This window comes from Arachis ipaensis, chromosome B6 (assembly GCF_059453495.1).
Source record: "Arachis ipaensis isolate K30076 ecotype BB chromosome B6, ASM5945349v1, whole genome shotgun sequence".
In the NCBI taxonomy this organism is placed as follows: Eukaryota; Viridiplantae; Streptophyta; class Magnoliopsida; order Fabales; family Fabaceae; genus Arachis; species Arachis ipaensis.
Window position 1 is genome coordinate 134,391,837 of NC_142441.1, and position 72,089 is coordinate 134,463,925.

The 72,089-nt window shown below is 31.4% G+C and overlaps 4 protein-coding genes and 1 long non-coding RNA gene across 11 annotated transcripts in view; 2 read left to right on the forward strand and 3 right to left on the reverse strand.

Annotated features, from left to right (window-relative positions):
* The window catches only part of ABCI11 (non-intrinsic ABC protein 14), a 9,280-nt gene extending 1,874 nt beyond the window's left edge, over positions 1 to 7,406 (reverse strand). For 2 of the 6 annotated variants that reach the window (XR_015885870.1, XR_015885871.1), the window contains exons 1-10: positions 7,078 to 7,406; positions 6,774 to 6,853; positions 6,559 to 6,610; positions 6,302 to 6,435; positions 5,395 to 5,509; positions 5,219 to 5,305; positions 4,992 to 5,040; positions 4,612 to 4,696; positions 1,979 to 2,239; positions 1,337 to 1,462 (exon numbers count right to left, since the gene is read on the reverse strand). Coding sequence is in view for 3 of the 6 variants with exons in the window: in XM_016306735.3 (XP_016162221.1) it covers positions 1,384 to 1,462; positions 4,612 to 4,696; positions 4,992 to 5,040; positions 5,219 to 5,305; positions 5,395 to 5,509; positions 6,302 to 6,435; positions 6,559 to 6,610; positions 6,774 to 6,853; positions 7,078 to 7,266 (870 nt within the window). In the remaining 3 variants the exon portion in view is untranslated. Of the gene's footprint in view, positions 1 to 1,336; positions 1,463 to 1,978; positions 2,240 to 2,578; positions 2,718 to 2,912; positions 4,697 to 4,991; positions 5,041 to 5,218; positions 5,306 to 5,394; positions 5,510 to 6,301; positions 6,436 to 6,558; positions 6,611 to 6,773; positions 6,854 to 7,077 lie in introns of those variants that run through there. The other 4 variants (XM_016306735.3, XM_016306734.3, XR_015885869.1 and 1 more) reach the window with 3 other exon arrangements.
* Positions 7,407 to 26,992: 19,586 nt separating this feature from the next.
* Positions 26,993 to 46,253, reverse strand: LOC107605004 (uncharacterized). 2 transcript variants are annotated; one of them, XR_015885966.1, is made up of 4 exons: positions 44,503 to 46,253; positions 42,196 to 42,271; positions 32,572 to 32,916; positions 26,993 to 27,551 (listed from the first exon to the last, which is right to left on the reverse strand). It is a non-coding gene; the product is annotated as an uncharacterized LOC107605004 (long non-coding RNA). The 2 variants fall into 2 exon arrangements; XR_015885967.1 differs by having other exon boundaries at positions 42,196 to 43,888; positions 43,960 to 46,253.
* Positions 46,254 to 49,464: 3,211 nt separating this feature from the next.
* LOC148562820 (protein FAR1-RELATED SEQUENCE 5-like) lies at positions 49,465 to 51,425 on the forward strand. Its single transcript, XM_088491012.1, has 3 exons — positions 49,465 to 49,554; positions 50,568 to 51,303; positions 51,391 to 51,425. Exons 1-3 carry the CDS (start codon positions 49,465 to 49,467, stop codon positions 51,423 to 51,425), a joined length of 861 nt encoding a protein of 286 aa, XP_088347138.1.
* Positions 51,426 to 51,520: 95 nt separating this feature from the next.
* On the forward strand, positions 51,521 to 53,082 carry LOC107647398 (protein FAR1-RELATED SEQUENCE 5-like). The gene is made up of 4 exons (XM_016351474.3): positions 51,521 to 51,791; positions 51,916 to 52,266; positions 52,426 to 52,766; positions 52,969 to 53,082. The coding sequence occupies exons 1-4, from the start codon at positions 51,521 to 51,523 to the stop codon at positions 53,080 to 53,082; spliced, it is 1,077 nt and encodes a 358-aa protein (XP_016206960.3).
* A 9,616-nt stretch (positions 53,083 to 62,698) lies between these two features.
* LOC107648396 (uncharacterized) lies at positions 62,699 to 66,340 on the reverse strand. Its single transcript, XM_088489281.1, has 2 exons — positions 65,772 to 66,340; positions 62,699 to 63,222 (listed from the first exon to the last, which is right to left on the reverse strand). Exons 1-2 carry the CDS (start codon positions 66,212 to 66,214, stop codon positions 63,045 to 63,047), a joined length of 621 nt encoding a protein of 206 aa, XP_088345407.1. The 5' UTR covers positions 66,215 to 66,340; the 3' UTR covers positions 62,699 to 63,044.
* Positions 66,341 to 72,089: the final 5,749 nt, after the last annotated feature.

The following is a 72,089-nucleotide window of genomic DNA, read 5'->3' on the forward strand; positions in this document are numbered from 1 at the left end:
GACCCCTCAATTTTACAATAGATCAATGGTTGGAACTTATTATAAGGGACATGCAAGCAAGGATAAGACAGGAAGGACCGAAGGAATATCATGGGGATAAAAAGAGAGAGATGAGAAAGAAAAATATGAAAAAGAAGATGGGATATGTCATGTTCCCTGACATGACTACTATGATTAATATCCTGTATTAATTGTGTCATTAAAACAAATGCCTGTTAAGCACTTATTCATCTCTTTCTCCCTTGAGCTGATACTTAGTCATAATGTTTTGCTTCTATCCTCTATAGGCCTCTATTCTACCTTAATTTCAATATTTTGTAGTCAAGAAAAATCCATGTCTACTTTGTAAAAAGCAGCCTTGCCTAACCTCAGAATAGCTTTTGTATCACGAATTAGAACTCAATATGTCACAGGCCTTTTCAGACTTTCAAACTCCCAATCACCAATTTTTGTCAATTCATGGCTGCTTTTTGCATATGACCTTAGTTTCCAATGCAATTCTTTGCCAACGACTTCTTTTGGTAACAACTGCATCATCATCATCAACCTCAACAAACCAAATGCACAACTACTCTCTTCTTTTTCCAAGTCAAAAGGATACTATTTTCATCACACTGGTGTCTTTTTCCAGCATCCTTCTGGTTGGAAACCACAACACTCCGCTCATCTCCCTCCATGCAGCCTACCCCAATGTCCTTTTAATTCCAACCAGTGTTAATACCACCTGTCATTGCCAGTGTTTACAACAATATTCATCTGCCACTGCTTCCCCCATTCTCGATAGAGTATCCAGCATCATGATGAATAGGAGCTACGATGATTTTGTATGATGATTGAGCCTCCTAGTTGTTTCCAGCTAACCATGTTGTGACTCCAGTTGGTCCATAGTGGTGTTGTGACATCACTTCAACAATCTCTCATTAATATCAATCGTATAGTCATCTCCGACAGTCCCATCTAGAGAACATGTATTGTTGCTGAATAGAGAAATAAAAAGGTCAGGGATATTTGAGATATCCCTTGTTCTCCTAGACTCGTGACTAATTTCCTATATCACCTTTACTCCTCTCTAACTCTCTCTTTATAGCCGTCAATCAACTAACGGATTGTTATTCTTAAATACTAAGGCCCATAACTTAGGCCTGGTCCCTAACAGAACCCTAGACCACTACTCCATCAATGACCTTAACACATGGTCAACAAGCAAATATCCCACAAAATTAAGCTATTTTGAGATATCCGAATAGTTAAATTTCCTTTTCCTTTATTCTTTTAACATATGTCATCATGTTGCAAGTAGAAAATACATCAAGCACTTGAAGCTTATGGTTCAAACCTCAGAATCTGGTGCTAATAAAAAGGCAGCGAGTATGAACTACAAATCTACAATGGAATTAACTCCTCTCTGAGGTTGCCACCCATCTCCATCTTCCATGATCGATCAACAAGACTTGCAAACTCTCTGAAATACATACAGGAAGCTCGATAAGTAAAATAAGTGGTTCTCACAGTAATATGCAATAGAACATTGGCAATAAAAACTTCAGCCAATATGCAATGGTAAACAATGTGAAATGATTAACGGAGAAACCACCGATCTACTACACATATGCAGCACTGTAAAGTGTGTATATATTATATTTTGGCAATGCCAATAACTTCGTTTGTTATTTAGATATTCCAAAAGGGACTGTCCATTTGGGTCTCTTTATTTAGGGATTCTTCCACCATGGATGCATAGATAGGACAAAAGTCCCCTTCACATGGATTTAGGAACAGCAGTTGTGAGTGGGCACAAGGTCCTGTATAGTTGAATTGCCTAAGATATCCTTAATATAACATTATATACAAAAAGATGTACATTTAAGTAATTTTATAATTATTGTAATAATCTAAAGAAACTAAAACTAGTTTGCAAAAAAAAAAAATCTTTTTGGACAAAGATTTAAATACTATTGCAACACTATTGGATGCATACCGACTCATCGAAAAAGAAAACTGAACTTGTTCCCACATCAATCAGCCTATAGCCATTCCTACCACACCCTAGGATTGACTATTCATTGCCTTGCTTCCTCACTTCATATGCCGGTTCCCTCTGATATCCACTCCAATCTTTGCTGCCAACCACTCTTTACAACTGCTGCTCAATGACGGCCTTCCTTCACTAGTTGCCACCATAACCCTGCCTCAACTTCATTCTTTAGATTACTGATTTGTGCTCAACATCATTTTCTTCCTGTTGTTTAAAGCACGAGCAAAACATTGTTGTATTAGTTAACTAAAGCATTGATGACCGCATGATCCTTTTGGTCCCTTATTACAGTTGTTGATCCAGGAGTCACCATTTCTTTTTGCGAATAAAAGGCACATGTGCAAGACATAATTAAACAACAACGAGCAACCCATGTCCTACTCAAGGCTATATGAATGATGTGATACCCGTGTTCTGTCAGAAATCAAGTTGGCAATAAGAAAATTTTAAATGTAAATCTCTTTCAATACCCCCCCCCCCTTTTTTTTCTTTTTCTTCCCTCTTGTTGGATAGAAAAAAAAAAAAAAAAAAAAAAAAAAAAAAAAAAAAAAAAAAAAAAACTTGTTGCAATAGTTTCAACGTGTAGTTATTATATGTAACCAAAAGACCTATTTCAACATGAGCACCTTAATCTTAGCATGGAATATAAAACCTGGCAAGAGTAACCCTATTTTGTTGCCTACTCGATTTTGTTCTCTTGTCCTTAGTCTAAGTCAAAGCTAATTTGAATTTTGAGTTCTGAGTAACCATTTATGGTTTTTCTTATTTATTTATTTTTTATGAACATTTACTAGAGGTTTCGGCATGATCTTCTCTATCTTAGCATGTTACCTAGAAGGCTAGAATCTAGCAAGAGAATGTATCTCTATATAGCCACATGATTTGTATCACTCTACTATGTGGTAGCATGCATTCCAGCTTCCACTAACCCCATCATTCTCATTGCTTGGAGTAAAGGTCCCAAATGGCCCCAAAACTTTGTATCGTGCCTTAAAATGACTCCCTGAAATTTCAATTAACCCAATCTATGCTCCCAAATTTTGATTCGTAACTCACATTAGTCTATAGGTTCATCTCGTTAATTCAACCCCAACAGAATGATACAGAACGCTTTGGGTACAGGAAGGTTGCAGCAACAAGCTCGCTTATGATGTCGCCATAAAAGAAAGGAAAGAAAGAGTCAATGGTTTTGGCTGAGAAAGATAATTTGTTTTGGGGAAAAGACGTATTTTAACATTACATTAACTTGCATCCACCACATAACAGTGTCGTTTTTTATTGGACCCCCATGACAACTTAACTGCCAACTCAGAACACTATTAACGGAGATGAACCTAGGAGTTAATGTGAGTCACGAATTGAAATCTGCAGGTCCATATTAGGTTAATTGAAATTTTGAGGGCCATTTTGAGGCACGGTGCGAATTTCAAGAGTCATTTTGGACCTTTACTCCATTGCTAGTGTAAGGATAACTGTCGTAAGAGAGGACACATGCCCTATTCACCTTCGACCACTACCGACCACCTTCAAGCTGCTATGCCGTGGATCCCCATTTTCATCCAAAACAGAACTTGAAAACTCCAAAATAGCCCTTCATAGCTAACCCACACCCAGTTTAAACTGCAAAGCTAAATGACATTCCAGTCCTACACCCTAACTATGGCTATCACCTTAATAGGAAATATTAATTGTTGTGGGCGCAGGTCAGCTAAACAGTATCAAAGATTTTATGAAGTTAAAGCACATTGAGGGAACTGATCCTACAAAGGGTGATCCATAATTTGATGTATGGGGTTGGGATGATGAGGGCTACTTTCTTTGGTTGAACAACTTAGAAAGAAAGTGGATTTAATTAGGGATGCCATGTTGCTTTTATCCTTGAAGTCCTTAAAACCATCAACAGCGTATAAATTATAGGATCCCCATCCAAAGGAATTATGAAATCAATCAATATAATCTGCGGTGTGCATAAATCATTAAATCCTCCATTTTTCACTAATTACTTTATCACTCCACTTCTTGTTATTGGTTCACGTAACCTCTCAACATTTGTACCATTTTTGTAGTGCTCAGCACATTGCCATAATTGTAGCCAGGTGGAATAAATAGAACATTAGAGATGTTTATGACAAATTGTTATAAAATAAAAAACTAAAGATTTCACAAAACACTGAGGATCAACTGGAAAAATTACAACACCTAAACAATGGACCACTAGGTCATAATAGAGGCACTGAGTGACTGTTATGAGTTCACAGCACGCACAAACTCCTATATAGTATCGATAGGTTTGAATTTGTCACTTAGCCACTAACCAAGATACAGAAAAACAGAAGTTACAGAAATCTCAGCATCATGCTCTTTCCATCAACACATCAACTTTAATACAAAATTCAAATTTATTTAATGTCTTTGTATCAATTGAAGTTAGAATTTCAAAATGAGATACACAAATTATGAGCCAATGCAGCAATATACAAACTCTTATATACATATGCAGGATATAATATAAAATGATTGAGTTATAATAAAAAAATGTACGATGATTCAAAATTAATTGAGAAATTAGTAAAAACCTCAAGTCATGGCTGACAACAAGAACAGTTAACTCCCTTTTTAGATGCTTTAAAAGCTTCACAACATCTGCGCGTGCTTTCCAATCTGCTCAGTGGGAAATTATCAGATACAACTTTAAAAGATATACTTTATTTCATTTTAACTGAAAGATAATCATTGAAGAAGTAAAGGTTCACGTATAAAATAATAAGACACCTAAAATAAGAATGCTCATATTCTAAAAATTACAAAATATAAAAAGTTGGTAAAACAATATTAACTGAAAACTAGATTTTAGTAAGATTTATTTGATTCAATCCTTGAGAGGAAATCGGAAAGCTCCTTAAGTGGAATAACAACAGAAAAGCACAATAAAGAAGTCACAGGTTGCATTATTTACCAAGTCCAGCAAGAGGCTCATCCAATATCAATAGATCAGGGATTTGCACCTGCAAAATACATTTGGAAAAGACCATGAAGCTCATTAATGCTACTGACACCTATAACTTCGTAACCGAGATTGCATCAATCACTCCATGGCTGGTCAGGTGAAGAGATGAAGCAATAACTAGCAGACATCTCAGTATCAGGATTTCTAAGTTTTTAAAAAGAGGAAAAAATTCTTACTAATTGAATTGCCAAAGCAAGGCGCCGTTTGTAACCGCCGCTAAGGGAATGAGGATTTTTGTCCAATGATATCCCATTCAATCCAACCTACAGTAAGAGCAGTAGATATGAATATAAAGATAAAATGATAACAAAGGCTTGGAAAGACACCCTGTAATATACAGAGGCATAGCTACCCAGTTAATTGCCCTTTGAAGCCCTAAAGCAAGATTTTCTCTCAATTGATAGCTACCCTTTTGCCTTGGCCACCCAAAAGTGACTTCATCAAGCACAGTTTCAGCTAAAAAATACCTAGCTTGCAACACATATGTAGAACAAGTGAAAAATGATCAAACAAGATTTACATATAAACAAATAAACTATGACAGATGAAAAGCCCTCTGCAATCTTATAATGCTAGACTGTCTGAAACAGAAACTGCATAACAGTCTTATTTATGTCAGACTATATATGCATTTTTATGTATATAAAATATATAATACTAGAAAGTTTTTATTTTATTTTATTTTTGCCAATACAACACATAACACACAACCCACTCTACTCACACACCCATTAGATACTCTCTTTTTCATCAAGAGAGATTCGAACCCATGTGGCACTTTTAGGAGGCAAATGTATTTACCATTGGGAGAAGCCTCAGCCACATAATACTAGAAAGTTTAAATGACCATAGTAAGCATGAGGGCTAGTCATCTTGTAAATTGATGGTTAAATGTTCGAGTAGCTAAGATTCAACATAGACAGCAGTAAGGTGCAGAAAATAATCAAAGCCTCCACTAGCTACCATAATGGTTGGAGCCTTGTACATAGTGGTGTCCATTTAGAAAGGCTAATGACTAAATAATAAATTGTATTGGTTATTATTGTTATAATGTTACATGTTTGTCCTCAGTCCTAACCACGTCCACAGCAATGCTTTTCTTTCCTAGTATTTCTATGTGTAGGTTTCTTGGGCTGTACAAATCCCAACAATTAATTATGTATATGATACAAGGTTTACAACATCAAATTTTAATCAAAGCAATACAACAAAAAATGCGTTATTTATATTCAAATCAATTAATATTCATAGTTTCATACCTCTCAGGAAACTGGAAGACAATACCAACTCTTTCTGGTGACAAAGGCTCAGGAGGCTGGATAGGATTTCCATCATTTCCATACTTTTGGCTGTAAATGGATCCAGTGGTCGATTTGCTTATTCCTGCAAGAAGCTACATGAAGAGAAGGAAGACCGTTGGAGGAACAATAATACTTACCCAAACATGAAACTAACATGAATATTCATGCAATTAAATTCCCCGAACAGGGAAAAAAAAAGAGAGAAAAAGAAGTACCTGCAAGAGTGTTGTTTTCCCACTTCCACTTTGTCCGAAAATTAGACCAAAACTGCAGCAATTGACAAAAATTCAGCAGGGATTAAGTACAAGCACCTAACACCTAAAAGCTAAATCATGTCAATAGGAACTCAATGATAAACATAATAAAGATCTACCTCTTTTAATTTAAACACACAAATTTTAAAAGGAGAAAAGTTATTGCTAAAAAGTACCTTTTCTCCGGAAGTGAGAAACTAACTGAATTCAGTAGCTTAAGCTGAGTCCCCGGAGGCTGATAGCTAACATCTCTAACCTTAAGCCAAAAAAAAAATATATCGCATTCATATAATATTAATTAGTCTTAGTCTTATATAAATACGATCACAAATGTGAAATTCATCAACATCGAAACAGCAATGGATATGACATGAAAATTACTATTCTATATCTAGTCCTAAAAACTATACTAACTAAAGCTAAATCATTTTCATTCAACATAAAAAGAAAAAGGATTACATTCTAGAAGCTACTACATACTTCAAAAGCAGTGTAATCGCAGTTGATGGTGGGGAGGTTGGTTGTTGGTGCAGGGAAGTTGAACCTGGAAGAACTCAGGCGATTATGGTTGAGTGAGGGTGAAATTGGGGTTAAATTAGAAAGGGGGAATGGGGGTGGTGAGCCTGAGAGGAAGCGGAAGGGAAGAGGAGTGTTTAAAGAGATGGCCATTGAGAGAGTGGGGTGGGGGACAGGGCGCCGGGGTCTTCAGGGTATGACACCTGCGTTCTTCACTCTTGTCTTTTTCTTTCCCTCTGGGGCTACCTGTCACAATTTAAAGCTAGTGTTTGGAACGGATGTATAGAGACAGACGGATAAAGAAAGTGTTTTGCACTTTTGCATATATTTCCTAATCGATGTTAAACAGTGTTTTTGTAAAGAAGCTTAAGTGTCCTATTATTATTGAACGTATTAATTAACCGGTTATTTTTAAATTTTTTAACAAATTAAAATAAAATCGATTTTTTTATAACAATAATAATAAACTCAATTTTTTTAGGAATTTAATTGTATTTTTAAATTTTTAGGAATTTAAATGTCTGCAAAATAAAAAGTCAGTGATATATTTATCTTTTTATCAAAAAATTTAAAGATAGTTGGTTTAGATTGTGTAATTCGATCGGATTAAATCGGATCTAATAATTATAATGCAGACAATTAGGTTTATTATTGTTACTATAATAAACTGATTTTGTTCTGATTTATTAAAAAATAAATTATTAATCGATTTAATAAAGATGTCCAATAATAACATGACACATATAAATGTCTTTTAAAAAAATATTTTTTGGTGTCTTTATTAAAGTGGTCTCCTTCCTAATTTCGCATGCTATACATCCACATGGTTCACCAATATTTTCTACCACAATTTCATATTCAGTAATTATGAGATTGCATATGGATAAGCTATCTGAGTTAATATTTAAATTAGTCTCTAAACTTATATTCAAACCTTAAATTTATTTTTGAAATTATACTCCAAGACTCGTAATAATTCTTAAAATATTTTTCGTCATCAGAAAATTGAGCTGGATCTATCACGTTGGCAAACATTCTCTCTCCTCTAAAACGATATATATATAAACTCTAATAGCTTTTACGTCTTCTCTCTCCAAACTTAGTCTCGGTGCCTCTCTGTCTCTCCAAACGCCCTTCTCTATCGCTGTCTCTCGCTAGTCGCCGTCTCGGCGCCGCGCCGCTCACTCTCTTTCCCAATCTAGTCTATGACACTCACAGTATTCAAACACGATAGATATAGAGCTCAAAATCTCAACCTTCTCTGTTATTGTCTCTTGCCAGCTTCCATTTCGTTGTTGCGCCACTCGCCGGCCTCCATCTCGTCACCGCACCACTCGCCGGCCTATATCTCGTCGGCACGCCACTCGCCGACTCCTCTGTGTCACTACATCGTCTTGTTTCTCACCCTCACTGCTCGCTGCTGCCTTCCTCTCTATTTGTTGCCATCACTGCTCGTCGTCTATGCTCTTCTCTTGTCTCATATTTGTCTCCCTCTACCTCCCTCTTCTCTTCCTTGGCCCAGTTCTCTTCCTCTGCATGTGGCGGCCAAGATGAGTTTTTATAATTTTTTTAGGTACTCAATCATTATTGTGTAATATTTTGGGTGATTGTTCCTACTGATCCTGTTTTAATATAAATGCAATTAGGGGTGGCAAACGAGGAAGCCCACCCCACCCCGCCTAATGAGCGCGTCCTAAATTCTTCTCTCGCCCCGCCTAACAGCAGGCTGGCGGGCCAAACCCGTCAAATCTCTTTTTTTTTTTAAATCATAAATATTAAACAACATATATAATTTCACAACTATTTCAATAAATTTATAATTTCTAAAGACATAAAAAATTATAATTTCTAAATTCACAAACAATAAAGTCTTTATAATTATAAACATGTAATAAACATAATCATAAACTAAGTTTTTTGAAACAAAATAATAAAACTAACATTGTCCAAAGCAAAAACAAACATTATCCAAAACATATAATTAAACATCTTCAAGTTTATAATCAATCAAACATAAAACATAATCCAAAGTATACCTTAGAACATCTTCATTATCATCTTCATCCTCTTGTAAACCAATAACTTCATAAAAATTTGTAAAAAAATGGCCTTGACAAAAAAAATATTTGGCTTGTCAAGAAGCTTGCCCCACCCCACTGAAGCCAGCCAAAGTCCACGAATTAGGTAGTGAGGGTTAGGCAGGCTTTTTAAATTTGGCGATTTCAAATTTTCAACCCAACCCATCTTTTTTAGCGGACTACGCGGGTCAGCTTGATAGATTTTGACCCGTTTGCCACCCCTAAGTGCAAAGGTTCCTTTTTTGTTATTTTTTATTCTGTAATTGATGTTTATTTTTATTTGGGTTGATTATACTTGCTTATTAGATTGATTGATCTTTTCTGATTATTGCTAAATTTTTTTGTGATTGTCATAACCCTAAAACAACAATCTTTGATCTTTTCTGATGATGTTATTGTTATTGCTGATGATTGAATTTCAAAGAGTGAAAATAGAGAATGGAGTTGAAGAAGAAGAAAAAGAAAATTCGATTGTTGCTGGATTTTTTTTTTTGGTGATCTTTTCTTATTGTCATAGCCTTAAAACAATAATCTTTAATCTTTTCTAATAATGTTATTGTTGATGATGATTGAATTTGAAATAGTAAAAATAGAGAATGGAGAAGAAGAATAGAGTAAGAAAGAGAATCTGGTAAAGATAATTTGTGATTAGGGTTTTTAACCTAATAATAGGGATCAAATTGAGTTAAAAACTTGTATGTGTCACATATATATAGTCATTGTAGTCCATTGTGGCATCTCCGATACACGTCATCACTCATTTTGCAAATATTCGCTAGAATATATCTCAAGGACAACCATTGTTAAGTTCAGGGACAAATTTAGAGCAATTTTAAGTTTAAGGACGAGTTAGAGTTTCGATTGCAAGTTCAAGGACCACTTTAAAATTTAACTGTAAGTTTTTTAGATCAAGATTATCTAAAGCAAAAAATTGATAAAATAATAAAGTAAGAAATTAATTACTTTTAAATTAAAATAGTGAGCTACATATTTTATAAAAATTACAAAGTCAATACAATTAATTCTTTTCTTTATTACTTTATCAAATTTTTCACTTCAAAAAATTCAAATTCAAATTATTTTGCAATTTCATATCCATGGCAAGCAAAATTTTACACGGATGTGAATAGCTACATTTTTACTTATTCATTCCAACCATTTAAATAAAAAAAGAGGCCCACTACAAGATTCTTGTTATTTTGTGGCGGTTTTTTCAGATTGTGGTGGTTTTAAACCCCACGAAAAGGGTTGTGCTAATTTTTAAAACTCTCAAAATTTGAGGTGCCACAAGCTTATTTGTGGCGGTTTTATAAAACTCCAAGACATCATTTAGTGGCAGTTTGTTGTCTATTCAGTAAGGGTTTTAAACTAATTTTTGTGGCGTTTTTTCACTATTTTGTGGCGGTTTAAAACTTCCACAAATTAAATTTTTAATTAAAAAAATTGGTCATTTATTGGTTTTAAACACCCCCACAAACCTGTTAATATTTAATAGTTGCTAATATAAATTAATTAACTACTTTTGTAAGAGTATCAACACATATTAGGTAACATGATAATGAATTTAAATAATAATAAACACATCATAACATTTTAAAAAAATAACATACCAAAGATAATCTTTATACAAGAATACGTCAACTAAAATTTGTTTAGAAACACATGAAATTGATCAAGCTAGCAATGCAAAAAGAAAAATAATTAACTAAAATCGGATGAGGCTATTTGTGTGCAAGAAAATTGTATGGTGAGCAACATCACCTATCTTAACACTTTGTACTCTCCTTATAAGCTACAACAACATTCCTAACTCTCACATACACGCTTAGCAGAAGAGACTGAATATTCAAACCAAACAATTAATTGAGCAAAAGAAAAATTCAACAATTGCAAAAAGAATTACAAGAATAGACAATGTACAAATTACAAACAAAATACAGTTAATTTCAATTACAATTACAATAAAAAGGATAAATTATGAATTAGTTATAATTACAAGTACAAATAAAAAGAAAAAGAGGCCGAAAGAGAGAAGTAGCGATCGTTACCTACTTCAAATGGCGGCGATGGGGAGCAAGCTGTGCAATGAGTAATGGGAAGTAAATAAACAAGATTGGATAGATAGCTGGCAGAATACCTAAGAAATACAGCATGCCTTTGGGTGCAGTATATAAAGCTTACAGTGCCAAGGAATCAAAGATTGATATTAATAAATCGCAAATGAAAAGAAGAAGGGATTTAGCATGACAAGAATATATGTTGTATTTATTAAAAGCTTCAGAACATAACGAGTTTATAATATTCTAGTCGTATAATTATTCAACATTTTTATAGTGAAATTCATATTAACTTAACCACATTAAAAGCACTACTGATTCATGCTTTGGTTTACCAAAATAACGATTAATATCATGACTATCATTATTTAACAAATACAATAATCGTACCTGAATCTTTCCTTTACCAAATGTTTTATGCCCCACGAGAATATCTCAACCATTATCGTGTAATGCACCAGCTAAAATCTCGCTAGTCTTGCACTTTTCTCATTGACCTATTATACAAAGAACATTTCAATTTACTAACAGAAGCAACAAAATTGAGACTCAGTTTTAGAGACAAAGTAAAAGATTGCAAATAGGAAAGAAGGTGGTCGAAAAAAATCAAAACAAAGGAATGAGAATGATTCCTTGAGCCCGAACCTCGCTGACACAAGAATGGGCGCGGTAGCGAATAAAGAACTATAAAATAAAACTAAAATAGAATAATCTTAGTCTTAAGTAATAACGGGTAACTACCAACAAATTTCTATTGAAATGTAGACATCCATATACCATCCCAGTTTTAGAAGCACCGGAAGCAAAAACAACACAAAAACAAATAGCAAGCATGCTTAGAACTAAAAATAGAAACTCAAAAGTTCTGAAATTCTCAAAGAGTAACGGAATCAAAATTGACAATAGTTAATGTATAGTAGAATTTCAGCTTATTACAAATAAATTTATAAGAAACCTAAAGATATATATGGCATGACTAGAGGTTTAAAACTTTTAAATTATTGGAATTGAAAATTGAGATTGATACTAACTATGAGCAAAGAACAAAGAGGAAAAGGTAAACCAAAGAGCAGTGCTGACCTGGCTCTTCCAATTGTCATGAAACTCTAGATTAGGTTCTTTCTCAAGTAGCCAACACTACAAGAAATAGTGTAATTATCGACGCAAAAAATCGACGGCCAAATTTTTTGTCGATATTTTTCGACGGTTTGTCGTCGATAAAATAAAAAAGAAATTATTAAAAATAAAATATTAAAATCGACGACAATGTCGTCTATTATTTTAGCAATTTTCTAACATCTTAACATTATCGTCACATTGCCGACGAGATAGTGGGTGATAATTGTTTTTCTTTAAAATTGACAAACTAGTTGTCCATTTTAATAATTATAATATCGACAATTTTAGTCGTCGATAAATTTAAACGATGAAGATCTTCTTTTGAAACTAAATAAATAGTGTAAATTTATTATATAAAATAAACGGCTAAGATGTTGATTTTTGTTTTAACTAAAATCGATGAAATTACCGTCTATTTTTATCAACAAAAAATTATCCTGCGTCCCTCGTTTTGCTCAATTCCCCAAACATTAACCCCAAACTTTTAGAGAATTAGAGTTCAGAGTGAGGCTGCTGCTTCTTCTTCTTCTCCAACGCCTGAGAGTAGAGACCAGAGACGGGGTCACTGTCATGAAGAGAGGCAGAAAGCAGATCAACAGAGCTTCTTCTTCTCTGACGCCTGAGAAAACCCGCCATCCTCTGCCGGAGAGTAGAGCTTCTTCTTCTCTTTCTCCGCCGAGCCCGCTACTGCGCCATTCTCTTCGTGTAAGTTCCTCTCTGTCTCTCTGATTATTGTATTTATTTTTGCAGTTGTTGTATCTACTATTTTCACCATAAAATTCTGAATTTGCGTTTGTTAATAACAATCTTATTAATATTCCTGAAACCTAGTTGTTATAAGTCTTCAATTCAAATATTGATGAAGGAAGAAAGGCATGTAACTTCCCCTTCAGGTACAGCTGCTTCTCCCACCGCAGCAAAAGCAGGGTCAACAGCAAGCACATTCACAACATATTCCCGGCCACCACCACCAGCAACCTTCGGAAAGCGAGGAGTGTAGAAGTGTCGGTCCATCTTGTTGATTCCCAATTTTGACACATCTTACGCCTTCCTCCTTTTTTGCTTTAACAATTTTCAGATTAGGTATGTTCTTCAACATTTTTTTGAGTCCACTAATAATAGTTGTTGGTGTACTTGACAAACCCCATTTGTAGGGTTTATCTTGTATTGATTTTTGGAAATTTTATCAACTTTTACCCACATTTATTCAATGAAATAGCATGGTTTTATAACTTCTCCCTTAATTGTGCTTAAGAGTGAAAACATGCTTTTTAGGACTTAAAATAGCTAAATTTAATTCACCTTGATTCTATTAGATGCCTCAATATGTTTGTTAAGTGATTTCAGATTTAGGAGGCAAAGATTGGATTAAGGGAATGAAGAAAAAGCATGTAAAGTTTGAGAACTCATGAAGAAATGATGGAACCAAAAAGCTGTCAAGCCTGACCTCTTCGCACTTAATTGACCATAACTTGAGCTACAGAGGTCCAAATGATGCGGTTCCAGTTGGGTTAGAAAGCTGACATCTGGGGCTTCGAAACGATATAAGATTTGCCATAGTTGCATCGCGCATAGGGGCGCGCACGCGCACGGTACGCGGACGCGCCAATGGTGGCACATGACCCACTTAATGCAAACGTGGCCAGCGATTTTAGAAGCCTTGTGGGCCCAATCCAACTCATTTCTGATGCTATTTAAGCCAAGGATTGAAGGGGAATCAACATACTTTTCATACTTTACTTTTACTTTTAATCATTAGTCATAGTTTAGTTTTAGAAGTAGTTAGAGTTAGAGAGAGAAGCTCTCTCTTCTCTCTAGAATTAGGATTAGGAATTAGGGTTAGATTAGGATCTCATAGTTCTAGGTTTAATTCAAGTCTCCTTCTACTTCTACCTTCAACTGATGATTGCTACACTTTGGTTCTTCTCTCTATCCCTATTCTCTTGTTGTAATTTCTCTTATTTTGTTTCTAGGTTTTGTAATCATGATACTCTTGTTCTCTTTATTTTCTTTCAATAATGCAATTTGAGGTAATTCATGATAATTGTGATTTCCTTGATTGTTGTTGTTAATTCTTTACACTCAATTGTAGTTAGAATTCATTCTTGTTGTGATTGACTATACTTTTCTTTTGTGCCTTCCAAGTGTTTGATTAAATGCTTGGAAGAATGTTAGACTAGAATTTTATGTTCTTGGCTTGAGAAGGTAACTTAGGATTTATTGAGTCACTAGTGTCCAATTGATTGATAGTTGATAGCCATTAACTCTAGCCTTCATTAATCCAATTAGTGGAAAGCTAGGACTTATGGACTAGGATTGATATAACTCACTTGACTTTCCTTTGTTAATCGATTTAAGGATGACTAAGTGGGATTAATCCTTGCAACTACCATACTTGTGGCTAGTGATAATGATGAAGACCCTTGACAACCAAACCTTGCCAAGACCATTTTGTGAATAAAGTTTTCCTACCATTTACTATTCACATTCCTCATCCAAAACCCCAAAATAAACAAGTCCATAACCAATAACAAGAACACTACCCTGCAAGTCCTTTGAGAGACGACCCGAGGTTTAAATACTTCGGTTTATAGATTTTAGGGGTTTGTACTTGTGACAAACAAATTTTTGCATGAAAGGATTATTGTTGGTTTAGAGACTATACTTCAACGAGATTTTATTTGTGAAATTCTAAACCGTCAAAAATCTGTTCATCAAAATGGCGCCGTTGCCGGGGATTTGCAATGGTGTTGTGTTATTGGTTATTGTACATATGTGAATATTGTGAATAGGTTTATCTTTTGTTGTTTCTTAATTTTTGTTAGTTTTATTTTTTTCTCTCATTATGAATTCTCACCACTTTGGCTTTGAGTTTGGTTCTAAGTGTGTTGTAGGAAATGTGGACTTTAATGGCAACATGTACCATGGATGGAACCAACAAAGATGGGAAGAGCCTCAAGGAATTGATCACTCCTATTGGCAACAACCTCCGGATACTTATAGGTATAATTTCCATCCTAATGCATGCCAACTTAGCGGCTATGATGATTCTTTTTGTGACACTCAACAACCACCATCATATGCCTATGAATCTCATCCTCAACATGAACCTCAACCATTCTCACAAGCCTTTCATCACCAAGCACCACCCTATGATCCATATCCATCATATAACCAATCATCCATACCATATTTTTATGGCCATTATGAGCAAGAACCTCTAGAATCACCACAACCATATCAAGATTACTCCCAAGAACCACCTCAATACTCATTATCTCCATACCTTTACCAAGAAGAACCACCTTCCTACCATGAACCCTCCCTCCAAAATAATGAACCTTCCTATTCACCCCAAGCCCCAATAGACGATCCTCTCACTTTGTTACTCCAAGGACAAGAAGCCATGAAGCGGGATACACTTGAGTTTGTGACCAATTTGACCAAGGTGGTGCACACTTTAGCCCACCAATGCTTGAATACCCAAGGTACTTCCGTGACCACATGTGAAAAGTCAAAAGAAGAGCAAAGTATGAAGGTGAAATTGGAAAATTCGGTGGAGAAAGAGGAGTCAAATTTTGTATTGGAGCAACTAGAGGAACCTATAATCATTAAAGAAAAGGAAGAAGTGGTTGAAGATTTAGGAGATGTTGAAAGTCCAAGGGAATGTAGTCTCATGGAGCACTCTTCCAAGGAGCTTGATATTGAAGTTGAAGAAGGTGCGCAACCCCCAAGGCATATCATCGTTGGAGACTTGGAAGTGGCTTATCAAGAGATGGATTCAATCATGGATGAATTTCTCTCTACAATGGAATCCTCTTCCATTGGACATGGAGTTGAAAGTATAAAAGAGTGTGCACAACCTCCCATACCCTTGGTGAGCAATGAGAAAGAGAGCTACCAAGAGGAAAATGTTGGCATGGTGTATATCGAAATTGAAGAATATGAAGAGGTTGACCAAGAAATGGATTTATTCATCAATGAATTTCTATCCAAAATTGAACCACCTCCCATTAGGCAAGAAATCAAAGTTCTTGAAGACAACACCAAGCTATGTGATAAAAGGGGAAAGGTTGAAATCAAGGAAGCTCGCAAAGAGGTGGAAATACACAAAGAAGAGCACAAGGAAGTAGACCTTGCATTATCTAAGTGTGGGGAGGTCTCCCTTCCCGAGTCACCATCCAACACAACATTCAAGTGGGTAAAATTCCTATCCATAAGCTTTACTTTCTCGCTTGAATATGGTTTGATTGAAACAGATGGACAACTTAGAGCTCGTTGTGGAATTAAAAGCAAGAATGAGTTGTGTAGTGGTTGCGAGTTGGGAATTAGGCTCATTAAGGTCAAAGCTTCAAGGTATAGGAACGATGATTGGAAGAATACCACTTTGCATGGGTCTCGACGGAAGGCTAGGTGTGCTAAAGAGAATTCTATATGTCAACCACCCGGAAAGAAAAAGTATAAAGATCAAATTGAAGAGGGGTGCGAAGATAAGATATGGGACCCCGGCTCGCTAGGTGAAGACCAACTATGGGGACTCATATCTTGGGTAGAACTTTGCCCAAGCTTGACGAAAATGGTTGGAAATTCTGTCAACCAATTGAGAAGCAAGGATCCTTGGAGATTCAAGGATGAGTACAAACATAAGCCACCATGACAATAAGCTCCTCAAAATGTCCAACTTAAGGACTTAAACTAAAAGTGCTAGGTGGGAGACACCCCACCATGGTAAACTCTTTCCTTCCTCTTTTAGTTTTGTTTAATAAGTGATTTGAGTTGCCATTGAAGGTAGATTTTCATTTCATATTGATTTGTTTGTAAAGATTGGTTGTTAGTATGTTGTATTCATTAGTAGTAGATGAATAAATCCTAAAATCAAATTGCATTTTTGTGAATTGTTTGATATTTGATTGAATAAAGAAGAGTTTTGGACATTATAGGGAGCTCTTGGCCATTTTTTCTGCTTTTTGGGCAAAAAAAAAAAAAAAAGGGGCATCGGCGCGCTAGCACGCTGTGCGCGCGCGCGCGGATTGCACTTCTGCAACTTCTAGTACAAAAACCAGAGAGTTGTGCGCGCTTTGTGCTAACATTGTGCTGGGAGCACAACCTCATCCACGCGTAAGCGCGCTGTGCGCGCGCGCGCGGATTTGCACCCTGCTTTTCTCCTCCCTCCTTTCTCCTTCTTTCCTCTTCTCTTCTTCTTTCTTTCTCATTTTTTTTTCTGCTTCCTCTCTTGAAAAATTTTTTTTTTCTTTTCTCTTTTAACGTAAATAAAAAAAATTAATAAAAAAAATATATATATATATATATATAATAATAAATAAATAAATAAATAAATAAATAAAATACTAAAAAAAAATTAAAAAAAAAATTTTTTTTCTCTTCTCCCATTTCCTTTTGTCTATTACATTTGCATATTTTTATTCTTTGCATTTTAATTCTATTTGTTCTCATTTTCTTTTCTAAATTTCTCATTTTAATAATGGTGTTGAATTCTCTCACTCAATTGTTGAGAATTTCTTGCATTTGTTTTGGTGCTTCATGACTTGTTACATTAATTGTAATATTTGTCAACACACAAGATTAGTGCTTTAGTCCTTCCTAATTCATTACCCTTTGTTTTTTTTTCTTGTACCGCTTCATCATTGAGTTAGGATAGAATCAAATGCTTTCATGCGTATCACTAATCTTGTTTGTGTCAATTCTTATTTGATCTTGATGCTCAATATACTCGCCATGCTTTAACTTTACTCTTGCATCAAGTATCAGTTGATATGCCTTTTGCTTATATTGATTTCTCACTCACATGTTGTAGCTACCATGTGGTAGAGAATCATACTCTTATTTGGCATTAGCCCCCGCCTATGTTCTATTTACTTTGATATCTTTTTTGTAGGCTTAATTTTCTTTCTTTTTCTCTCCTTTTAGGCTGGCCACCAAGAAAGGAGGAAACGGCAAAGCTTTTAAATGGGGCAACGAACAAGTCATCCGCACAACCTTTCGAAGAAGCTCATCAATTGTAGCAACCCACCCACCTTGCTCTTCTTTGCATGCACCGAGGACGGTGCAATCTTCAAGTGTGGGGAGGTCGTCTGACCGATCTCCATGGGTAAAAAAAAAAAAAATTTCCTTTTCAACACCAAATTTTTTATTTTCTTTAATTAGATTAGCTATTGCATTGCATGAGAGGTTGCATGTTAGTTAGAATTTGTACATATTTTTACCACTTCTTTGTTATTAGGACTACTTGGTTAGGGTGATGATTTTCTTTCCAAGAAACCGTTTTAGGGTAACCTACCAATTTGAAAATTTTTGTTGAACTTGCTTGAAAGAATTTATTTTGGAACATGGTTCTGAGCTAAGAACACAAGCTTGTGATATTTGAGCCTAATGGTGTGGTTACATCTTATAACCACTTATTTTCCTTCTTGCGTGTAATTGTTCTCTTTCTATGATTGTAATCTTTGATTTGTTTGAATCTATATGTCCCATTATTCCTTGTATTCATGCATTCATATGATTGAGGCCATCATTTCATTAGCTCACTTATCCAAATAGCCTTACCTTTTACTCTCCTTTGTTAGCCGATTTTGAGCCTACGCTTAACCCACTTGTTCTTATTTTAGCACATTACAAGCCTTAAAGCGGAAAACAAAGAATGTCCTTTATTTGGATCTTTGATTGGCTTAGGCTAGTGAGTGTGAGTGTCATCCAAGAGTGGGAAAACTTTGGGACATTGGTTGGGATAAAAGGGTGTTTGTGTTTTGTATTTTTATATTGGGGAATTGGTACATACTCATGTATTGATTAAATGTATAGACCTTATGCATTAATGTTCTTGTATATAGTTTGAAAGAAAAAGAAATAAAAGTGAAAAAGAAAAAAAGAAAAGAAAAGAAAAAAAAATGTATATAGAAAAAGAAAGAAAAAAAAAAAGAAAAGCAATAAAGGGGACAAAATGCCCCAAAGTGAAGCTCAATAAGAATCAATGCATAAGTGTTATGAAATGAAAAGAAAATGCATGAGTATGTGAAAAAGTGAGGAATGGGTAGTTAGATTAGTACTTAATTGTATAGGTCATTATATAGGTTAGGTGGGAAAGTTTAAGTTAATCAAAGATTCAAATCCTAAGTCCACTAGCCATATATGATCCTACCTTGACCCTAGCCCCATTACAACCTAAAGAAAAGACCTCATGATACATGTATGCATGCATTGAATAATTGTTGATTGTTAGAAGAAAATCAAATCTTGGAAAGCATGATTAGGGGAGAATTGAGAGAATCAACCCCAAACACCGAGCAACTAGAGTGCAAACACTTCCGGTGAGGGTTCGATGCTCAATTCCTTGATTCCCGGCTTTCATGAGCGTTCTTCTCGCAAGTCTACTTGAACTTCATTTTGATATTCGAATTGGTAGGATTCATGAATCGTTCTATGATCTTGGCCCCACTTGTGCACGTATGACTTGGAGGATTGATTTATTTTTAACCAAGTAGGTAAAACTATTTTGCATTTAGTTGCATATAGTTTAGGTTGCATATAGTTCATTTACATGGAATAAATGTTGATACTCTTTGTTTCTCTCTTGGCTTAAGCATGAGGACATGCTTGGATTAAGTGTGGGGAGGTTGACAAACCCCATTTGTAGGGTTTATCTTGTATTGATTTTTGGGGATTTTATCAACTTTTACCCACATTTATTCAATGAAATAGCATGGTTTTATAACTTCTCCCTTAATTGTGCTTAAGAGTGAAAACATGCTTTTTAGGACTTAAAATAGCTAAATTTAATTCACCTTGATTCTATTAGATGCCTCGATATGTTTGTTAAGTGATTTCAGATTTAGGAAGCAAAGATTGGATTAAGGGAATGAAAAAAAAGCATGTAAAGTTTGAGAACTCATGAAGAAATGATGGAACCAAAAAGCTGTCAAGCCTGACCTCTTCGCACTTAATTGACCATAACTTGAGCTACAGAGGTCCAAATGATGCAGTTTCAGTTGGGTTGGAAAGCTGACATCCGGGGCTTCGAAATGATATAAGATTTGCCATAGTTGCATCGCGCATAGGGGCGCGCACGCGCACGGTACGCGGACGCGCCGATGGTGGCACATGACCCACTTAATGCAAACGTGGCCAGCGATTTTAGAAGCCTTGTGGGCCCAATCCAACTCATTTCTGATGCTATTTAAGCCAAGGATTGAAGGGGAATCAACATACTTTTCATACTTTACTTTTACTTTTAATCATTAGTCATAGTTTAGTTTTAGAAGTAGTTAGAGTTAGAGAGAGAAGCTCTCTCTTCTCTCTAGAATTAGGATTAGGAATTAGGGTTAGATTAGGATCTCATAGTTCTAGGTTTAATTCAAGTCTCCTTCTACTTCTACCTTCAACTGATGATTGCTACACTTTGGTTCTTCTCTCTATCCCTATTCTCTTGTTGTAATTTCTCTTATTTTGTTTCTAGGTTTTGTAATCATGATACTCTTGTTCTCTTTATTTTCTTTCAATAATGCAATTTGAGGTAATTCATGATAATTGTGATTTCCTTGATTGTTGTTGTTAATTCTTTACACTCAATTGTAGTTAGAATTCATTCTTGTTGTGATTGACTATACTTTTCTTTTGTGCCTTCCAAGTGTTTGATTAAATGCTTGGAAGAATGTTAGACTAGAATTTTATGTTCTTGGCTTGAGAAGGTAACTTAGGATTTATTGAGTCACTAGTGTCCAATTGATTGATAGTTGATAGCCATTAACTCTAGCCTTCATTAATCCAATTAGTGGAAAGCTAGGACTTATGGACTAGGATTGATATAACTCACTTGACTTTCCTTTGTTAATCGATTTAAGGATGACTAAGTGGGATTAATCCTTGCAACTACCATACTTGTGGCTAGTGATAATGATGAAGACCCTTGACAACCAAACCTTGCCAAGACCATTTTGTGAATAAAGTTTTCCTACCATTTACTATTCACATTCCTCATCCAAAACCCCAAAATAAACAAGTCCATAACCAATAACAAGAACACTACCCTGCAAGTCCTTTGAGAGACGACCCGAGGTTTAAATACTTCGGTTTATAGATTTTAGGGGTTTGTACTTGTGACAAACAAATTTTTGCATGAAAGGATTATTGTTGGTTTAGAGACTATACTTCAACGAGATTTTATTTGTGAAATTCTAAACCGTCAAAAATCTGTTCATCAGTACTCATCACACATTCACAATCTATCTTATAACTATGAAGTAATAAAAAAATAATTAAGCCTTCATAGATTATTATTCCTTGGTTAAAGTTAAACAACGGATGGTAATGTGCATTTATTTGCGAATGATTTCCATGCTATTATTTTATGTGTGTATGTGATCGTAAATATTTGTTTGCTATAAGGTTTTTAAGATGTGCGGGGTCAAGTCTAGTTTGGTGGGAGTAAAAAGGAACAAATGTGAGTGTTGATGGTAGTAAGCAGAAGGGTAGGTTCAAGGGAATGGCCTTTTCAAAATGAGAGGAAATAAAGGCTTCTATTCATCAATTATGAGAACATGAACAGTTAATTTCCGCTTTGGGGTTGCCAGCAAATTAAAGCATATTTATTTATTTGTTTTCTGTGAAGGAGAAGTCTCATGCTTGTTGGTTTACTGAAACCTAGTTAGCATAATCAATATTCATGCCTTGCACGTGTTTGATATATTGAAAAACACAACTTTTGTCCCACTCTTCAATTTTTACATGTGTATTTTACCCCCAACTTGCACCTGCTTCATCCTAACCTTGATCGCCAAATTAATGATTTCATTTCATAATTTCATTCATCATGTAATTGGAAAATTCTCAACCTATATTAGTTTGGCCTTAACTCTTTATGATATTGAACTAGCATCAGATTATATCCTGTTCCACATAAAAGAACATAAGCATAACTCATTGCAACAGTTAATGTTCTGAAAATTATTTAGATGGATGCCTTAATTTTATGACTAACATCTCGCTTTAGTTCATGGATCACATTCTGCTTTGTTGCTCCATGATATGTATTCCCGGCAGCTTATACATTTTCCAGAGTGCAATTGCAAGAGTTGAAGGGGAATCATGGAAGGAAAGCACATAGATTGCACAAGGGCAGAGCAAGTTCTGAAGTCCCTCAGGATCCTATCACAGCTTCAGTGGTTTGGAATTACGACGATCTATTGGTCCCTGCCACGACGCCTGTGGCAGTGCGCAATCCTCTCCTTGAGGAACAACAACATGAAGTACTCTTGTGGATGCTGCAAGAGAAAAGAAAAATGAAACCTAGGGACCAGGCAGAGAAGAAACAAATCGATAAGGAAAAAGCCATTCTCAAAAGGTTCCTGCGTGCAAAGTCCATACCAAAGGTTTAATGTTTCAAGGCTAGTTCTATTACATGACCATATTAACAAAGTAGGGTTATTTACTTTGCTTTGAATATTTTGTATTATTAGTAGATTGCAATTTAAACAAATATAAGTCTGAGTTTAGTTATTTATCTTGTCTTGAGTCTTTATGTTAGAGGATTATTTATTATTTTGATAAGTTTATAAATTTATTATCTAATATTTAGTATAAATTATATTTAAAAGTTTGTTTGTCTTGCTATCTAATATTTTGTATAAATTTTATTTTGATATTTAAAATTTTATTTGCATTAATTGTCTGCTATTTTTCAATAGAAAAAATAATTAAAAAATGTGGCTATTAAAATCGACAGTAAAGTTGTCGCTTTTTTAAATTTAAAATAGACAAAAGAAAACAAAATATAGACAACGAATTTGTCGGTATTTTAATAATTAAATCGACGGCTCTTTGTCGATTTTATCGAATCAAATATTGACGAAAACGGTGTCGATTTTATTAAGAAGGTAAAATTCTCAAACTCATATTATAGACGGAAAGATTGTCGATTTTAATGAATTATTATCGACGGCCTGGTAAGCCGTCGATTTTATTAGAATTTTGAAAAATCGGCAAGTTTAATAGCGACCTCATCCACCGTCGATTTTTAATATTATCGACAGCCTACCTGTTGATTTTAATGGTGTTTCTTGTAGTGAAACCACCAACATTGTATAGATCAAGATGGCTCCTGCAACTGTCCAAAGTTGCCAGGTAAATGGCTCGGTGAACATCCATGCTGATTCTTCAGACTTTGCTAGAACTAACATTGATAATCTTGATTCTGCATATGGCACAGTGAAGTCCACATATGACAATCTTTTCTCTAGTATGGTAATATCTCCAATAACAGCATCATAAGTCTTCTAAAAATAAAAAAAATAATAAGATACATGGTTGTAATTAGAACACATTAGAATTGTAACATTTTGATAAGTGAACTTGGACATAATTGTTCATTGTAATAGACTTAGTCATATCAATATTACATCATAACATTTTTACATAGATGAAGGTAGAAATAGAAGAACTATTATTACCTCAATTTCTCTAAAACATTAGCTGGCTCTATTGGAAATGTGCAGAAATTAGAAGTAAAAACAATTAGGTGAAAACCAAAAGGTGAGGATACTTCTCATTTCTTTGTCATTGAGTGACTCCAGTGATTTTTAATAGCATTGTTAGCCCTGATTCAATGAAGATAAAATGAATTAGCAGGTTTGTTAAACATTAGGAAGATATCTATCTAGTTGCTTCAGAAAATGCATATGCATTCATCATTTGTTTTTAATCTCTTATTATTCTTCAACTTTTCTTTAATTTGGAATGGCTAGTGATCTATTAGTCACAAAAAATAAGATGTTCACAAACTAAGCTCATACATAAACCATGGTGACTGAAGAAAGAAAATTAACAAAATTCAACAAATGGATAATTATTTCACATTCTGAAATTTGAATCGACAAAGTACTAGACACTTAATTTATAGATATATCTCAACACCTCTGCATCAACAAAGGAGAATAGCCTCTAATGGAAAAAGTTGAACCTAATGATCACCTAAACTGTGAATCCTAACATCATTTTTACTTCATAAAGAAATTAAAATTTTCAATAGAGAATAACAATTTCTCATTTAACTCTATTTACCTTTATAATATATCAAATCAACTTAACTAAACCTCAAATCATTTGCCTTGACCTAAAAAATTTACAAAAGCGGAGTACATTAGAACACAAGAAGCAAGATTGTGTATAACTTCGACAAAAATATATCATCAAATTATCACAACAGCTAATATCTTTTGAAAAATTTGAAGAACTGAAGAAAGCAAAGAACAAGAAAAAATTAGGAATAAATGCAGCTTCAATCGAAGGTTCCAGAGACTCCTGCTTGCTCGCATTCCTGATCTCCTCAGCTAGCGCCACCAAGTCCGTGCTTTGAGTGCTTCAAGTCATCGGAGCAAAAGTAGAACCAATGGCAGAACCCGTCGTAGAAGACGATGCAGAAGCAAAAATCTAAAGCATTAGCTCAACGATCTAAATGGAATCGTCACTGAAATACACGAGAGGCGAGAACTCCACAAATTCTCCATGATCACCTCATCCTCCATTCATAACTCCATCGTCAACGTGTTGATGGAGGAGACTTGTCGGCAATGGCGGCAAGGAGATGAATGGCGGTGGCGATGAAATTGAGATTTTAAGATTTCAGACCCTCCCTCATTTTCTCTCTCGAAGAATTCTTGATTTTTGTTTACTTTTGGTATGGGGCTATGGGTTTAGTGAGTATTTGTTTGGTTTGAGTTTTTTTATAATTAATTTGGTTGAAAATATTATAACAGTGGGAGTTTTTGTTAGTTATTTATAATTGTGACAAATAAAATATACTATGGAGATTTTAATAACTCCCACTAAAAAATTTCTACAAATAAATAAGAATTTTATAGTGGCCCTTGGTGGAAAAATGAAAGAGAGAAAAGAAAACCAAAAGAAAGAAAAATGGAAAAAGAAACAAAAGGAAAACAGATAATATGGAGTAGTTTTTAAATTCTAAATTCTAAATCATATTATTTTTCTCCGTATATGTTTTGTATGTTAAACGGCCGAATAAAAAAAATTCTAAGGGGTCAACTATAATATAAACCAACTAAGCCAATTCTTTTTTATTTTTAATTTTAAAATTCAAAAAATTACAATAATAGGATTTTTTTTAACAAATTTATTTTTTAACTAGTTGATTGGAACTAGAATTAAAATATACACACTGAGTCATTTAAATAACTAGTTAATTTAGTTTTCTATAAATTATAGTACATAAATTTAGAATTATTTATGTTATGTGTTATGATATAAATTTATTTTATGTAGTAAATTTGTGTTTATTTTATATTATAGATAGAACATTTATTTCTCCTGATATAATATAGGATTTACAAATGTAAATATGTAGGGGTGAAAACAAGTCTTAATAGAGAAAAAGAGTCGAATACATACATGAGTATATTCTATCTATTTAGTTATACATTCCTTTATGATATATACATAAATTTATTACCAAGTGAATTATTATGTTATCATAAGTGTTTCACATACGTAAATTAGTCTTGGAAACTCTGAACTTCTTAAACACTATCTAAAACCGATTTCTTAAATTCTCAATAACATTCTCCTTTGGACATAAACCCCAACTATAAGCTAAAGCGAGTAAAAAATCAAAAAAATTTATACGGTCCTAAGCAATCACAACACAATATCAAATATATGCAAATTATGGTATTCTTTACTATAGATTCGGATGTCAAAGAATTGTGGTCGGGACTAGCTATCCAACCTGATTAGGATGAGTTATCCGGCCATTACTAGGACGAATTATCCAGTCTCACCAGAAAATCAATTTATACAAAAATCAACACCTCATATCATAGGTGCGAAGATACTACATCGAACCATAAAGTGATCTAATAACAAATAGTGCTTCTCTCAGTCTCGTATTCCTAAAAGAACTAACATTGTATGACAAAGAAAATAATGCTGTATTCAATATTTGTCATAAAGAATTGATGTGGTGCATCATCAATAATCTCTTTTTCAAAATTAGGGACTATGTTTTAGGATGCATGTTCAACGAAGTCCTAATTTAGACACACTAAATATTTCTCATAATAATCTTATAAGTTGGCCCTTAAGCAATAATAATTCATTGCCTATACAATTATTAGGCACTAACTTCTTAACAAGTCTCTTGCCGTAAACCACATATCACATAAAATATGACTCCAAGACAACTCTTTTTATTACTCATGGTATCACCACTTGATCAAAGCTCAATGTAACCTATAACGATTCAAGCTTACAAATGATAGTCAATGAAATTACTAAACGTGGTTGAATTATGTTTGTTTTCTTCTTTTTTTTTTTGAAAAATTGTTGTTTTGTTAGTTAAAACAACTTCCGAAGTTATCAGCATATATCTATTTAAAATAAAAATCTTGAGTAGTTTGATCATTCAGGTTATCCAAGTGTCAAGATTTTAGATTACTCATTACTGTTCATGTCATGTATGTATGTATTCTTGTTAATAATATTTTTTTTTCGAATGGCCATCACACCTATCTGTAAGCCTATTGTTTCTCCTACATACTCCTCTTTGGAGGAAAATTGTGGAGGAATTTCAAATAAAATTTAATGTAATTGCAATTTGAATTTCGAATGCACCCGCCTACATTTAGATGTTGTATATATATATATATATATCACATATAGCAGCGTGTAGAAATATATAATCTAACATGGGTGAAAGGTGTGACTTTCTTGAAGAAATCTCCACAACGAGAGCAGATTGGATCATTAAGGTTTATGTTGTAAGGATGTGGTATGGTCCTCCACGACCAAATAGTAGTGAAATTGGTGCTTTAGAGATTGCATTCCACGGCTCGAAGGTGTGTTTAAACCATATTAACTTCTAAATTAATATCTGGAATTTGTTCAAACTATCATATAACATTATTGTTACTTTATTGTTACTAGGGCTGCAGGATACACTGCACGATTCCAAAATCAGTGGTACGACTATTCCGGCCCATTCTGTCGGAGGGACAGCTATATAGTATTTCTTTTTTTTATAGTCCAAAAGAACAATATGTGGATGAAGTGCAGATCGCTTCAGTATAGGGTCAGCTTATTACAAAGAAGCATGGTTGTTCATACCCCTAAACCGCTCTTTCCGTTTCATCCATTTACATTTAGGAGTATTGCGTCTATCCTGCAAGAAGAAAGACTTGATCAGAATTTTCTTTTTGGTAATGGTTTAGTCTAGACTCCGTTTTAATGTTATTCTTTTATGGTTTATCCATTGACATAGAACATCTTTTTGCATTTTAGATGTGCTAGCAGAGGTTATAGGGAAGGAGAACCCAAAGGATTTGGTTACCAAGCAAGGACAGAAGAGCAAGCAATTAGGGTTGTTAGTGGAGGACCTTGAGTAAGTGTTGTATATTTAAAGCCTTATGACAATCAGGTTGATGTACAACTATTTTAATTTTTGTCAAACATGTTAACAACTTACAATATATCAGGAAGAATTCTATTAGCTGTACCCTATTTGGTTCACTAGTGGATTTGATACAACCCTATTTAGATGGTGATAAGACTGAACCTCTCATAGTTACATTCCAACTATTCAGAGAAAAGGAATGGAATTGTATGAATCTAATGCTATAAATGGTTTAAAATGTTAAATAAAGATGTTTTTTAATATAATGATCATGTTTATTGTTTTGGCTTGATATTCAGGGAAGATTAGTATTCATAGTAGTTTTGACACGTCTAACCTCCACATAAATCCCAATATTAAGGAGGCCGAACTATTTAAAAAGAGGTATATATCTATTAATAAGTTCGTGAAAATAACATATCATATAAATATACTCAATCTTCTGTTATATAGTTTGGTGGATAGCACTCAAGGTATAGTTGTTTTTCATCCCAGAGGATAAATCATTTGTCGTCCAGTTCATATCGATTTGCTATCGATGAGCTCAGGAAAGGGATATGCAAAGTTGAAACAATAGACAATGTGTTGAATGCAAGTGATGTGAGCATATAAAACAATCATATAACCTTTTGAATATGCCCATACATCATTATTTTTTATTTTAAGAATATAATTTTTTTAGGTTGGATTTAAATGAATACTATGTACGATTGTTGACTTTGATGTCGGGAGAAATGATTGGTTCTTCATAGCTTGCAAGTATTGTCATAAAAAATGCAAAAAGATAGAGGAGATGTTTGAGTGTGACCATTGCCACAAGAAGGCCGTTCAGGTAGACTTGCGGTATAAGCTTCAAGCTTATGTTTCTGATGCAACTGGAAGTATGTGTGTAGTGTTGTGGGATACAGAAGCAAGCCAAATTTTAGGGTTGAGTGCAACCAAAGTCAAAGAAAGCTACAGTGAGGTACAATGAACATATTGCAATTTGTTTATCCCTCATTTAAGACATAGCATTAACATCCTTTTGATTATTTTAAGAATTCATAATGAAGGATGATTCTGGTAATTCTTACCCGAAAGTACTAAAGACAGCCTTGGACATGAAGTTGATATTAAGGATTAATGTGAAAAGTAGTAATTTGAATGGTAATGAGAACGTGTATAATGTCACAAAAGCTTGCATTGATGAGCACCTTATCCATAAATACAGCCAGTCTGTAAATGAATAATCTGTGGAGGTAAGGAAATTTGAAAATAGCAACCCTTACAATAAATTTATATATTTTTATGAACTGTATCTCTTAAAAAATTATGCAAAACAAGTCTATTGGATATTGCAGGGGTTGGAAAATGTTATAGCTTGGATTGTACTACTGATGTTTATCTTGGTGATGATGAATCTGTCCAAGGTGGACAGGTAAGTTTTTTAATGTATAAAAAAGAAAATTTCAGTGATTAAAAAAGTATGATTAGAGTGTTAATTATTACTAACTATTTAATTTATTTTGATCATCAAGAATCCATCAATGAGTCTAAGACAGTTACCAGCAGTAAGCGAAGAGCTAAAAGGATTGATGCAGGAATTATAGGAATAGTTGCGAAAGACTTGGAGAGTATACCCGTAGGACAGTTGTCAAGTACTAAGAAGCCAAAGTTGAGTATTAATAAAGAAAAGAATCTCTAGACTTTGTTCTAACTTAGAGAGCTAAAAGGATTGATGCAAGAAATAGGAGTAGCTGTGAAAGACTTGAAGAGTATATCCATAGGGCTATTGTCAAGTACTAAGAAGCCAAGGTTGAGTATTAAAAAAGAAAAGAATCTCTAGACTTTGTTCTAACAAATGGTACTTAGTTTAATTAGTTGTTGTTTAATTAGTAATTATGTTTATGCCTCTAGAAAGTGTTCTTTTAGAATTTCATTTTTTAGTTTGTATTGATGTTAGTGACTTAATATTTCCTGCATGGAGTAACCCATATCAGGATAGTTGATTATTATAAATTGTCTATCTATATCCCAAACTTACAATTATCATATTGTAAGAGTACTATATATATACAATATAATTACAAGGTACAGATTCAATAACAATTATACATAAGAGAAATCATTTACAAATTAGAAAAGAAACTATTAGAATATGGTATATCAACTTTCACTATTCTCAATCCAAAAATAATTAATAACCTTTAGAGGATGGTCAAGGCATGCAACCAAATATATAGATTGTAAATATATATATATATATAATAAATTGAGAAAATATATCTGATTTTAATATTATATTTATATTTATTCAAATACAAAAAACTGTTGACAAAAGAGAAGCAAAATATATTAAAGGTTGGGTTAAATCATCCCTTCCAGCATAGGTAAACCTATGCTCATCAATATTTGCTTATACTATAAGAAAAAAGATATTCAATGAGGCATTGTATACTGTTTTGACAGTGATATACATTTAAAATAACAAGCAATCTGCTACATTGGAGGCTGTGAAACCAAACACGATTTGAAATAGTAACCTTTGGATTTTGTTGGGTATAGTCTTTTTCTAAGATTTATATTTGAAGGTAAAAAGAATAGGGTTTAAATAATAAATTAAAATCACACACGTGACTCATATATGGGATAAAGTAGTGACTATAAATACCCTATATAAGAATACTCAGCAGATTATAGGTATTCACATTACATCCATTTCGCCGACATCAACATGAGCCAAAGTTCTACCTCAGCAGAGATGAACCTGGAACAAGTTTTCCTGGATGATATCTTGCTCGAAATTTTTAGGAGAAGCAAACCAAAAACAACAGCAAGATGCAGGGCGCTAGGTAAAGTATGGAATGAGATATTATCTGAATATAGTTTTATGAAGGAGAACACGTTTGTAACTAAGGGTAAACACTTGAACCTGCTACTTCAAGTTGGTTTAGCTGCTTGGGTGTATTCGCCAGATAACATAAGTATGATTGATTGTGTCAGTGGAGCCGTCATACCATGTCAGCTGCCTATTGAGATTGATCAATCTGGATGGTGGAGTGTTATTGGGTCTGAATATGGGATGCTATGTCTGAGATATAGTATCAATGGTTTTAATTCTGAGGTGTTGGTTTGAAATCCCCTTCTGAAAAGTCTTCGGTGCTTGGAAGACCTTGCTGACAACTATGTTGTCAAGCTATGATTGGGTATGCATTTGGTTTCACTCCTAGAACTGATAAGTATTTCATTGTACATGTATCAAAGAGGCATATTAGATATCGATTTCTTCACTGCAATGTGTATGACTCGGCTTATAGGGAATAGAGACATAGTTATATACTTATATTAAGGATCCAAGGCTGAAGAATCTGGGTGGAAGTTCTGTCATACACGAAGGCAAGGCTTTTTTTATCAATTGGGTGGGAAGGTAATCTAGTATTTCTAGTGATATAGTTATCTTTGACGTGGTGATGTTCGAAACCCAAAAAATTAAGATAAGTGGTTCTCCAAACCAGGCTCAAAAGCCATATTTTCAATCTGTCACTATTTTTCAAGACAATTTGTGTTTAATGGGTTATGAAATATCCAATATGGGATGGCACACTATTTTATCTAAGGTTAACATTGAAACCTTTAATATTGTTCTTGGAGGAAGTTTATGGAAAATAGGCAAAGAAAAATTCTTTGCAACCCCAATTTTATTATTGGTGAAGATCTAATCAGAGTTCACGAAAGGATTAAAAGTTCAAAGAGGAGAAATTTACCTCTTTCAACAGAGGTCTCAGTATCTAAAGTCAATATGATTACTCACGAAAGGTATACCATTTACTATAGTTCATGGCCCTATGAGATGTGTCTCAAGTCTGTTTCAATTGTATCCCAAGGGTTGCTTATTCCCTAAAGGTTCTGTGTTGTTAGTAGAAGTAGTGCTATTAATATTTCTTTTATATTATTAGTTGGTTTATCAAGTGTTATAATCATGTAGTTGTATCAGTTATTAATAAGTATATCATGAAGTGTTTCGTAATGTGACTTTTGTTCATATTAATAAGTAGTTGTATTAGTCATTGATAAGTAATTAATGAAGTGTTATTACTATTTATGATGAATCTAAACCTCTTCTGCTCTCACTTTTTAGCAAAGTAAGTACAATTCATTTGTTACTATAGAAATATTCTTTAATGTATTTGAAAATAATGTAAACAATTATAGTACCCAAAGTTGAAATCATTCAAAATATATATTTTATTTAATATGCTAAAATGACTGTTTTTAAAGAATTTCGATTTATTTAAAAAAAATAATGTATTCAAATAATTATCTTTTAATGTTTGGGGTTTAGGATTTGTGATTTAGGGTTTAAGGTTTAGGGTTTAGCATTTAGGTTTGGGTTTGGGTTTGGGTTTAGGTTTAGGTTTCAGGGTTTAGGATTTAGGGTTTATTATTGGATGTCTATATTATTTATTCTAAAGTAGATACCTAATTTGAAAAAGAAATATTATTAAATATCAAATAAATTTTAGACAAAAATTTAAAGATAAAAATGTAGAGGTAAGTAAAATAAAGAATTTTTAGCTATGAAAATAAATGAACTGAAAACCCTAATACACCTACTCCAAAAAAATTTCGAATCAAACACAGCCAGTAGATAATAGAATCATCATTATCAACAACAACCCTAAGCAATATCTATTCCAATCCATCGTTCACTTCCACATCAAAAAGAAATATCACTCAGTATACCAAAACACGGTACAGAAGCAGGTAGAATTAGCAATATAAGAAGCAACTACAAATCTAAATAGAGTACCTGTGAAGTGAAGCCTATTGTCCTCGGTGATCACTAATCCCAAACAATCATCAAATCAATCAATGTAAACCCTACTGCATGTTCTGATAGAAGATCTTCACCTCTGTCATCATTAGATCGGAGAGAGAAGCTATTCATCGCCGCCATGATTAGAACTGAGAAAATGCTGCAGCAGGCAACTATAGAGCAGAGGAGGAAATCATAGGGCAAAATTATATCGCAACATCCACCTCCTTCATATAGACTGTAACCTTTCCGAATCTATGGGAGAGTTGTTAAGAGACAAAAATGCAGAGCCTAAGAAGAAGACAATGCGAACGCCATCATGTTATTTCCCAAAGACCCCTAAAATTGAAATAAGTGGAGTGAAAATGGGTTTATAGGGTATGGATAAGAAACGGTAAAATAGGATAACTGTGGAAAAGGGGTTTATAGGCCTGAGGTAAATTGAAAGGGCATAGGGAATGAGTGAAGGTTGCAGATAATTTTTTTATCTTTCAAGAGAGATTTTTCTATCACATCAATGTTTCTCTACTCATTCAAAACTAAAATAATAGAGAAAAATAAAAGAGAATAGTCAACATTCTATTAATGATATAGAATTGAATTGCATTTTATGATGACTTAAATTTTAATTAGAGTTAAATTAAATTTTAGTAATTAAAATGAATTAATAAAATTCTAGAATTGAATTGAATTTTTGTGTTTAAAATATCTATAAAATAAATTAAAATTTTATAACAGACAACTTCATCTTTTATTAATATAACATCATTTTTATACAATAAATGTATTTATTTATTAAACTATATGAAATAATTTAAATACATCTGAAAATTTTAAATTTAAAAGCCACTAATATTAATTAAGTTGAAGGAAAGGGAAAATAAGACAATTACTAAAAAGAAAACAAATACACTATTTTAAAAACAAAATAGAATAGTTAATATTATATTAATTATATAGAAGTGAATTGAATTTTATGATGAATTAAAGTTCAATTAGAATTGAATTAAATTTTAGTATTTAAAATGAGTTAATAAATTTTAGACAAAAAAATTAAAGCTAAAAAAATGTAGAGGTAGGTAAAATAAATAATCTTTAGGTATGAAAATAAAATTAATCGGAGACAAATATGTACACACATTGTCGTAGATCCTTTTACATCCCAGTTTTAATTATTCGATTAATCTACATATTAATTTACAGTTAAATCAATCAAGTATATACATGTGTACAAAAACAAAATATTCTTACACAATAAAAAAGGTAGAGAAAACTAAAATCTGAAGAAAATACAAGAAAATCAGGTTGTGATGCTTTTTCATTCCCACAAATTGACCATCTAGCGTTTACATATTCATTAAGGTAGGGTGTATTTTAATGACATATTGTCTTTATTATACAGAAAATTTTTCTAATTTCAAACACTAGAATTTTATATTTATATCGAGTATTGTTGTTAACAAACTCACAAGAAAGTTTGGAATACCATTTACAATGAGTTAGTGAAAATGAGTGATATCACACCCAAACATTCTTTTTCCAGGATCAAAAGTTGCCTTGATGATGGAGATATTTTTCAAGGCCAACTTGAAAATTGTGATGCAGTGTAGGGTTCTTAATAAGTTCTGGAATGAAATGCTCTTAGCCTATAGTTTAATGAAAGAGCTTACATTTAAGAACATGGATAAAATATAAAAGTGTGTTTATGCATATTGAGCTTCCAACGTGGGAAACTTCAACAATGAATATGACAAGCATTGATCCTATTCACGGTACCGTGAGATCATGCGAGCTATCATTCACCGTGTCTAATCTTGGTTGGTGGAATGTCATTAGTTCATACTATGACAATATCTGTATAAGGTACACTATTGGAGGCTTTTTATCTGAGTTGATTGTGTGGAATCCTTTGATGAAATGTGTCAAGTTTCTTTTTGATCCTGCTTCTAAATAATGTTGTCCAACTATTTTTGGTTATGCATTTAGGTATATTCGGAATACTGATAATTATTTCATAGTTTATGTTTCAAAGCGGTATTTTAATGATAAGTTTTTGCAATATCATGTGTTTGACTCATCACAAGGCTCTTGAATTAATAGTAAAAGCAAGAACTTAAAGCTACATAGGTTAGGATTTCACAATATTGTCTATCAAGCAAAGACATTTTGGAATAACTGGGTTGAAAGTACACAATATTCTGTTGCCAATTGTGTTGTCATGTTCGCTATATATCTTTGCAAGTTTAAAAAAATAAAGGTTCCAAGAAAAGCAAATAAAGACTTTCAATATCTTATTGTTTATGGGGATAATCCTTGCTTTGTATCTCATGAGAGTAGACCAAATGGAAATCGGGTCAACTTTTGGAAGGTAGATATCGAAGATGGTGGCTTTTTTCATTGGAAGCATATAACAAGGATAACTAATGTTGGTATTATTACTAACCCTAGCGTAAAGGTTAATGTTGAATTTCTAATGTTTAATGAGGATGACAGAAGCAATGATAATGATAATGTTGCAGCATCTCCAGGATTTTCTATCTCTAAGCTCAATATGCATACTTGAGGTAGGAAACTTTTGTATACAGGACACGGGTACAAGATATAATGTTTAAGTCTATTACTAAAGTTCTTCATGGTTTGCTTAGGCCATGAAAGATGAAAAAATTGTACCGGAATACTTTCTAATAAAAAAATACTATATATATGATAGTACTATGCTTTAGAAGTTCTTTAGGCTCCTATGTTTCAATTATAATTTTGATCTGTATGTTGTACTTGCTTTATGACAATTATCTTATAATTATTAAGAGGATTTATTCATTTGATATAGTTGTGTACATTATTCTCGTCCATTACTCCTAATTTTATAGCAGATAGACATTTCTTTTAACTACACAATCTTCTAAAAGATATCATTTAATTAATAATTTCTTTGTGACATTGAATTTATTAATAAGACAAGGTTTATCATATATTCAGATTAATACATAGAAACCATTTCACAAGCCCGATTGTTTTTATTTGGTAATTGAAGCCAAACATAGATAAAAAACCTATAAAATTGATGCGATTGAGGTGGATTTTTAAAGAAAATAAAAGAATCACTCTCCATTATCACTAAATATCTATATTATCTATTGTTGGAATTATTCAGCATTATGTTAACATTTGGTTTTCCTCTGTGGGACATCGGACGTGATTGGCTTACAAGCATTCATGGAGAATCTCAAGCCACTGCACCTATTAGGTTATCATTCAATACATCCGAATTTGGATGGTGGAGTGTCATTGGGTGTGACAATGGGTTGGTGTGTTTGAGGTACAGCGTTCATGGACTCCCATCCGAGATCATGTTGTGGAATCCTCTAACAAGGAGAACACGAGTTTTAAAAGATCCTGGATCAATTCATTCTTTGTATGTTGTTTGTATATATAATTTTGGATATACGAGTGGCATTGACCAGTACTATGTAGTTCACGGTTATAAGAGGAGTTTTCAAGACAGGAGGCTGGAGTTCACATATTATGATTCTCGAATGAATGACTGGACTGAGCATGTCATCAATGACAAAGTAATTTAGAAGTTAGGGTCGAATAGCGTTTGGCTGAACGGTGTTGTCTTCTGGATTAATTAGGTTGGTAAGAACTATAGCCACCCACTTTGTGTTGTGTGTTATGATTGAAATCAGGTCAGCTTAATTGGTACACAATCCTGAAGAAAGCCAAGAAGAAGTTCCAATATCTTTCGGCTCCTAATGATAAGGTCTGATATGTTTCATATGATAGTACATGTCACGATGATACGATTGGCATATGGAAATTAGACACGGATGCATCCAAGAAAGATTACTATAACAACTCACAATCCGATACATTCTAAAAACATTTTTTCCATCCATTCTCAAACCAGTAATTGTTTAAGCAATAGGAATTCATCAATCTTGGAAAGTTAAACAGTTGACATTTCTATTATGGAACCTTGCATTAACACAGGTATCTAGTATTATAGATTATATTGGCTTAGTTATATGTATCGGCTAAATTTTGTAAATTTGATATATCACTCAATGCAGAAGATCATTTGCTAACATCTGATGAGACATTAAACAATGGAGTTGTCAACGTAACAGATATGTTGTTAGAAGGAATCTGATGAGACACTAATCCTCTAATTTTTTTAATGTTTGTTCTTAGGCGACGGAACAGAGTGCAACAATTCGGTATATACAGAAGGTAATGTGGTTTCTATTGTTAAACTACAATAACTTATTTGGATCTTGTAATAATTAGTAGAAATAGACTAAGGTTACTAAATGTTAATTCACATATACTCTTAATAAGGTTGATCTCACAAGTAGTATTTATAGTTCTTCATTATTGAATTAAAAAATAGCAAGAATTTAACTCAAATTCCTATTTGGATATGTGTGTCTGTTGCAGAATATATTAACCATGGTGAATGCATCTATGAGTGTGAATTTTGTAATGCTCTTTTTTGGTACAATGAAAGAATTGAAAAATATTATAATGCAACTATTCCTAAGTACATGCTATGTTATAGAGGAGGTCAGGTTCAGTTGCCTCAACTAAAATAATCTCCTATTCTTCAACGTCTAATGTGGAATAATGATGATAGAAACAAGAACTTTTGTGAGAATCTTCGAACATACAATAGCATGTTTGCATTCACATCTTTGGGGGTAAAGTCGACAAAGTCATTAATCGAGGCAGAAGTCCACCAACATTTATACTTTATGGACAAAACTACCACCTTGGCAGTCTTATTCCTCCTGAAAGATCAAGTGCTAAATTTGCTTAATTATATATATATGACACGGACAATGAGATATCTAATAGAATCCAAGTTGTAAGGTATATATTCTTAGTGGTGTATCTCTATATTAAATTTCATTCAATTAATAAATTTAATTTATTAGATTTATTTTTCTTCTTGCATTGTTAAGGGTGCTCAATCAAGGTATATTAATATGATTTCTTTTCTTTCTAAAGTGGATTAAACATGATTTAAAATTAAGAAATAATCACTGATTATATTTCTTTTATTATTTTAGTAGGGTTTACCTAATTATAGACATTAAAGTTAGTCCTTAATCATGTTTAATAATTTCATGAACCATATAATAAAGCAGTGATTTAATTTTGGACAATAGAAATGATCAAAGGAGCAAAGTTGATATGCTAATTGTCCAAGAACTAAAGGAGATGCTTGATAAAAATAATGTGTTGGTAAAGTCATTTTGTATGGTTAGAGACTCTTTGAACAATGGCACTCAAAAAAATGTTAAGCTTAGGCTTATTGGTAAGAGAGGACGAGAGGGAAGAAGATATAATTTGCCTTCAGTATCAAAAGTGGCTGGATTAATTGTGGGTGATTTTGATGCATCACGAACTAAGAGAGATATTGTTTTTCAAACCCAAAGTGGAAGTCTTCAGCGTATAGCAGAACTCAATCCATCTTATCTTGGATTACAATATCCAATTTTGTTTCCATATGGAGAGGATGGCTTTTGAGAGCATATACCACTTAATCGCATTAAAAGAAAGAATGACAACAAAGAAAAGTGTGTAACCATGAGGGACTATTTTGCATTTTATATTCAGGAAAGATTCTCGAACAGTTCTCTTTTGCTTTATTCTAGATAACTATTCCAACAATTTAGAGTTGATGCTTATTCAATGATCGAATCATCTCGACTAAATTACTATCATTTTCACCAGGAAAATGTAAGGTGTGATCTCTACAAAGGTATCTGTGAAGCTGTTGTGAATGGAGATAATTTGGCAACTACACACGGTAGACGTATAGTCTTAGCAGCAACTTTTGTTAGAGGTCCTAGATACATGATTCAGAATTATCAAGATGCTATGGCAATTTGTACCAAAGTTGGTTATCCTGATTTATTATTGACTTTTACATGCAATCCTAAATGGCCAAAAATAGTGGATCATTTGTCTACTAGGGGACTAAAAGCTGAAGACAAGCCTGACATTGTATGTAGAATGTTTAAAATGAAGCTAGATAGCTTAATTAAAGATCTTCGTGTGAATATGTTATTTGGAAGGGTCATTGCAGGTATTTTGTTAGTAAGATTTTCGGTTGAATAGATTAGTTACATTTTGTAATAACATAGTGACAAACCTTTTATACGAATTAAATTCATATTAACTATTATTTTTTCTTTTCACTATGGTATATACACTATTGAATTCCAGAAGCGTGGTTTGCCTCATGCACATATACTATTATTTCTTCATGAAAGGGACAAGTACCCTACTCCTGATGATATTGATAAGATTATATCTGCGAAAATACAAGATAAAAGCGTTGATGCAAAGTACTATAAAGTAGTCAGTAACTTGATGATTCATGGTCCATGTGGAGCTTCCTTAAAGGATTCACCATGTATGGACAATGGTAGGTGCTTGAGGAATTTTCCTAAGTGTTTTATTGATTCCACTTCTATTGATGATGATGGATATCCTGTTTATCACCGCAGAGACACTAGCAGAACTATAAAGAAATCTGGGATTGAATTAGATAACAGACGGGTTGTTCCACACAATCGAAGTTTATTGTTAAAATATGGTGCTCACATCAATGTTGAGTGATGCAATCAATCTAGGTCAATTAAATATTTGTTCAAGTATGTTAACAGGGGTCATGACTGTGTTACTGCTTCTTTTTACCACAAGGGGTCTACAGAATCAGTATGTGATGAGATTGACGAGATAAATATATACTATGATTGTAGGTATTTATCTCCATGCGAAGTAGCTTGGCGAATTATGGGATATGATATCCATTACAGGTACCCAGCAGTCATCCACCTACCTTTTCACTTGCCAAGCGAACAGATTGTTTTATTCAAAGATCACGAATCATTGAAAGATGTGGTTGAAAGGCCAACTATCAATCAATCCATGTTCTTGGCATGGTTTGAAGCAAATTGTGAATTCGAGGAAGCAAAACAATTGAGCTATGTAGACTTTCCTTCCAAATTTGTATGGAATGCTAATTCCAAGAAATGGCATCGAAGAAGGTCACATCAAGTAATTGGTCGTGTTTATTTTGTTCCTCCTTCTTTAGGGGAATGATATTATCATAGGATACTTCTCAATTTGGTGAAAGGACCAACAAGTTATGAAGAAGGCATGTTTTTCTCGCGGTTTATTGGATGATGATAGAGAATATATTGAAGCAATTGAAGAAACAATCATTTGGGGTTATGGCGAATACCTTAGGAATCTATTTGCCACTCTTTTGTTTTCTAACTCAATGACTAGACACCTATATGTTTGGGAGAAGACATGAAAAATACTCTCCGATGGTATACTTCATAATAGAAGAAGACTACTTAACCATCTAAGTATTAACTTGCTTCTAAATTTTTATAATTTTCAAATGACATATTTCTATATCAATGTTTGCACTTGATTAATTCTTTCTAATGCAGGACTAACAATATCCGACAATGAGTTGTTAAATCTCACTCTCATAGAAATTGAAACAATTCTCAAGTAGAATAATCGTAGTCTAATGGACTACCCTGACATGCCTTTTCCTAACACTGATTTTGGGGTGGGGTTTCTTGCAATCTTTCAAATAATAACCTAATCAATGACAAATTGTTGTACGACAGACAAGACTTAAGATCAAAGTATTTAATAAATCTTGCGAAGATGACCACTGAGCAAAAGAATGTTTATGATACTATTATCAACAGTGTCAACCGGGGTGAGGGTGGTTTTTATTTTCTATATGGCTACGGTGGTATAGGGAAGACATTCATATGACAAACTCTTGCTGCATCTTTGCGTTGAAGAGGTCAAATTGTATTAACAGTTGCTTCTAGTGGTATAGCATCTTTGCTAATTCCTGGCAGTAGAACGGCTCATTCTAGATTTGCAATCCTTTAAATGTTGACCAATTTTCAACTTGCAACATTAGACAAGGAAGCCAATTAGCCGAGTTGATAGTGAAATCTAAGTTGATTATATGGGATGAAGCTCCAATGGTCAATAAATTTTGTTTTGAAGCTCTTGATCGTACCATGAGAGATTTGCTTAATATTGTTAACTCCAATAGTGAAAATCTACCATTTGGCGGTAAAACAATTGTGTTGGAGGTGATTTTTGACAGATTTTACCCGTAATACCTAAAGGTTCTAGACAAGATGTAGTTAATGCAACCATCAATTCATATTATTTATGGGATCATTGTAAGGTGTTGAAGTTGATTCAAAACATGAGATTAAAAAGATCTAACAACATTGAAAGATCTGATCAAAGCTTAAGGGAGTTTGCATATTGGTTATTGAAGATAGGAGATGGTAAGATCGGTGAGATTTCTGATGGTATTAGCAGAATCAAAATTCCAGATGACATCTTGATAAAAGATTGGATTAATCCAATTGAAACTGTTGTAACATCTACATTCAAGAACTACATTGAGGATCCGGATGACGAGAAGAATTTATAAGATAGAGCCGTGTTGGCACCAACACTTCAGACTGTAGATGAGATTAATGAATATATGATGAAGATTAATCAAAGACAGCATGTTTCTTACTCCAGTGCTGATATGGCTTGCAAGTCCGAGACACAAACAGATGTTGCTGCAGCTCTTCACACCCCTGAATTTTTTAATGGTCTCAAGTATTCCGGTCTTCCAAACCACGAAATCAAATTGAAGGTTGGTATAAACCGATTATGCTTCTTAGAAACATTGATCATTCTTCAGGTTTATGCAATGGGACACAGTTGATTGTTACTCAGCTTCGGAAACGAATTATTGAAGCTAAAGTAATTACTGGGAGTAATGCAGGACAGAAAGTGTTCATACCACGTATGAACCTGTCCCCTTTTGATCATAGGATCCCCTTTAAATTTAACCAAAGACAGTTTCCTATAATGGTTTTCTATGCTATGACTATAAATAAGAGTCAAGGTCAATCTTTATCTAATGTAAGCTTACTTTTAAGGAAGCCTGTTTTTAGCCAAGGTCAACTGTAGCTCTTTCTTGAGTAACAACCAGACAAGGTCTCAAGATACTAATTTCTAATGAAGCAGGAAAAGAGTCAAATGTGACAGATAATGTTGTCTATAATGAAGTTTTTAAAAATCTGGATTGAAAGTAATATTTCGAATGTATTTTATTCCCTTTAAAAAGTGTTATTGTGATATATCTTAGATTTATCACGCCAAAGAAGGAAGACTTATGTTTATAGAAAGGTGCTGATATAATCGTAGATTTATCATATTTATGTTTTAATCATATGTTTTATTACTTTATTGTTATTAGCAAAAACTTCTTTGAATGATTTCTTAAGATTGTTTCTTCTAAAATTTTTAAGGTCGAATTTATCCTATGTTTTAAGCTATGATAGTTACACTTACATGTATCTTTTAATCTTAGTATGATTCACAATATATGATATATATTGATATACTGAATGCTAATAAATTTATATTCATTTCAAAGTACTGACTAACATACACATGCAAGATTATCCACCAGAAACAAACATATTATAATTGAGATAAAGCCAAAAAATTATTTGATGTTTAACTGAATCACGCATATCTTAACTCACTAACCTTATATGTAGATATCTATCATATCAACATCTTGACATGCAATGCTTCCTATCATTCACTGTTTATTAGTAATTATCTAGCATAGACAAAATCATAATGTTAAAACCAGGTTAGTCTGAAAAAGAATAAAGCAACAAGGTTACAATTGAGTTCAGTAATAAAGCAAATCTTCAAAATATGCAGGACCATATAAACCAATCATAACTATAGTAGCTTAACATCTCTCTACTTTGTAATATAATCTCAAGACTAATAAATTAACCAGAAGCAACTTAACATCTAACAACGGCTTAATTAATAAAAACTCAGATATGATTTAATTATAAAGTTTTTTTTAGGTGGTATGATTAAATGTGAAAACGTCAGCCAAAGTTTTTAATTGAAGTTTTAAATTTGTGTTTGAGAAAACATGTCATAGTAACAGTTGATTCTTTTTTTCAATTATATAATATCTCAGTGTTATAACGTGGACAAACCGTATAAAGCGTTATTAACAAATATGACAAAGTTGTTGAACATTAAAAAAAATGCCATGACAATTATGTCATAAATAGCTTAAGTCAGAATAATATTTTTAATTGATTAAGTTATAGCATTAAGTTATAACAATAACTTTTTCAAATACAATTTTTTAGTAAAAAGTATTAAATATTTAATTGCTGCTCATTCAGTATCACAAAGTAGATAATTGTTGAGTTTATTATGTAAAAGTGTTTCTTTTATTTGAGACATTTAGAATAGTGGTTGAAAGCTAGGAAAAAAATCTTAGGGTTGTTGAGTTTATTATGTAAAAGTGTTTTTTTTATTTGAGACATTTAGAATGGTAGCTCAAAGCTAAGAAAAAAATCATATGTGTGTATAATAATAATAATAATAATAATAATAATAATTATCATGAATTAACAAATGAAATGAAACAAACGATTGCATATTTGTACTTTATTTTTTGGAGATTATCAAAAAACAAGATCGTAAAAAAAGTAGTTTTACAAGAAATTTGAATTAAAAAAAATTTATTGGTTGAAAAAAATATAATGCTTTAAGTGTAATAGAGATTTTTTTTGAGATCCATATTTGTAGTATGAAACAATTAAAAAATTGTTAAAATTAGAATGATTAAATCATTAAATCATTAAATCCAGTGATGGAGCTACGTTAATGGGAAGGGGGCAATGGCCTCCCCATATTAATAATTTGTACATACTAAGTCTTTAATTGTTTACTTTGGCCCCTCTTAATTTTCAATTTTTCTCTCTTAATTTATATTTTTCATGTTGGCCGCTCACAAAAAAATTTCTAGCTCCAACACAAATCTTGCGCAAGTTCTTAAATAGTCATTACGTGAGTGTATATTCATAATGATGTTGTTCCTCAGCTTTAAAGTTAACTCGTTAAAACCAAACTACAATTAAAATTAATAATTAAATAGCTTCTTAGTCAGAATATAAGAAGAATATACAATAGAGGACATCTTGGTGTGAGAAATGAATATAGAGATAGAGGTTGAAGAAAATATACAACCATAAATTATTACACAAATTCTATATCAAAACAATTATTCTTATAACCTCATTTTTAAATATATCAATAAAAAAAGATATACAATGAAATTTAAAATTGTACAATTAACTTCTTTCACATTCAAAAAATTGATATTTGTGTTTCCATTTTAGATAGGTGTCAAAGCCAGTCACTAAAATAGATTCACTAAAAATGAACTATAAATATAATATATTTAGAAACTATATAACAACAGACTAATACATAAACAAGTAATTCATTAATAATATATATCATTTAGTGTGTAAATAGATTTTTGGAAAGAAAATATATATCAGGTATGGATAGATAAATAAATTAAATAGTAATTTTTCAGTATTTACTTTTTTCACTAATTTTGAAGGAATGTGTAAAACTACTCTATAACCACAGATTAATACACCAACCAGTAATTCACTAATAATATATATCTTTTCATGTATAGATATATTTCTCGAAAGAAAATACATATCAAGTAGGTACAAATAAATAAATAAAATTGTGATTTTTCAGTATTTGCTTTTCTCACCTAGAATGAATATTTAAACTATGCTCTAAATTCTCGAAAACGAAAAAATTGTGTCCGTGTGAGTTTTTTGCTAGGATTATTGCAAAGCAAACTTACAGACCACTTACATGCACATTAAAAAAAATTACATAATCATTTTTTTACACAATCACAAAAAACACACAAATATTTAATATTATTATTAATGAAATTAGAATATGCGTAAGACACATATATTATTAGTAAGAATAATTCAGTACCTTTTAGTCGAGATCTACAAGAGAAACTTTACCGAAAGAAACAGCAGATGCTTTCAGCCAGGTCGTGAGGAATTCAAATCAATAGGAAGGTCAAAAAAAAGTGAAATACAGCAAAAAAAAAAAAAAACAGAAACAGTTAGATCCCTGAACAACATAGTTACAAATACAGATCCCAAACAATAAATAATGCAATTAATTCCGAACTACTTAACAAAAATATATGAAGATGTGCATATTGAAATATTCTGGAAATTACTGAGAATATAATTTTTGTACAATATTTTATGTACTTACATATTTCGAACACAACTCTCATTGTTATTCCATACTTCTAAACTCAACCAACCAAAGAAATATAGCAATTAGAATGAATAACTCAAAAACTTTTCAAAGAGATCTTCGAAAAATATATGTGTGGGCTTTGTGCTATGATTATTGAATTCGTAAAGCAAAATCACAAATCATTTATGTGACATACAAAAAGTTACAATCAATTTTTTTTACATAACACAACAAACACGCATACCTTTTATATTATTTTTAACGAAATTAGAATGTGCGTAACATACATATATTACTAGAATAATTCAATACCTTTGATGCGAAATCTAGAGGAGAAACTGAAAAATATCAATTTCAATTAAGCAATTAGTTATTTGAAAGAAGCAATAGAGTTTATTATTGATTTACAATAGTTATTTGAATATCAGATAGTGTGGTTCTAAACCGCTGCAAAATAAACTTTCAAAAATACAACGGTCAGCAAAATGGCAGCGGTTCAAAACCACCGAAAAATGTTGTCGAATTCAAGGTTGGCCAAATAGCAGCAGTTCCAAACCGCCACTAAATCAACCGCCGCAAAATCAAATCTCCACGCCCCATACTGCAACGTTTATCCAAGCACTGGTAACTCTTTTTGCGGCGCCGCTAATCCCTTTAAAAACCACCGCTAACTCCCGTTTCTCTTGTAGTGATTCATAATCAATTCTATCCATCTATTAGCAATTATCAATCAATTCTAATAGAGCATATTATTTAATTCTAATCACACTATCACATTCACAATCAATATTTTTCAATTAGCAATGACTTCTAATTAGGCAACCAATAATCATATTGATATTTTACAATTAATCAATTACCAATCTCCAAACATTTTCTTTCCAAATTCAAAATTAGCCAACCAACACAAAATCAACAATATGTAGAATAACTTTGGTAATTAGCAAATCCCCTATACAACAAATTAACAAATTCAAGTCTCATGACAGAAAGATTAAGTAACCTTCGGTGGTCTACCAACGAGCAGAGACGAACAGAAAAATCCATGACGCAGGTCAGCGTGCAGGCGGCAACATTCACAGACGACGAGGGACGAACAGCAACAACCACCCACAGAGATTGAGGAGAGGCGGAGGGAGAGGCACGGCGAGGATGAAGTATAGCTCGAGCAGAGACGAGACGAGGGAGGCACGACGAAACACAAGAAGCTGAGCATAGATGGAGGACTGAGGCAGGGCGGTAGGTTCAGTGATGGCGAGGACAGACGACAACAAGATCTGACGAGAAAGAAGCAGGGAAGCACAGCCGCGGGAGGAGAAGACAGGCGCAGCGATGGCGATGAGCATGCGATGGCGGTGATGTCGAGGTGAGCTCCAAACGCCCAGATCTGTGGTCTGTGTGTGGCTGTGTGCTGTTAGGAATAGAGGAAGATACTGTGAGTCAGAGAGGCGGGGTAAGGTGGGCTTCAGTGTTCAGAATAGGGTTTTCTATATTAGCTTTAAAAAAATAATTAAAATACCGAATTGGTCCGAATTTTTCAAACCCACTGGTTCACAACTTTTTACCAAACTCGTCCGGTTCACCATCATTTGCCAATGGTGAAAACATGATGTGTGATATTCATGTGATGAAAACTGTATCCGTTCATTTTGCGAAAATTTAATGCTTTCTCATATTGAAAATTCAATTTTTCTAAGCACAAAGGGATTTTTAATAGTATCATCAAAAGTCTAATTAGATTTATCTTTGAAATTGATTTATTGTTAGGAATTATAAATATTTCATTTTATTTAAATAATGAAAAAATTAGGTATATTAGATATATCTAATGCCACTTTTAAGAAATCTTTTCAATTATAAAGCCGTGAACTAATAATTAATATATATATAAATCTTAATCTTATTATATTTATATCTTCAATCATGGATTATTTTTTGTACTACAGAAGAACAAATTTTTTAATCTTAGTTATTTTAAAGGTTATACAATATTCATGATATAATGGACATATGTTATTCTATAATGAGACCCTTGTAAATAGTTTTAATCTAAGACTTAACGTTTTTTACCGTGTTTAATCTGCTTTGTTAATAATGGTTAACCACTATAAAATTATGAGGACTTTGTTATATATCAGAGTCTCACTTTTCATATAAGTTCTATTTATCATATTATTTTTTTTATTAACATAATATATTTCAGTTCACAAATGTGTATTTTTATCACATTTTTAATATTTTTATCGATAACAACATTGAAAACTCTTTTGTGAGCTATAAAATAATTTAGATTCATTTTGTGTGATTTACCATATCATAATATATACAGCATCCATACTTTATGCATTCGCCTTATTTTACAAATATAATTATTCTATATTATATACTTGGTTGCTAATTAATATTTTCATATAAATTCAATTTTCTCTTAGTATATACTATATAGTCGTATATAACCAAATATATAAATATTAATTAATAAAACTTTGTTAATATCAATTATGATCACTATGAATAATATTGTTGACATCTTTTTATTATAATTATGTACATATATTAAGCATCATATAAATTATAATTTTTTAAATTTAAAGACAACATTATCTTAAAAGAATTTATGGACGCCGTTGCAAATTAAGGACAAAATAAAATTTTTATAATTATTTATTATGTCAATAATAAATTCCTAAATAAACCTGTGTATAAAATATTATTTTGTTTTTTTTATAATAAATTTTATAAATATATACAAGCAGTTAACAAAAGTTATATATATATATTCTATAATTATGGTTAAACCTTTTTTTAAAAGTTTTTTTCTTTCTATTTAGAAGTGACCGTCAATACTTTTTAAACAAGTAATAAACATGACAGTTAAAAAAATTGTTCCCGATATAAAAATTTATATAAATAAGCTTTGTACGATAATATATAAATAAAAGACTACATCGAATTTTTTTTAAATCAAAAGAAACTTTTATGAGAATAGATTATTAATAATCTATTCATGTTATTTGATTTAGTTGATGTATAATATCCGTTTTTTTTAATAGTTATTACTGCGCAACGTGCGAATAATTGGACTAGTTAAAAGAAAGGAAAAGTATAAGTGAACAATAATCTTAGTGAACAATATGAACAATGGAGTTACAAATGTAAATTACTCATAAATTTAATTAATGATGTAATTAATTTAATTATAATAACTATTTTTTAAAATTTAAAATATCAGATTTTTGAAATAGGGAACTGTAACACGTTTCATATACTCATATTATATCTCCTCTCTCTTGCGGTGGTCCTTCCCAACAAAGAAGGCTCACTTCCCAGCCCACCCACAACCCACGCTGCACCCCCCCCCCTTTGCCAACGTCCGGCCAGCCCCCAAGTGGAGAAAAAAATTTTTTCACCACACCCGTCAACCCGTGCACCGTGCAGCCCGGCGTAGGTCACCGCGATCACGCCTTGTGCAGCCCCTGCAGCCAGTGACGGACCCAGAAAATTTTAGGAGTGGGGGCAAAAAAAAATATATATATTAAATAAATTTTGTTAAATATTATTAATTATATAGAAATATAAAAATTAAAGAGTTATTAGTGAACATTTTTATTCTTAAAATACTATTTATTATATATAATTTATAAAAAAATATTTTTTTATTTCTAAAATTTAAAATTAAAATATTTTAATTAAATTATAGATAACTTATTATCCTAACTAATCTTTTTATACACATTTAATAATAAAAGACTGAATTAACTGGCATATTAACGCCTAATGATACATTAGTATTTATAATTTGAAATTAGAATTATATATAAATACTAGAAAAATTAAATCTTTATATGAAAAGTATGTTTATATAAAATAATAAAAACATAATTTTTATAATTTTTTTATTTTTTAAAAATAATTAAATTTGTTATATATTTTTTAATTTAATTTTGATATAATGTTAGATAAAATATTTTATTTATCTGTTTAATTATATATTATAATTAAAATATTTTTTATCATTATTTTTAAAAATAAAAAATATATTCTAAATTAGTAAATTAATCAGTTCATTTTAAAATTTTATATGTAACATAGATACATATAATAGAGCAAAAGATAAAAAATAAGTAATAAGGATGAATAAATCGAGAATAAAATAAAATATATAAAGTCATGAAAAAAATAAAATATTACATTGATACCTAAACTATAATTGTTTGAATTAAAAATTGCAATTGAAAATATCAAAAAGAAAAATAATAAAATTGAAAGATACATAGAGTCATGAAGAGTTATATAAAAATATTGAACAATTTAAAATTTACTTTTTGATGAAGAGAAGATGACCATTAGATAAGGAATAGAAAAAGAAAGTTGAAAATATAAAAATAAGAAGAGGGTTTAAGAGAAGAAAGAATTGACGGTACAATAATTAAATTTGATTAGGTTAAATAATAGTCAAAATGAAAAAAAAAATAAAAAAATAAATTTAAAACTTTAGCTAATTGAATTTATTTTATTTGTGGTGGGGTCATTTAAAATTTGAAATGGGGACATATTATATATAATTATATTTTTTAAAACAAAAATTAAAAACATCATGGGGGCAAGTGCCCCCTCAATGTTATGCTTGGGTCCGTCCCTGCCTGCAGCCCAAGGCCTCCACCTATCACAGCCATTTTAATGGAGCACAATTCCGTTGAACCGAGTTGTCTCGTGCCAGATTCTTTCACCGGCGATTCGTTCGACGGAGAAAGTGAACAGTTGGACAAGGTAAACAATGTATCTTGTTTCTTTTAGACGTATGTTTATTTTCATATAAATTAGATAGTTATTAAAAGATCAACATTCTTAATCCATTATGATATTTTGTTACAAACGGAACAATTTGGATGGTGTTCTTGTCCATTCATGTGGTTATTAGTTAAAGTGTAATATATAAGTGGATGATCCTGTGAAAGGATTAGTTTGAATTTTTTCTACCTAAAAAGAGAAAACAATTACGTTTTTAGAATGGTGGAATGTTATAATACAATGTACTAGTTAGTTGTTACTACTTACTAGTTACAGATTGGGTTCTTGTTAAGTTTTTATAACTAGTTACAATGAACCATGTGACAAGTTATAAAGGAGATGAAGTTAGAAATTTATTTACTGGATATGATGAATTGTTACAATACCTCTTTAATAGGTTACCCTGACATGTTTTGAATATATGTATAGTGTTAAATAAGAAAATTTTGCCCATGGTTGCGAGTAAAATTGTTACAATCCCCATCTGTATGCTATCAAATCATGCATGCACTAACAAATTTGGATAAATATGGAAGAAAATTATAGGAGCTAATAACGAGACTTTTTACATGATAGTAGAAGACTCTATTTTAGTTTTGTAATGATACTTGATATGTGGTGGATTTATGCATTCTCTATATAAATAATCAATACAATACTAATTGATTAGGTGCCACTTTGTATGCGTATAATTTTATTGTTCTGAATTCGTTTAATTCATGCACATTAATAAATTTTAATATCATATTTTTGGATATAGTATTAATAAAATCTATTTAGTCGATATTTTATTATAGTATCTACTTACATTGTGTATGTTTGATTGTACGCCATAGAATGTACGAAAATTACTGAGTTGGGATGTGATGACACGGAACTTGTTGATGAGGTTCGGACTCTATTTTATTGTTGTTTTTTCGTTAACCGCATGTTTGAATAGACCATTAATCGTCGTGTGCCTGAAATGATGTCTATTTTGAACTGATTTGCAGTTACAAGATCATAGTTGCCTTGCTGACGATGAAATACTAAGAGTTGGGATGCGGTTTGAGCATTTGAAGTTGGCCCAGGATTTTTATGCGACCTATGCAAAAAAAGTTGGTTTCATAAGTAAGATACGGGCCACAAATCTTGACAGGATGACAAAGCAACCGATCAACCAATCTATCCATTGCAATCGGGAGGGTTTCCGGGGGTCTCCTGTCAAAGCACCCATACGGAAGAACACAATGGTAGGTGTGGGATGCAGAGCAAGAATATATGCAAAGTTCGACAGGAAAAAGCATGATTGGGTCTTGTTGAAGGTTGAACTAAATCACTCGCACCCGTGTTCAACTAAGAAGGCAGTGCACTACCACGAGAACAGGGAGTTAACAATGCATGCGAAGTGTATCATTGAGGTTAATGATGAGGCGGGCATTCGACCCAACAAGACCTTTCTAGCATTAGCCAATGAAGTTGGTGGGCCTTCGAACTTGGGCTTTTCAGAGAAGGACGTCAGGAATTACATTTCATCAAGACTCCGATCCACAAGTGTCAACGCAGATGTCAAGGAGATGTTGAACTACTTCATGCAAATGAAGGAGTTGAATCCGAACTACTTTTACGCAGTGAATATAAATGAGGATAACAAGTTTACGAGTGCAGTTTGGGTGGATGCAAGGTGTAGGGCATCCTATGAATACTATGGAGACGTGTCTCATTTGATACCACATACAGCACGAACCGGTAAAATGTATTTAAGTTCACATTGTTTAATTATTTTATTATTTTTTATTAGTTTCATGTTTCTAAATATAGTTGTTCGTTCTTTAGGCATGGATTGCCGTTTGCTGCTTTCATTGGTGTGAACCACCATGGTAAGTCTACTTTGTTAGGCTGCGCTCTGCTAGGCAGTGAGGAGATCCCGAGTTTTGAGTGGGTGTTCACACAATGGCTGGAGTGCATGGGAACGGCACCGAAGGGCATCATCACAGACCAATGTAAGTCTATGTTTGGTGCAATTAAGAAGGTCATGCCCAATACACGACACCAGTGGTGCATATGGCATATAACAAAAAAGATACACAACAAGCTTGGAGGTTATTCTAGGTTCAAAGAGTTGAATGCTGAGTTGAATCACATTATATGGAACTCTAAGTCGGTTGAGGATTTCGAGGATCATTGGGCTGAGTTCATTGATGACTTCAACTTACATCACAACAGATGGCTATCAGGTTTATGTCTTTTTAGGGAAATCATGTGCCGGTAGTGCTTAGATGTTGTTGTGTTCTTGTATTCTGTTATGAAAAAACGTTCTTATGCATGGTTTTGTTTTTGGTGCGTTTGTTTCTTTTTTAGATCTATTTGAGGACCGACACATGTGGGTGCCTATCTTTTTCAAGGGTCAATTCTGGGCTCCCATGAGGAGTATGCAGAGGAGTGAGGGGATGCATTCATTCTTTGGTGGATACTTAAATTGTAAGACTAGTTTGGTCCAGTTTGTCCACGAGTTTGACAATGTCCTAGGAACGAAGGAGCAGAAGGAATTGGAGGACGATGCTGCATACTCTAGAGGTCTAATCCCATGTTCAACTAGATCAGTCATCGAGAGACGATTTCAAAAAGAGTATACTAACGAGATGTTTAGGGATGTCCAAACGGAGTTTGGCAAGAAGGCTGATTGCACTATTCGTGCCGTGGATGAACAGGGTGACTCAGCTTGGGTAAAGGTGGAAGAGGAAATACTAGTCTAACAGACAACCCGTTATGTTACGTTTGACGTCCATTTTGACCGTTCGACTCACGAGGTTCGATGTGATTGCAACTTGTTTGAGAGTGCAGGTATATTATGTTGCCACTGTCTTGTAGTACTTTCATCTTACAAAGTTAATGAGGTTCCTTCCTGCTATGTTTTACCTCGTTGGAGAAAGAACATAAAGCGCAAGCACACCTACATTAAGAGTAGCCACGATGTTAGACGTTCAGATGAAAGCCACAACATATTCAGAGGGTTGTGTGCACATTTCTACAACGTTGCGCAGGAATTCGTGGATTGTGATGATGAGGCAGACATGCTGTATAATGTTCTAGATGATGCAAGGGCCAAGCTAGTAGATTACCATGGCAGGATGCGAAATAACATCGTCCCTACTGCACACAATAGCATCGCCACAGACCCTTCAACCGTTTTCGGCACAGAGGACATTCAGGCCCCATCAAAGTAACCGCTAAGGGTCGTCCAAAAGGCAAAAGGCTAGGATATGAGTTGGATAAATCAATAAAAAAATCCATGTAGAGAAAGCGGAAGAGTTTACGCAACGTATGTATAACAATTTAATTTAAACTTCACTTTTACAACGGTTTTTATTATCTCGATAGTGAGTTGCTTTTGATTGAGCTTGTTTGTTTCAGGATAATTGTGTAGAATCTACTGCAAATCAAGATTCGGAGGCTTCCGCTCAGCAGATTGCTATGCAAGGACTTGGTGGATTCATGTCGCTGTTAAACTCCTTCGACAATACCTAGATTGTTTATGATACAGCATCTATTATGTTATATTAGAGGTCCCTTTTGTTAGGTCTTACAACTCAATATGTATGTTTCATGGATATTTTCTTTGTTTGGGTTGTCTATGCTAAGAAAATTATGAAATTGGTATTTCGATGGGATTTTATGTGCTTACAGCTTTGAGTGGCATGTCCAGGATGTTCGCTTTACTATGGTTATTGATGGTTATTTTTCTGGTGTTTGGATGGTTACTTCTAATCAGATTAGCAATTTGTCTTTGATTATTTAAATGTCATATAATATGGGCTCCCATGACAATATCTAACATCAGCTCACGTCTCATTGACAGAAGCATTTCCTATGTAGTGTTTAAAAATATCAGCACGTTGTTTAATGTTTCAAATTAACATGAGATGGTAAAAACAACCAAAACATAGACCGACATGTTAACTTACATCATTCCATTCAGCTATGTTACAATCTTCATTCCATGTCTCCATGAATTTGATGGCTTAGATACCACAATCCCAACTAGATAATCAAGTAAAACCAATGCCATCAATAAAATGGTTATGCTAAACCCACTTGCGAAGTAATCATTTATTGGGTTTGTTGGTTTGAACTACTTACCCGTTTGGTTGCATGGAAACTTTGGCATAGGCACACATTGGGCCGTTTGGACTCCGGTCATATGTTGGGATGGCCACCTTAGCCATGACTTCAATTAGCCGTCCCTGAAAATCACTCAGCAATCTCTCATCAGCATATGTTTTAAGTGGTTCATGTATTCATGAATAATGCAAGAATGTAAATGAGCATTAATTGAAAGCAATGTAAATGAGCATTAATTGAAAGCAATTAATAAGGAAAGGGAATAAGAGAATAAGGGAAGATCATTGGGGTACAGAGATATTGATTTCTTTTTATCAAATAGTTTTCCATCTCAACTTCAATCATACAATCACTGATCTCTTGGCAAATTATAAGTGATTAAATTCCAATGTCTTGGTAATTCAATCTCTCTTAACTTGATCAATTGCCAATTCCTTGATCTAATTGCTCATAAGAAGAGATGAAGATTGGTCTCTGATTTAGAGCCACACAATTTCATGAATCAAGCTATGGGTTGATTATATTTCATATATCAATCCCAAAACCCAGAATCATCAAATTGGGAGAAAGAACTTCTAGCTTAATTCCTATGATCCCTCTCTCAAGTTTTCATAGGATTCAAATGAGATTCAAACTATCTTTCAATAGATTTTAATCCTTGGAGTGAAGAACGAAGATTCTTTCGAAAGAAACAAATGAAAGATGAATTGAAAATGAAGAATAAATCACAATTGATCCATTAAATTCAATAGAGCTCCTTCCCCAATGAAAAGGGAATTAGCCACTTATGGCTTTTAAAATGTGAAAGGTAAGAATAGGAGAAAAGTAGGAGAGAAACCCCCTTGTAGTGTCCCCTTCATCCTTTATTTATAGCCTATTCTAAATGAAAAATCAAATTAAATTCAACTAAATTGAGATTGATTCCATTGGCTTGATCCATTTGGAAGTTTGGAGAATTGAGGAATGAATAAGGAAATTGAAGCCTATGAGATTGGATGTGGAGCAAAGTGCAATGCCAAACTTTTTCATCAAAGGATGGCCCATTTTGGCCTCTGCTGTGCCACGCCAAGTGAGGGGCGTGGGACGCCTGCAACGTTACTTCAACATGGCCCAAATTATGCTTTGTTTTGCTTTAGCGTGGGATGTCACAGAACTGGCGTGGGACGTGAAACTAGGGTCATGCATATGCATGCCTTTGCTGATTTCACCACTTGTGCGTATGCATGGGGAATGCGTACGCATGATTTCGCTATTTTAACAATTGTGCGTATGCATGGGGCATCTGTACGCACAAATGTCGTTGGACGCCATGATCATCACGTTGGACGGCAAAGCTTCTAGATTAATCTTTTGAGTTTGAAAAAAGTGTATCCTAAGCTTTTAAAGCGTGTCCTTTCTTCCAAAGTGCGTCATTGGCTTCCTCCTTTCTTCTTTTAATTTCTATTTCATTTCCTACACTTATCAAAGCACAAAACAACTCTAAAGAGCATTGATCAAAGCACCAATAATCTTAATTAAAGCAAAGAAAAATCTCTATCTTGAATTTAAGGAAAGAAATGCTAAGAACATATATTAAAAGCATGAAATTCCTAATAAAAATAATAAGTCACTACCACTATTTAAAGAAATAATAACTAAAAACTAATAAAGATGCGCATGCATCAATCCCTTTAACTAACGATTCAAACAAGTTCACTTTTGTAGGATCATCCATTCAAGAAGAAGAGAAAGAAAAAATCAGCCAATTTCTTCAACAAAATGCCGACCTCTTTGTTTGGACTTCTGCTGACATGCCCAGTATTGATCCTTCTGTAATATCTCATAAGCTGGCAATTAACTCCTCAATCCGACCTATAGCATAGAAAAAAGTAACCTTGGATTGGAAAAGAAAGAAGCATCCTTGGAGAAGACCAAAAAGTTCATTGGTGCCAATTTCATCCGAGAAATCAAGTTCACAACATGGTTAGCTAATGTTGTCATGGTAAAGAAACATAATGGTAAATGGTGCATGTGCGTCGACTTCACTGATTTAAACAAAGCATGTCCTAAAGATGCATATCCTTTACTATCCATTGATACTTTAGTTGATAATTCATTTGGCTTTGGCACTTTAAGTTTTATGGATGCATATTCTAGATATAACCAGATCCTCATGCATCCATCAGACCAAGACAAAACTGCTTTCATAACTGAATACGGTAATTTTAGCTATAAAGTTATGACTTTTGGCCTTAAAAATGCAAGGACTACTTATCACCGGCTTATGCACAAAATGTTTGCCAAGCAAATTGGTCAGAACATCAAAGTTTATGTTGATGACATGGTTGCGAAAACCAAAATCGGAAATCTCACGTGGACGACCTTGTCAAGATTTTTTGCACAAATTTGAAAGTACAATATGAGATTAAACCCCGAGAAATGTGCATTTGGTGTCCAAGGAGGAAAATTAGGTTTTGAATTTCAATTTTAATTTTCAATTAGTTTCAAAGTTAGTTTAGTTTAGTTTTCTAATCTTAGTGAATTTAGGTTGATTAAGTTAGGTTAGATTCAATACACATTAGGTTTTAAATTGTCGAAGTGTTTGAAATTGTCTAATTGTGCTAATTGCTGTGTTGATAACAGTTTTACTGAGAAATTGCTGTTGAGATTGTTTGATAATTTGATATTTGTAGACATGTCGACAAGTAGAGGTGCTGCGGATTAGGCTGCTGGTCGTGGTCATAGCCATGGTTGGAGTAGAGGGAGGGTTTCTTCTGATACCCACGGGACTTCTGGCTCATCTTCCTCCACTCCGACCACCCCGGTGATGCCGCAGGTTGCGAGTTTAGCGGACCAACCGTTCATCATGGTCCATAATCCCAACTACGTGCCTCCGTGTATGACGTCGCCTCTTACAACTCAGCAGCCAGCATCCACGTCGATGCCGCCTCTAACGACGAATGCCGCAGCCCTAGAGACCAGCAATGGCAATGAGCCAGTAGCTGATGCCCCCATCACCACCTCCCATCGTACGGTTGAAGGTTTGGCCTGATGGCAACACAGGGTAAGTATCAAGTTGAGTCTCATGTATTTCTTATTTATGGTTATCGCTGAAAGTGCCTAAAAATTGATTTTAGTTTAGTAGATTTAGGTTTGAATGATGGTTAGTATTTTTAAGTTTCAATGATTATAGTTAACTTTGTTGCTAAAAGTTTTTGATAATTGATTCTTGTCTAGTAGATTTAGGTTGATTTGGTTGCCTGTTTAGTGTTTCTTATTTCAATGATTATGGTTATTGCTGAAAGTTTTTGAAATTTTATTCCTATTTAGTAGATTTTGGTTGATTTGGATGGTTGGCTTGTGTTTTTAAGTTTCAATAATTATGATTAACTTTATTACTGGAAGTTCTTGAAAATTGATTCTTGCTTAGTGAATTTGGGTTGATTTAGTTAACTAGTTAGTGTTTTTAAGTTTTAATGATTATGATTAACTTTGTTGCTGAAAGTTCCTGCTAATTGATTCCTGTCTAGTAGATTTATGTTGATTCTTGTTTGTGGGTTGTTAGGTTTGAGCCGAACAACAACGCGTGTACTCAGAAGATGACCAATGTCATCAAGATGATGTATGACCATCCTTGGCCCAGCTACACGAAGATCCCCATTGAGATCAAGGAGCGATGATTTCAGAAATGGGTAGTAATTAATATTTTTTTTTATGTTCAAACCTTTTTAACTAGTTTATATCTTCTCTCTTGCTTAACTAATTTTAAAGTTTTCTTCTTGTAGCTGCACTTTAGGTGGGACACTGAGTACGACCTTACCATCACGAAGATGTTTCGACCATAGAATGGGTTGAGGGCTCCAGCAGATGCTGGATGATGTTCGTCAAAGACGGACCACCAGACACAGTGGCTCTGACAAGACATAAAGAAGGCTTTGTATGTTCATTAGGAGACCGATGAGGGGTTCCGGCATCAACGTCTCACCAACAAAACTAATAGGGTCTCGCCCAGGTCGTCCAAGTATACTAGCAGTTTAGCGACCTTCATGAAGACGAATGCCAGGCTGGTATGTAAATTGACTTTAATTTTGTTAATAACTTAGTTATATTCATCTTCGTACCAATACTAGGCATCCTAATCATATTGTTTCAATGCAACATGTGTAGTCAAAGTCGTTGGATCGCGAGGCGATGTTGTGGAGATGTTCAAAAGTATGCCCACACGCTGAAGGAGAACAAAGAGTCATTTGCTGATCAGCGGTCTCAGGACTATTTTGTGAGCAAATATACATCTGATTATCTTCTGCATGTAAAAATATTCAAAATCTATTTTTCTATGAAAACACGATCAACCCTAGTGCATGGAAGCAACTCAATCCTCACCCCAAAACCTCTCCTAACTATTTTTGAAACGTCAATCTCAGCCACGCTACCCGTGTCCATAAAAAGAGAACCTCGAATTTTAACATCCTCACTAACCCAATTGTAAGAACCATCTTTACCATCTTTCAGTTTTTCCTTTCCCTTTTTCTCACCATGATTTTTTCGAAAGAAAAACTGGAAAACAAGAAGAAGACGAAGAAATCAGAATCAAAAATAAAAGAAAAACTGACCTCTTTTACTCATGTTTTACTCTTGCCAAACGTCTTTAATCAAACTAAAGTTCCTTTAATGAAAACCTTCAGGATTCCAAATACATATGCAAATCGGTTCAATTTCATCTCTTTAATCACAATCGTTATTTCTATCAAAACCAATGGTACTCACTCACCTTAAAAATTGGAGCGCTACTTACTACCTAATTAATGGCAAGACTACTTTTCTTTCCATTTTCTTTTTCAAGAAAAACTTACACTTCCCCATTTAATTGTTCCACTTTTTATATTTTTTTATATTTATTTTGATCAAACAAGTTGAGTTGGGGCTTTATATATCTATCAAATACTGAGCTATAACTCATCAATAAAAGCTCAACCTATTTCGTCAAAATATCACTAGGTCAAGTTTGGGGACTATAATACGGCTGTTATAGCTCGGCTATACATCATGACTCAGTTATATACGTTATAAGTCGGTTATCAATAACAGTCATCAAAACAAATACCAAAACGCTCAAATATGCTATTACTCTCCGTTTAAAGCAAAATTACTCGTAGACATAACTGTTACTCTTCGATTCAGATATAAAAGAAAGGGTAAGAATGTTGTTCAGATTATTGTAATTTGCAAAGCCTATTATTCATTTACTGACTTGAGTGTCGGAATGCTTTTTGCAGGTACCACCCTCTTGTTCTCTCATTGCCGTATAACTCATCCTAACAGAAAGCTTGCAGATACTTATCGACAGACGAATTATACAGCGGCCAATCTCCACAAAAATATTTATTATATTTAATATTATTTAATTATTTTAATATAATAATTAATTAATAAATATAAAATAAGATAAGTTTATACGTTTTTAACCTGTTTTTTATTGTTTTCCAAACAATTTTAAAAAATTGAATAGAAGGACCTCGCAACTTTATTTAATAAGTTAATAAGTTGAGAATAATATCTTTTATTTAATTATTCTTCTAATCATTCATTTCCTAATTAATTTTCCTCCTTCTTCAGTTACATCCATAAAATCTGCAATGTATTATTCAATCTATTGCGACTTCTAATGGTAGTCAGTTGTTAAGGTGCTCTGACTCTTAGATTTGACTCGGTGTTGGGTGTGTCAATGTTTGTGAAACCACCTTTGCAAATTACAAATGGTCTTTTGCGTTTTCTTTGCAAATTACAAATGTTTCTAGGGCTCTTTATTTGAGGGGTGTACAGGTGTGTGGTAGTTTTTCTTAGGCTGGAGGCTTTCTCTATGCTAACGTTTTTAGGGCTATGTAGCTCTTTAACCTTTTTTTTTTTTTTTAAATAAGTGCATGTTTGGGTGCTATTATTTTGTTAAAAAAAGATCTTTTTTCAATGAAAAAAGATCTTTTTTTATTTTTTAACGTGTTTGGCAAATTTCTAGTAGTAAAAGTAAAAGCACTAGTAAAATAAAAAAAAAGATCTTTTTTGAGAAGCTGTAATTTACATCTTTTTTTAAAAGATCTTTTTTCCTTAAAAAAAAAGATGTTTTTCATGTAATAAATAAACAAAAAAGTATTTTTATATTGTTATACCCAAATATAATTGATTGATAAAAAGACCTTTTTACATGAGATATCCAAACATAAAATTACTTTTACTTTTCTATAAGATCTTTTAAAAAAAGATAACTCAAAAAAAGATCTTTTCTTAAAATTCACCCAAACAAGCCCTGAATGTATTATTCGGTCTAAATAATTTTGGACTTTTGGTGCATACATTGTCCTTTTCTCATAATTAACCTTTTGAATGGTCCTTACTTATATTAATTGTTTACTTTTGTTTTATCATTATCTTTACTAGTATTATAAATCATTATTATATGTTACTATTCAAGTTAATTTAACAAAATTTGTTTTTATTTTGCAAAACATAATCAAGATGAGAATTTTTTTTTTAATTGGATTATTAGGATTGAATTTCTCAAAAATGACTTATATGTTATACGTTGTTGTAAATTTTTACAAACATGAGTCTTTTTATAATTTAAAAAAAATATTTTTTTACAAAATATCACTGTATCATAACAGTATAAAATATTAAAATGATCAAATATTATTGTATTTCATATTAAAATTAAATTATTTATATGTAAAAAATTAATCTCAAAATGAATTTATTATACATTACTAATTTTATAACTAAAATATGCTACATGCCACTCTGTTTTTATTATAATTAAAATTAAAATTTTTTCTCCAACATTAAAGAATTCTCGATCTCTTCCTCTTTTTTTTTCTTTCTCTATTTATATTTCTTTTATTTCTTCACCCATTTTGTTTCTTATATATCATTATTAATAACTAATTATAAATTTAATAATCAAAATATACAATATGATATTCTCTAATTATAATTAAAGTTAAATTTAAAATATTAAAATTAAAATTAAAATTCAAATATAACTATATTATATTATTAATTTAACAACCAAAATATGTTACATGACATTCTCTCGTTAAAACTAAGATAAAATATTTTTCACTAAAATTAATAAATTCTCTTTTTCTATCTTCTTATCTACCTCTCTCCCCTTCACTATTTCTCTTTACCCTTCCCATTTTATAAATAACTTATAATTTATATTTTATATTACTAATTTGACAAATCAAAATTCTCATGAGATATTCTTTCATTACAAACTCCCTCTTTTTCCTCCAAAATATTTTTCTAATTAAAATAAAATATTTTTTTTCAAAATTAACAAACTCTCTCTCTCCTTTTTCTTTATCTTTCTTTCTCTTTTCTATCTCATTCTCTATCTCTCTCTACCTTTTTGTTCTATAAAAAAATTAATAAAATAATATAATTCAAATAAATTTATAAAATTATAAAGAATATATTAAATTTATAATTAAATATAATTAAAAAATATCCCATAATATTATTCACATAAAAAATATATTATTATATACATACTTTATTAATTTTTTATTTAACTTTAATTTTTTTTACCATTTTTCTTTCTAATCTATATTTTTTTTTTCTTCAAATATTTATTACATATAATTTGGAGAGAATACTAATATTGTACTTAAAATTAGAATCAAGATTCAATTATTTAAAAAAAATTAATTTTGAGTTAATTTTATAACTATCAATAATTTTTTTTAATATTTAAGTATATATATAGAGAGAGAGAGTATTATTTTTTAAATAACAAGCATGAAAATTAATTATTTTTATTTGTGCAATAACTTAACACTTAATTAAATATAAAAGTATACATATTAAATTCTTTCAAGTTTTAGATTAGATAATGAATGTTATAATTAATTATTAATAAAAAAATAAACTCTTTCACATGAAAATAAAAACTAAAAAATTTATTATTTAATTTTTTTATCTACGAAGTTCCTAGTTTTCTTAGTCGATGGCCGAAAACTTTTGTTTCCTATAATTTTTTTTTGTAAAAGTAGTTTGATTCTATAAATATTTTGTGCCATAATTTATATTGTCAAGCAAAATTAATATAACTTTAAAAAGATTTATATTCTTATAATGTTATTATGGATAAAAATACTAGGATACTTTTTAAAGAATAATGTAAGAAGTTTGATGCAGGACTTGTATACGAACCAATTGAGTATAACTAGAGAGTCTATTTTTCAATTAATATTATAAAAATGATTTCTTTTATTTTAAATTTAAAAATTTTTTTATTTTAAATGTTAAATTATTAATTTTAAATCTTAAATTTTTTTAAAAAAAATACAATTAAAAAATTAAATAGTATTGACAAATAAAAGTTATTAATTCTCCTGTACTTATTCTAAACAATTTGCTTGAATTTATTGACATCAATAGCATATTCATTATGAGTGTGAAGATAATTAAAGACTACGAGCTAGTAAAGAGATTTGAGCTGAGGCAAAGAGAATAGCAACTGTTTAATGTATAGTAGATTTTTAATGTTTTTCCCCAGCTTTTTTTTCGCCTTTTAATTATATAAGTCAATGTGCTCTTTTTTTCTTAAGTTTTTTTCCCAATTAATTTTTTTTAGAAAGTTTTAAAAAGCACAATTTATATACATTTTGTTGTACTTGTAGTATTATGTTTTTTTTTCTTTAGGTGCAATAATGGTGTTGTAACTTGTTTTTCTCTTCGGAAAAATTTAAGATTAGTTAACATATTTTTATTGTAAAATTATTTTTTTAATCTTCATCACTTTTTAAACCGTTTAGGGTTTTGAGTTAGAAATTTAGAATTTAGTATTTAAAATACAGGATTTAAATTTTAAAATTTAGAGTTTAAGATTTAGAGTATAAACTTTAGAATGAAAGGATAATTTCAAAAAAATTAGCTATTATTGATTTTAAAAAAAACTTATTTTTATGTTATATTTTTATCATCAATGGTATCGAAAGTATAGCTCCATTTACATTGCTTAATTAGTTATTAATATCTCCAAAAATAAAAAAGAACAAAGATTATATTGTCTAAGAAGAGTAGTTTTACACAACTTTGACATAATTTTATTTCCTTTTCTGTCAAAGGAAGGGCAACTAAACTAGCTAGAAGTCCCTAACTATATTGATCTAATTAACCGAAGTATATGTTCACATATGCCAGTTTAATATCTTAGATGTTATTATATAGACGAAAATAAGAATGCTATTTTAACAACTCAAAAATTATTAGACAACTTTTATTAAAAAGGTAATAAAAACATATATAGTAAGATACACATGTTTATCATTTTCGACAAAATTTGTCTAATAATTTGGAGTTGTTGAAATATGAAAAACAAAAATAAAAAATCAAAAGGGGGTGTATATTTGCATCTGACTCAAAATGTGTTCGAAGTTGTCGGTTGTCTTCTCAATTGGGTGAGTGTGCACTCCTTCATAGGTGGTCACCACTATACCCTCATCTTTCGTAAGACGTTGTACTTGCTTCTTCACGTTGCACCCTTGATGTGTGCACCTATAGTAGCTCCTGCAAGTAAAAATCAACCAATAACTTTTTTAACAACATGAACAACCATCAATCAAATCAAAACATATTATATCTCTAAATTATCCATTTAAATCTTAATATTAGAATAACTATCTGCACATCTAGTAAAATGAACATCCAATATATCCATTATTCCTATTGTTTAATATTTTCATTGTCTACTTATAATACTTTTTCTAATTGAAATCAATATGTACACTAAATTTCTTGCTTTCAAGATTTTAAGAGATCAGAGGTTACTAATCAACATAATTTATAAAAGATCATGCATGACCGGAGATAACACTAGGGACAAGTTTCTGTTTCCTTATTTTTACAGGTTACTTGTTTGTTAGCTTCTTTCCGCTCTACTGTTTGTGTTGAGCTTTCTTGTTCAAAAAAAAAAAAAAGATCACGCATAAAATAACACGGTCTCTATCTAAATTAAAATATCATGCTTGAGTTGGTTTTTTTGTTAGAAATATAATTATTTATGTGTTTTTTTCTATCAATTTAAACTTTTAAAAAAAATAATTTTATGATATAGTATCAAAATTTTTATAACAAAAAAATCGAGTTAAATCATTGTTATCTCTAAAAACAGAAAAAAAAAACATAAAATAAATAAACTGAAAAAAGAAGGTCCATGTCAAAGATCTAAATAAAATCTCTTGCTTGAATAACGTATTAAAAACATAATTATTTATGTGTTTTTTACTATTAACTTAATCTTTTAGGAAGAGTGATTTAATGATATTTTGTAAATCTTTTTGTTAACGACCCATTTTTAACTTTTCGTTAATGTCCCTCTGTTAATTATTGTCTATTATAAGATCACTTGTTACTTTCTTACTGTATCACATTAATAGAAAACTGCCGCTTAAACTGTTTGCAGCATCTAATTTTATAGCGATTGATTAACCACTACAGAATTGTTTAGTAACGGTTTAAAACTGTTGCTAATCGCCTGCTTTGGTTTAGTGTAAATTGAACTGTTGAATCTTTTGATGAGTAAATTGATTGATGTATAACATTTTAAAAACTAATTTGAATATAATCAAATTTCAACCATTAAACTTGAATAAAGAAGAAAGAAAGAAAAAGAAAAAGAAAAGAAAAAAAAATATGTATCGAGTAGACAAAGCTAAGAGAAGTAATTTTTTCTATGAAGAAATAAGAATTTCTATATATTTAATTTATGTTAAGTGATTTAGTGACTCCCTTATTACTCTGTTAGTATAAAAAGAAAAAGCAATGAGAAAACCCAGTTTTGTAAGCATGATGGAAAATGTTGATGGAAGGAAAATGTTGATGTGCCACCAAATCATCATCCCCTTGTAGGTAAAAATTTTACGTTATTATTTAATTGGAATGATAATTATAAATAATTTTTTTAAATAATAAATTTAGAAATTACTTATTTCAAAAACAATAATTGAATTAGAAATATGTATAAACTCTTTTATATATATCAATAATGGCATATGAAAATAATCTTTTTTATTGGTTGATTTGTTGATGATCATTGCTATTATCCACAGCATATATTACATATATAATTTCTTCCAGTATAGATTAGATTATTATTATTATTTTTATTATTATTACTAAATCACCATATATATGGAACCCCTTCAGTAGGGTTTATGATCACATAATATATATAGCCATGTAAATTATAAAATAATAAGATTACATAAACTATATGTTGCGTACACGCAGATATGCATAATATATACGCATGTTTCATTTCTCTTTCAGTTAATAATAAGTCGCAGCATACATATATAAGCATAAGAACATGAAGACAAACCGATATATATGCATATATATAGAGAACAATTTGAAAGATCAAATAAACTAATTGCTGCTATATATATTGTGTATATACTTTTATCTTATTAGGCGTAACTAAAATATTATCTAAAGTTATTTTAAATAGTATATTATTTTAAATTATCTTATTTAACTTAACCTTCATAATCTAATACCCAATCATCTATAATTACATATTTATTATATTTAAAATTATTTAATTATTCTAACTATAATTAAAAAAGACAAAATAAAAAATTTAATAAATTTAGACTATTTTGTTCAATTTTTTATTGTGTTGAAAATATTTTTTTCTAAAAATTAATTACCCGTTGGGTTCAACAATCAACAGTAAAAAGGGAAATAATTGAAGAAAAGAACTTAAAACAAAAATTTTTTTGTAAAAGTCTAGAGACAGCAACTTTTGTATTTTGTGGACAGCACTTAACCATCAAGAGAAAAGTAAGTGATCTTCTACCATTGAATATAATCTCACACTATTAAAAAGATTATTAATGATCAATTAATCGTTACAAAACACAAAAATTACTGCCCCTTAATACTTTTTTTTTTTTTTTAATTGGCTGTATGTTGAAAGTGATGAAGAATTGAATAACAGCGTGAGGTCTTAGCACAACATACACAAGTTAAGCACGTATCATATAAATAATAGTCAAACATAGCAGGCGCTGAAGAACCCCCAAAAAAAAAAAAAAAAAAAGAAATATAGATACCTTGGGAATTTGTTGTTTTTAACAGCCTTTTGGCCATATTTCCTCCATCGATAACCATCATCAAGAATATCAACTTGGCTCCTGGTTTGAAACGCGTATCTTGGTTTTCTAACTTTCTTCTCTCCTTTCTTCTTGTTGGATGATGATGAAGATCCACCCCCTAACTGATGATCACTCACATTAATCCTCTCATCTTCTTCTTCTTCTTTATCTTCTTCTGATCTCTTCAGCTGCTGCTCATGAAACTTCAAATCCAGAAATGCACTATTATTCGAGCTTTGACCGTTATTATTATTATTATTATTATTATTCAAACCACTAATGAAACCATGCTGCTGCTGATTACTATTGTCGTTATTATTGTTAGAAATTGAAATCTGGTACGAGGAAGTAGAAGAAGAAGAAGGAGGACATGGGAACAACATGGAATAATTATTATCCATTGAATCCAATTTCAGTGAAGAAAATATATAAAGGAAGGAACTAGAAACAAGTAATTATGAAGAAAAGGAAAGAGAAAGAAGAAATGAATAGAATAGATTCAGCGAATGTGAAGAAAAGGAGAGAGAAAAGGAAAATCCAACGGGACAGGCTTTATATAACAATAGTATCTGTGGACTATGGTGGTGTCTGGATAGTGTCGTAAACGGCACGAAAATAAAATCTGCTCCTGCCCCAAAACTAATATTACACTAATAATACATTCAAATTAAATTCATTATTTTAAATCTCATTTTTTATATATCATCATTTATCCAAATAATCATTAATCAAGTATGGTACTTTCATAATTTGAAGATTTTTAGTTCTCAATTATTTAAATAATTAATTGTTTATGTTAGAAAGAAGACACTAAATTAAAATAGAATTTGTGTGTCTATTCAAATTATTTAGAATGATACAATATAAAAGGATATTTATAAGTATTAAAAAAATTGTAATAATAAAGACATAATCTCCTATAATAAATATTCAGATATACTAAATAATACTAATTGATCCTAATTATATTCTAACAGTTTAAATAATTTTTATAAATAATGATTTTTTAATGTACCAGGACTGGTTGAATCAAACACGATTTAGATAGATGGTCACTTAAATTGTTGATATTAATTAAGAATTTTTTAAATGTTGGAGAGACGTTTGTTTTTTGGATAAATAGTTAATTAGAGATCCAAAGTGATATTTATTATATATATATCATTGTTATTGTTATTATTATTGAACAGATATTGTTATTTTTATTTTGATAATATTATTTTTTAATAGTTTTATGCAAATATATTATGTAAAAAATTTATGTATAATTATGTGTGAAGTAATATTATAAAAAAATGACATAAAAAATATTATTTATACACTAAAATTAATAATTAAAATTAGTTATCATAGGTTCATCTATAAATATATATTATTTAATTTATTTTTAATATATATTTTATATTAATAATTAATTTTTATGTACATACACCTATCATAATTGGTTTGAATTTAATATTGGTGGACTTATAAAAGAGTCTAATTTTTTTTAATATAATAAAGATAAGAGAAAGTCTAGAAAGTCAGCACTTTTATTAAAAATTAGTCAGTACTTAACTAGCAAAAGAAAAGTGAGTAATTGCATACCATTAGATAAAATCTTATACCATTAAAAACATCAATAATGACTAATTGATAGCTAGAAATAACAAAACTTGCTGCTCTCTAATACTCCTCACAAAATATATAAAATAATAAAATAATAAAAAGATTGGTCTAAAAAGATTTATTTTTATCAAATATTAGTTTAGTAGTGAATTTTCATTTTTATTTTTACTTCCCTTTTTTGAGGAAATTTGAACTTTCAAGCTCAAGCATGTCTCTAAATTGAACAAATGTTTAAACAGACACTTACAAATCATTTATTAAAAGAATAAGCTTAATTAGGAATTAACTTTTGGCAATCAATTTCAAATATTTATAAATTTTTTATTATTATATAATTTTTTTACCTTCTTATTATTTTTATCAACATTTTAATATCATAATTTCATTTTCTATTGTTGGTTTTCAATGACTCTTTGGCGACCACTGCTGCTGCTGACCATTCTAAATTCTAAATTTTACATATTAAATTTTAAATCCTAAACGTTTTAAAGAGTAAAGATTATAAATGTAATTTTGAAATAAACAATTGACTTATATTGATTAATCTAAAAAAGTAACTCTATATGTTTTGTGAAAGAATGCTCATATTAAAGAGAAGACTCAAATATATATCTCTGCAAACAAATTAAAACAGCGGCTTCAGTGCAAATTCACATATTATTATTCTCAAATAAAATTAATAATTTGAAAACCGTTAAATAATTTAACATATTTAATTAAATTATTATTTAATAATTTTTAACTATAAACTTCACATGAAGATAGTTATATATAAATTATCACCAAATTAAAATACTTACATACAAAACAAAAATATTTACCAATTAAACACATTAATATTTTGGTGAGTGTAAAACTTTGCGTATTGTAAGAACAAGAGTATTTATATTTTTAGGTGTTGAAAAACATGTATTTGGATTGAGTTCGAGCGCCATATAAAATACAATTCCTATAAAATAAGGTCTTTTAATTTCCAACATCCTACGACCATGCAGGGTTCTCCGCCAACCCCATTGTTATTAGCACTAGTCAGCCTTAGACTAATAAACTCCGTTTAATAACTACTATCATAGCCATTTTGATGTAAAAGTACGTATATTTTAACAAAATAAAATATATACATTACATCAACATATTTGTATATACATGATATTTCATACATACATTTCTTTATAAAGTAATTATTCACTAGAATTATAAAAGCATAAATAGTAGGATAATCAAAACTTTTATGACATGATAAACAAACTATTTTACAGCAATACATTTAATCAAAATTTTATATAAAACACCAAATATGTATATTCATATGACTAATTTTTTGTATACACATATGTAATATGTGTGATTTTATTTTAAAAAATAATTGTACACTACTTATATTACATATATCTATATACTTGTATTAAAGCTGTATATATATTTATAAATTTATCAGTTAGGTATTTATTAGATACTATATAGTTGTAACTTGTAAGAGAATAATAATATTATATAACTAATAAAATTTATTATTTTTAGTTAATTTTAAATATTAAAGACTAAATGTTAGACATTAAATTTTAAATTTTAATAATAAAAAATGAAGATATTAATCTAAAATATTAGCTATAACATTTCTCTAAATATAAATTTAGTCGTTTTTTAAGCTAAGGGCAAGTTAAATTTTGATAATTTTGTGGCAACCCTTGATAGCGTGTGTTGTGAAAATTAAACTTTGTTTCATTTATTCATAGCATATAGGGGCCTTGTTGGAAAATTGGTGAGGGGACCTAACTATTTAATAGTCTAAGATGGAATTTGTGACTTGTGAGGCGGCTTCATGATTATGATAAAGACATTAGCATTCGCATGGTTTTGGAATTAGGGCGTATTTCATAGATTATAAGTCATAAATTTGAATGCGTGTAATATTATAATATTATAGTAGGATGACTGTGTCTATGAATGAGTGGGCTAATTATAATTATTATTGGGATGAAATATAATAAAAGTTTTCATTAAAGATTTTCAAATCTATGCAGGTGGTGATGCATGGTCAGTGGTCATAGTTTGTGAAAATTGTGGCAGTCAGTCATTTGCATGTGTTTGTTCGTGGCGGTAGTCTTGCCAAAGACTAGAAGCAGTTTTCTTTCGACTTTGGAATAAAACATGTGGGTTACGGTCACACGTCACACGTGTATACAAATTACAACTTAGAACATTCATAGAACAAAACATTATACATAAAATAATACTATATAACTACAAATATTATCATTTTTAATTAATATTTAGTTAGTAATAATTTATATTTATATTTATAAATATTTTATACACAAAAAATATAATTTTTATATATATTTATCAAAATTATATATATTTATATTTTTAAAATTTATACACATAAATTAATAAAATTTATTTATTAAAAATAATTTAATATTTGTACTGATTAACTGATAACCAAAATTACTAAAATTACTGATTTTAAAATTTTTTTATACATATAAAACATAGCTAATTTTATATATTTCTTTATTAAAATACTTAATGTTAGAAAAAGACTAAATATGTTTATAACTTTATATATTATAAAAACAAACGGAAAACATCTAGACCAGCACTACGTAAAAATATGATATTTAATTTAGGTTTTATTCATACTATTTAAATTTATATTTTCAATTATCCTTTTTAAATTTATATTCATGGTTGAAAATCATATTTGGCCATATTTATATTTACAAAGATGTATGTATTAGAATATATAAGATAAAATAAATATGAAACCTAAAATTATTTATTTGGATTTGTTTTAATTTACTTTTTAATTAGTATTTAATAATTAATTTATTACTTTAATTGAATATGTTTTTTTAATTTTAAACTTTAAATCCTAAAATATATATTTTTTTTATTAGGTGTAAAAGTCATGACTGTATTAGAATATTTTAGTCGTCAGCATACATTTTACCTTTATAAAGTAAGACTATATGGAATAATGCATAGATGTAATAAAAGGTAATTGAAGAGAGCATGGTATTTGACTATTTGGTGAGACTTGAGAGAGGGTGGGTAGGTGGTGGCGTCTGCAAAACATGGCTATGGCTGCACCTCAAAAAAAAAAAAAAAAAAAAAAGCTTTTTATTTTCTACATTCAATTTTAGTATTTTTTATTTATAAGATTTTGTAAAGTAAAAAAAATAATAAAAAAATAAATTTAATCGTTTTCTTTTACTTTTTGTTACTTAAAAAAAATAAAAAATAAAATACAAACGAAACATCCTTTTAATGTTTTTGGCGATAATATTATTGCGCAATTAGACAAAGTTCTAATCATGTGACAGGAATTTTATTTTTATTCGTAGTAATAAATCCCAGATGTTGGCCAGTTATTATTTATGTTTCTGGAGAATCCCCACGGGCAAGAAATTAATCATTACTCTCAATAATTGAAAAGAAAAAGCCAAAGAAAAAGAAGAAGAAGAAACATAGTTGTATAGAATAAGCACGTTCATATACTATTACAAAGTGTCACTTATTTCACGTAAACTGTAGTAGGGGAAGATATTATACATTAAGAAATATTAAAGCAGTACTTTTGAAATGAAAAACTTCGTGATTTACTGGGGAAATTAAAATGGAAATTTCGTAAACTAAAGTAGAGGTTACATGTGAAATAACAAATGCTAAATAAAATCCACTTCATGAACACGTCACATCAAACGATTGATTTTTTAAAAGTAGAAATTTAGGTGCAGTCAACTTCACGTGAAATTTATAACTGAGAGCTGTTGGATGATTTGACTGATTTAACTAAATTTTCATCTAACGACTCTCAACTATCAACTTCACGTGAAGTCGAGTGTACTTGAATTTTTACTTTTTTTTTAAATAAATAAAATAAATATAATATTTACGGATATATGTACGGATTAAAAAAATTACATTTTTTTCTATCATAATACTTATCTCATTTTAACAGAAGACAAAATACATGAAAAAATCAAATAGAATATGCTACCTACACACGATATATATATTTATAGATGTTAATTACACGTATTTTTATCATTATTGCGGATGAAATTGTTCATAATTATCTCATTTTCAAATGTAGTCATTTGTTTACATGTGTCATGTGTGATAAATACAAATAAAATTTTTTGACTATTTAAAAAGTTTAATTATGCCTGATGCAGTGTAGATCTTAAATAACTTCAATTCTCTGATCTTTTGATATTCTTTTAATATATCTAGTATATAATGAATATGTACGTTGTTGTGAGTATTTATCCAATTGCATCTATAAGAGATACTATGTTTTTGTTATTTAATATTTTATGCACTCATTTAACTCTAGTTTAATTAAAATATTTTATAAAATTTAATTTTATATTTTTATATGATTTTATAAAAATCTATCTCTTGTATTTATGGAATTAAAAAATTACATCATTATTATTATATACTACATTATATTTTCTTTTGAATTCTGTTCTAAAATAACCATACATCATTCTAATTTAACTGTCATTCACATAGTATTAATATAAAGTATTATATTATGACATTTTAAATCGTATGACATCTTCATTAAAATGACGTGTCTAAGATTTTATTATAATTAAATAGGTATTTCAAATTAATTAAAGGTAATATTACAGAAACAAAAAATAGCAAAAA

What these genes read in the sequence shown, in the direction of transcription:
- LOC148562820 (XM_088491012.1), top strand. Translation starts at nt 49,465, where the DNA reads ATGGAGCACAATTCCGTTGAACCGAGTTGTCTCGTGCCAGATTCTTTC. An exon ending in AAAGTGAACAGTTGGACAAG is followed by an intron (nt 49,555 to 50,567) that starts GTAAACAATGTA and finishes ACTGATTTGCAG; the next exon opens with TTACAAGATCATAGTTGCCT. An exon ending in ACCACATACAGCACGAACCG is followed by an intron (nt 51,304 to 51,390) that starts GTAAAATGTATT and finishes TTCGTTCTTTAG; the next exon opens with GCATGGATTGCCGTTTGCTG.
- LOC107647398 (XM_016351474.3), top strand. Translation starts at nt 51,521, where the DNA reads ATGGGAACGGCACCGAAGGGCATCATCACAGACCAATGTAAGTCTATG. An exon ending in TCACAACAGATGGCTATCAG is followed by an intron (nt 51,792 to 51,915) that starts GTTTATGTCTTT and finishes TTTCTTTTTTAG; the next exon opens with ATCTATTTGAGGACCGACAC. An exon ending in TCGTGCCGTGGATGAACAGG is followed by an intron (nt 52,267 to 52,425) that starts GTGACTCAGCTT and finishes ACTGTCTTGTAG; the next exon opens with TACTTTCATCTTACAAAGTT.
- LOC107648396 (XM_088489281.1), bottom strand. Translation starts at nt 66,214, where the DNA reads ATGGATAATAATTATTCCATGTTGTTCCCATGTCCTCCTTCTTCTTCT. An exon ending in AAAAACAACAAATTCCCAAG is followed by an intron (nt 63,223 to 65,771) that starts GTATCTATATTT and finishes TTTTACTTGCAG; the next exon opens with GAGCTACTATAGGTGCACAC.